The 72,089-nt window shown below is 36.0% G+C and overlaps 2 protein-coding genes across 3 annotated transcripts; both read right to left on the bottom strand.

The window, feature by feature from the left end:
- Positions 1-3,827: 3,827 nt before the first annotated feature.
- On the bottom strand, positions 3,828-17,232 carry LOC149933693 (uncharacterized). Its single transcript, XM_090155820.1, has 3 exons — positions 16,640-17,232; positions 12,971-13,219; positions 3,828-4,498 (listed from the first exon to the last, which is right to left on the bottom strand). Exons 1-3 carry the CDS (start codon positions 17,205-17,207, stop codon positions 4,281-4,283), a joined length of 1,035 nt encoding a protein of 344 aa, XP_090011946.1. The 5' UTR covers positions 17,208-17,232; the 3' UTR covers positions 3,828-4,280.
- Positions 17,233-41,299: 24,067 nt separating this feature from the next.
- On the bottom strand, positions 41,300-69,046 carry LOC149933692 (uncharacterized). 2 transcript variants are annotated; one of them, XM_090155818.1, is made up of 9 exons: positions 68,927-69,046; positions 54,485-54,883; positions 45,353-45,570; positions 45,070-45,285; positions 44,815-44,987; positions 44,177-44,402; positions 43,980-44,096; positions 43,813-43,914; positions 41,300-41,633 (listed from the first exon to the last, which is right to left on the bottom strand). In XM_090155818.1, the coding sequence occupies exons 2-9, from the start codon at positions 54,855-54,857 to the stop codon at positions 41,316-41,318; spliced, it is 1,743 nt and encodes a 580-aa protein (XP_090011944.1). In that variant the 5' UTR covers positions 54,858-54,883; positions 68,927-69,046; the 3' UTR covers positions 41,300-41,315. The 2 variants fall into 2 exon arrangements, with proteins under 2 accessions (XP_090011944.1, XP_090011945.1); XM_090155819.1 differs by lacking the exon at positions 41,300-41,633 and adding an exon at positions 43,188-43,388.
- Between the last annotated feature and the right edge of the window lie 3,043 nt (positions 69,047-72,089).

Raw genomic sequence — 72,089 nt, 5'->3', positions numbered from 1 at the left:
GAACGAATTTTGTTGGCGCGGATCGCGAGCTGAAGGAGTTCATTAAATTCATTTCCTAACCCAAAAGCAGCGCTCAAATTACCCAGTGGTCGGCCGAAGAAGGGATACGTTGGAAATTCAACCCACCGGCGGCACCGCACTTCGGAGGACTTTGGGAGGCTGGAGTTCGTTCGGTGAAATTTCACCTAAAGCGAGTCATAGGAGCCTCGCTTTTGAATTACGAAGAATTCCAAACCGTTCTCGGCCAGATCGAAGCGTGTCTTAATTCAAGGCCCTTGTCTGCAATGAGTTGTGATCCCAGCGATTTGTCCGCTCTCACGCCGGGACATTTCCTGATCGGGGGTCCACTCACAGCTGTACCCGAACAAGACCTAACATCAGAAAAGACCAATCGCCTGTCACGTTGGAAGCTTGGTCAGAAACTCGTCCAGCACTTCTGGAAACGTTGGAGCGCAGAGTATCTCTCCAGGCTAAAGCAGCGGCCGAAATGGGCCTCAACAAAACCCAACATTGAAGTCGGAGATCTAGTCCTGCTCAAGGACGAGAATATGCCCCCTACAAAGTGGCGGATGGCTCGCGTTACAACGGTTCATCCGGGAGCGGACAACTGTACTCGAGTGGTCACCGTGAAAACGTCAGACAAGGAGTTCCAGAGACCCGTTGTCAAACTATGCAAGTTACCTTTGGACAATTGAAATCGGTGTTCAAGGCGGGCGGAATGTTCGACCCACGTACAAGAGGGCGTCGTGAAAATATGTTAAATAGGTTTTTTGTTCGTAGCTTCAACGGCGCAAGTTCATTTTTTGTAAATATGTAAATTATATTTTTTAACAGTGTATATATATCATTCAAATCATTCAGATTTTGTCAGTTGTAGTTCTGTCGTTCATATTAACAGATTAAAGCCTGTTTTGCCATGTCAGTACTGTAGTTGAGTTCTCTTAGGCCTTTAAGCCACGATCAACAGGTGAGCGTTCTACCGCAGAACCACGGATACAGTTACGCTTCATTGAAAATTAAAAGATCCTCCGAGGAGAGGTATATTTTGGCTTGCCAACTTGTTTTATTTTATTTTCCCTGGACTAAGAGTTCTGGCCACACAACCTCGCAAACCGACGCCTTTACCAAGCTGGTCACGCCATCCTCTTTGAAATTTATGCTTGAACTTTTAGCCTTGAACACTTTTATAGTTTGTATAGAGTTGGTCCTGAGATTTCCCGCCCCTCACGCGTGCCGTTAATTTCCGCCCCCTCCGACCAGCCCCCTTAAAGGGAGAGTGACCGAAAAAAACAAGTTGATCTCATTCAATATAGAACTCTTTGACGCGTAGGCAGTGCCGTTAATTTCCGCCCCCTCCGACGAACCCCGTTAAAGGGAGAGTGACCGAAAAAAACAAGTTGGTATCATTCGATAGAACTCTTTGACGCGCACGCAGTGCCGTTAATTGCCGCCCCCTCCGACCAACCCCCTTAAAGGGAGAGAGACCGAAAAAAACCAGTTGGTCTCATTCGATAGAACTCTTTGACGTGCACACAGTGCCGTTAATTTCCGGCCCCTCCGACCAAACCCCTTAAAGGGAGAGTGACCGAAAAATACAAGTTGGTCTCATTCGACAGAACTCTTTGACGCGCACGCAGTGCCGTTAATTTCCACCCCCCTCCGACCAACCCCCTTAAAGGGAGAGTGACCGAAAAAACAAGTTGGTCTCATTCGATAGAACTCTTTGACGCGCACGCAGTGCCGTTAATTTCCGCCCCCTCCGACGAACCCCCTTAAAGGGAGAGTGACCGAAAAAACAAGTTGGTCTCATTCGATAGAACTCTTTGACGCGCACGCAGTTCCGTTAATTTCCGCCCCCTCCGACCAACCCCCTTAAAGGGAGTGTGACCGAAAAAAACAAGGTGGTCTCATTCGATAGAACTCTTTGACGCGCACGCAGTGCCATTAATTTCCGCCCCCTCCGACCAACCACCTTAAAGGGCGAGTCACCGAATGTTACGATATCGTACGCCACGAAATTTGTAATACGCCCTAAAAATAAATTCATGGGTATTTTTTTATCAATTTGCTTTTGGTGCCTAAACTACCCAAATGTTTTACATAAATTTTCTAAAATGAACACATTTGAATCCCAGTTTAAGAATTTCTTTAATTCATATTTCCGCTAATTTCAATAATTTAAAAGAATTGTGTCCGTCGTGTTTTGCTTACCTATTTCACCTTTGATACTTTCCGTCTATCTAACGATAGGAAATCACATGGCCACAACAGCTTTTGTATTGGTTTGCCCACCCGGGTATCCTGAGGGTGGGTGGCGCCCAAGTTTTAATCCTTCAACTTAGGATGGTATTTTATATAGCTAATGATAGGAAATCACATGGCCTCAACAGCTTTTGTATTAGTTTCCCTACCTATGTCTACTAAGGGTGTATGGGTTTGCCCACACGAATACACCGATGTGGAACTAATATTACGGCCTGGGCCGACTTGTTTTCTTTTGGGACAACTCAAGGCCCTCGTGTCCTATACTGAAGTCCGCAGCTAGTCAGTTGTAAGACAAATTACCCATTAAACACGTCATAACGATTCCCAAAAATTAAGAAGTTAAATTTTTATACGTGTATGACGCTTATTTCAGATCGAATTAGGTATAGAGGCAATAATCAAATGTTGACAGTTATTGGCAACAGAACGAGTTTAAGGTCGCAGAATTCCACGAACATTATTCCAGACATGGAGGAAGAGAGAGGAGGCTTTATGAATAACCTTTTTCCCCCGGGAGCTTGATGCCAACTCCCACAGGGTAGGAGAGTGGGGGCTGACAAAAAAGGGGATCAGCACCCGTCAACTCTCACGGCCTGGCTGCGCGTTCTCTAGTTGGCTCCCTCTATTTTTGTTGAAATTGTTGCCCGTTGTGAAATTACACCGAGTACGCTTAAACACTAAAAGAGGGCGCCAAATAGGGAACGCGTGAGACGACACGAAAACCGACGGATGCTGATCCCCTTTTTTGTCAGCCCCCACTCTCCTACCCTGTGGGAGTTGGAATCAAGCTCCCGGGGTAAAAAGGTTATTCATAAAGCCTCCTCTCTCTTCCTCCATGTTCCAGATGACAGAAATCAAACTTTTAATCGATAAAATAAACAACTTATATTTAAATGAAATTTATTTATTTTAACTAGTATATTTAAGCTAACATGGAAAAACGATTGTACAATACAGTACAATCTAATTAAGCTGACTATCTGTATATACACTACAATACAATATAGCTGACTATCTGTAGAATACTTTACAATACAATATAGCTGATTAGCTTTTTAGAAATAAAAACCAAAAGTCTTAAAAAATAACTTTTAATGTAGAGGATTCTAAATTGTAATCAATGAAAAGTAGTTGAATGAAACGAAAGGATATCCGTAAACACATTCGCCCAAATTGGCGTCAAAGCTAAATTTTGTTTTTTTTTTAATTTAGGCACATCGTTTTAGTCTGCATACTGTTCCACTACTAAACCGGTAATGGACAATTAGTGTTAATGGCCTAATTGATAATCAAACCGTCATAAAAGTCAGTCTTACAAAATTTTTGAAAAAATTTTGCTCGTCGGTAATCCAATTTAGTTCGCTTCTGACCAAGCGGCGCGTATCATAAAAAGGCTTGCTATAAAAATTATTTTTACTAGAGGTAGTCTCTTATTACTGTAAATTGTTTAAATATAAAAGATTTAAAAAAATATTTCGTTGTATTAAAACAGCAGCAACGTGAAAGATATTTATTCGCATGAAGCAAACGAGTATCTTAGTTTTAAAGAAACGTTCGTTCAACTCTTAAATGGCACTCTCACTAAACAATACCAAAAAGTAAAAATGAAAAGCTATTATTTTTTGGTAAAAATGACCTCCTCTCACAGTCGATTTTCTTCAATTTGAGCTCGTGTCCATCAAGAAAAGGTGCCTTTAAGATCAAATTATTATAAGGACGTCTGAAGGTAGGATATGTCCGTTTGATTGTGGCGCCACTAGGGTTTTTAAACGTGCCGAGATATATATAGTAGTTAATATAAGGAGCACAAAAATCTCAATGCTCATTTACAAGATATTGCTTGGATAAAAATATTTAAAAGTTTAAATTCATATTTAAAATAAAATTAAACGTAAACACACTGGAAATAATCCTTTTAGGGGTCCTTTCAAAGTAGGAAAATAAATTAGCCTACTCAGCCTATCACCTGGTGGCGCCACTGCCGTTTGATGGTACGCTTATCCACACACTGTGCACTAGAAGGGTTTGTGTCCAGTATGCCTGAGTCGGTGCGATTTCAAGGTGCCTTTAAGATTAGATGAAAAAGGGCACAAACCACACTTGAAAGGTTTAAGGTCACCGTGTTCATTTCGGCAGTGTTCGACGAAGTCCTTTAACACGTCGAATATTAAGTCGCAATGATAACACCGTTGCGGCGTGTGCAGGCGTCGTCTCCTTTTCGGTCCCGTTCCAACTAAATAAACCATAAAAAACATTAACCATAAATCATAATAACCACAAACCTAAGAACCATAAAGTAAATAAAAATTAAAACCATAAACTATAAAACAATAAAAAACAAAAAACAAAAAGCCAAATAGTGCACAAAAATCTGTTCAAATGACAATAGATTCACAGAAATCCGTCTCCAACTTGACTACAAAGTCACTAATGAAAATAGGACCCTTCACTACAGCCGTTACAGCATTTCGCTAGAAAGCATTAGCAATGAACATGAATTCAAGACGCTCTTTATATAGGGCATCTCATTTTAGCTAAAAGCAATGCCAGAAAAAAGGGCCGTCAGGGCATTTTTACCCTTTAAAAAAAATTAAAATCGGACTTGATCAGTGAAATAATTACCAATCTTACTTTAACTTTGGTTAATTTCGAGTAGCTCTAAAACATTTGGCCCCCAGACCCGTGTTCTGACGAAGCCCGAATTTTGAACATTCGTATGTATTCCACAGGTATTTTAGAACCAAGTTTATCATACGCGAGTCTAACCTACGAAAAATTACCAGTACGCCCGCGTTAAATATATTCATCATTTTACCGAAATTTTAAGAAAAAACTCGAGAATTTAAAACATTAAAAAGGTTTCTTAAACGCTTTTAGTGCTATTCATTCCGCGTGCCATTAACTTAATTCAATTGAGATTCTATCAATTTCCATCGTTAAACATTACTACGCAAAGTGTATCTATATTATGGCACTCGACAAATTCTATTTGCCTTCTGTACCACCAAAAAACACGTAGTATTTCTTGATTATTTATTATTATTATTATTGATGCTCTATGTTAACACAAAAATAACAATTTGCGGAATACATCAAACCAAAGCCACATAAGCAAGGTCTGCTTGTGCGTGGCTGGGTTTTTTGTTAATTAATACTTTAATAAATTTATTTTAATAACAGGGATTATGAATTTCACTTTGAACCGAGATGACGCTATACATTTTTTTTAGTTTAGTTATAATTTTTTCTACAGTTCACGAATGTTTGTTTCGATAAGCCACTTTGTAACCTTAAACTTAAACGTAGATAGGGTTGTACACTTTTTTGCATTTGGATGAAGTTTGTTATACATGTAAGGACCTAAAAATTGAGAATGTTGTTGTCCAATTTCTTTTAACATTCGCTCACCTTCAACATTACCTGCATTTAAATTTCTAGTATTATATTTGTTGGGGGGAATTATAGTATCTTTTACAATATATGTATATATCAAAATTTGTTTAACATAACACTGCCTTACAGAAAAAACTTTAAATCGGCTATATAAAATATGACGAGCTCCTAAACGATCAGCTCTTATACAAATTCTTATTATTTTTCTTTGAATAACTTCAAGAGGTTTTAATATTGTACTATATTTTCCACATCATCCTAAAATTCCAAATGATAGAACTGACTCAACAAGTGCATAATATACGATTTTAAGCCATTGTAACGATAAAAACCCACGGATAATGTAAAATTTATGCAAACAAAGGCCAAGTCTTTTAAATAAATTATGTATATGATCTTTTTATTTAATTGCGTTATCAATAATCAGTCCTAAATATTTTACCTTGTTTACACGTTCGATTTCTAAACACGTAATGTCACATTTGATACAATTGTCGCTATGAATAACTAGTTTATCAATGATATTTGTCAGGGCCTTAGCGGAAAAACAAATATATTTAGTTTGGGAAATATTTAAGATAAAAAAATGTAAATTTAAAATGTTAAATATATTTGTGTTAGACCTATTTGAGCTTACTGAAATACTTCAGACCATGAAGTACCCTCAAATAAGATAGTTGTGTCGTCTGGAAATGAGGTTAGTTTCCCGTCAACATGTTTGTTACTTAAATCATTTATATATACCCAAAAAGGACAGGTCCAATAACGGTACCCGGCGGAATTCCATATTTTAGTATACAAGGGTCACTAAAAGTGTCTAATATTTTGACAACTACTTTTTTATCACGTAGATAGCTTTGGAACCATTGCAACACTAAACCTCTGATACCAGCCGGTCTAATGTATTAATTAAAATGAAATGCGATACCGTATCAAAAGCCTTTTTTAAGTCTAAAAATATAAATATAGATTTTTTGTTTTCATCAAGAAAATTGTATAATTCTTTTGTGACTTCTAATATTGCATCATTTGTGCTAAGATTTTCTCTGAAGTCATATTGATTCTTAGAAAAAAACGTTGTGGATTCTAAAAATTTAACGAACTGTTTTTTAATATTTTTTTCCAGTATTTTGATAAATTACTTAACAATGAGATGGGTTTATAACTTTCTATGTTTGTTTTATCACCTAATTTGAAAATCGGAACTATAACTACTTTTTTAAAGGCGCCTGGAAAAGTACCGGACGACAGTGACAAATTAATGATATGCATAAGTGGTTGAGATATAAACCAGTTAATTTATTTTATGTTTTTATAGTAATATTATCGAATCCTCTAGAGTTTAAGTTTTTTAGGCCAGAAATAATGTTTTCTATATCTTGAAAGATAACTGGTGTTAAGAATAGGTTTTTATTCTGGATAGTAGAATTAATTACGTTAATATGAGCATTATCCTCTAAATGTCTACTGTCAATTATATTTTGGGCTAATTTAGGACCAATAGTTGCAAAATACTCATTAAAAATATTCGCAGCGTTTTTTGGATTCTCATTTACAATTAGACATTCTCCGTGTTTTTTATTTTATGAATAGCGATTTTGTTATTTACATTATTTGCGGCTTCATTTATAATTTCCCAAATTTTTTTACTTATTGCTTACTCTCTTTAATTTTATTTTTTAAAGTAATTGTATTTAACAATTCTAATTAGGTTCGTTAATTTATTTCGAAAATTATTAAAATAGGTTTTTAACTTTAAGTTAAATTGTTGTTTTATAAGTTGCTTTGCAATATTTTCACGTTTTCGTATTGACGTTACTAACGCGGAGGTAATCCATGGTTTTAGTTTGTTTTTTATGCGAATATCTAATTGTGCTAACTCTAGTTGATATGTTTATATTTTTATGTAAAATGTCTTTAACATTTTTAGACTCTCTATTACAATCGGTTTCAGACAATATATAATTCCAAGACTCTTTTATATATTATAAATCAGAAGTTCATAATCTAGGAAATTATATTGGTAAGGGTTTGAACTATTTTCTGGTTTAGTATTCCGGAGATTTGGAATCTTTAATATCACTGCGAAATGGTCCGTAATAGATATTTCATTTATAAGTGAAGAATCTTTCTCTGAGTTCCGTTTCTTAATAAATATATGTACGATACAGGTTTTACATGATTCCGTTACTCTATTTGGATTATTAAAACATGGTTTTAGACCATATTCATATAAAACGTTTAAAGGAAAAGTTCAGGTTGTGTAAGATTTGGATTTATTTGAAAGATCATGTTTAAATAAACTCAAAAATATCAGTCGTAAAATTGTATCTTTTTTTATGACGATAAATTAATTTTTAAACGAGCCAAATTTACCCGCCAAGCGATCTGCCATTTTCTTTCGCGGTGACGTTTTAGGACTTTTATCACGCGCTGTTCGCGCTATAACAGCGCTCTGTTCCCTGCGCGCGCTTGCTCCGCGTGCGGTCTGCGGAGAGAAGGCGAAAGAAAATGGCAGCTCGCTTGGCGGGTAAATTTCGCTCGTTTAAAATTAATTTCTCGTCATTAAAAAATACAATTTTACGACTGATATTTTTGAGTATATTTAAACATGATCTTTCAAATAGACCCAAGTTTTACCCAACCTGGACCTTTCCTTTAAGTACTCTGATACATAAGATTCAGTGTTGTTAAGTATATCAATGTTGATATCGCCAATTCATAGAACATTCGGAAAATAAGTAATACTTGGTTACTGTTCTTCAAGATCTGAGAGAAAGTCATTAACATTAGTGTTAGGCGATCTTTAACAACCAATAATTCTATATACAATATTGCTCTCAAATTTTATATCTATTGATTTCACTGTAGACGATGCCAATATCATATTGTTTTCAGAAAAGGTAAGATCATTTTTTACATAAATCAGGACTCCATCATTCCTATTTTTGTACACTTCCGAATATGTAATTTGATATCCTTCAATACTAAAACGATTAATATCCTCGATGTGAAACGTTTCGGTTAGGATTATTATATCTAAAGAAAATGCTAACATATAGGATCCTTGATTCTACCGTGCAGGGACGTAGGAACGTTCTAGAAGTTGGAGGCGGCAAAGAGAAACGAAAAGGGGTCTAAAGAATGGTTTTGAATTTTTAATGGAGTGTAGCTTCTCCGAGTGCATGTGTACTTTTTACTACTATGTGAATTGGCGGGAAAAGACTGAAATTTAAACACAGTTGTGGTTCTATAAGCTTTATATGCGTTTAAAATGAGCATTTGAGCCTTTTGAAGATTTCAACAGACCAAAAAGTTGGAGGGGGCAATAACATTAGTTGCCCCTCCCAGCAAAATTCTAGGGAGGGGCATTACCCCCCCTGCCCCCCCTGTCTCCTACGCCCCTGCTACCGTGGCGTAAGAGAACGACGTTGTTGCGGACGGTGCGAATCCTACCGTGGCGTTAGAAAACGGCGTGTTTGCGAACGGCGGCGGGGACTGTGGCGGCTACGGGAGTTTTACTCTAGCCTGTACTAGGCTCGTGTAAAACTAACAAGTTGGCAAGCCAAAATATACCTCTCCTCGGAAGAATTGTCCCTAGTGGTATTAATTTCTCGAGATAACCCTTAAAGATATATCTCCGCAATTTAGAGTTATTTGTTAAAAATATTAACCCATTTCTATCCCGCCCGGTATAAAATTTTTATTATAATTAAAATAATTGAGACGAAACGACCAATTTTAATTTATTCAGAATATCATAAGTTAAGTAGTTACAACAGTAAGTTAGACGTACTATAACAATGCACAATTGAATTAAACCCTTTTACAGAACAAGTTTATCAGTTAAATATAATACGAAGCAAATTTTAATGAAAGAAATATCTACAGAGGCTTTTTGGAATTACTCGCTTACGAAATACTTGCCGCATCTTTAACGCTCATTTTATTTCAACACTCGCCCTTGATGAAGATACCGTAGATATCTGGTAGTGGACGACTCGTTCACTTCCTGTTGACGTTGTGACGCATACCACATGAAAAAGACCAATGCCGTCCAATTTCCAATATCATATAATGACTCGCACACCCAAGAAATCATTGACTGCGTTAGAAATCGTAGATATCCAAATATCCACACCAAATGTATTTACAAGAAGCAAAAACCTTACCATCAACAAAGCACAGAGAGCCACTTGACTAACCGCCAGCTTTTAAAGCAATTAACGTTAAATTATCTCCTTTGAATTAACAGAACTATATATAGGTCGTTAAGAAAGTGGACCACCCACAGGGTCTACCCTTTAACCCTCTAATCTCGGCTGACTGCGCTAAAACAAGATTTAACCTTTAAAAAATACCAGATTAGGCCTTCATAAATTCATTAATAAAAAAAGACTTTATTACCTATTATGCTTACGATGCGTGTCTTAATTTCAGTGAATCTAAGCAGCTATCGGTGGTTCTGTGGTAGAGCGCTCGACTGCCAAGCCGAATGGTCTGGGTTCGAAACCTGGGTGGCGCATTTGTTTTTAATCAATAGAGAAACGCTAAATTAGAATTTCTTCGATGCAATAATTTCAATTTCAATTCTATTTCAATTAAACCAAAATTTCGTACTCTACGCTTCCGATAAAGCTGAAGGTCTAATTTTCAATAACGCGTAACAAGTGTCGGTGGTTCTGTGGTAGAACGTCCGCCTGTCAATCAGGAGGTCTCGGGTTCAAATCCCGCCCGATGCGATCGCAAATTGATACTAAGACGAATACCGTGTACAACTGGTGGAAACCCTGCCATTGGACGTTGAGAGGTAGCATTACACTCAGCACTCGGTCCGTCCCAAAGTCATTAAGAAGAAGTTGGAGAGAAAACGCCCATATAAACACAACAGACTCAACATGCACATCCATCAGAACACAAACACAACAAATTCAACACTCACAACCTACGCATAAACATTACAAAAACTGTAATACACCAAACCGTCACGACGGTGAGCGAAAAAACACCATCCAAACCAAACCGCAAATGCATCCGTTAACGCTCACCGTCACACGGTGGTTTTGCCAACCCTTTGAGAAACTGCGTACGCAGTGATTACACTTTGCACCGAAAATGCGAACGCGTTCGCAGTCCTGACAGACAGACCCACCGACAGACACGGTCGTTGTATAACCCCTCCTAGGGGACTTTGTCCCCTCGGAGAGGTAAAAAGAGGGCACTTTTGGAAAAACCTTTTCCCCAATTCTAAGAAACTGCGTACGCAGCGATTACACTTTGCTCCGAAAATGCGAACGCGTTCGCAGCCCAGACTGACAGACACGGTAATTGTAAAACCCCTCCTAGGGTACAGAGTTCCCTCGGAGAGATAAATATTGTAGCGGCTTTTGTGGAAGAATAGGTAAGTATAAAAAATTAGTATCTAACGTATCCAAGTAAGGGTAATCAAAGAATGACAAACTATTTTTTAACATTAAGGTCTCTTATTGGTGAAAACAAGCATTTAACAAAATATATTAAAGTGGTTTGGGGTCTTCAAGGGATTTAATTTTTAAGGTACCGGAGTTATCGTATTTTTTTTAAGAAAATCTTTGCATTATTAGTTGTTTGGTTTCATAGATATTTTTTTAAGGGGTGTTAGTGGTTCATTAATATAAACTTTGTAGTTTTTTAATGCTATATCGATATCTACGTTAGAAATGTTTTTCTTTATTTTAAACCGTTTTAGCCAGTTGTCTCGTATACTCTTTGAACTGACTTCTAAGTAAGACTCTTATCGGTGGTGTTTGTTTATTGCCTTTAGGCAATCTATAGATATCTATTATATCAGTTACACTGCTATTGATGTTATCATAAGTTTATAACTTATGATGTTATTCAAAGTAAGCACTGATCTCGGTCATCGGAAGAGCAACTAGAGGTGGACCATATACCCATTAGAATCTTATATAAACCAGGCTCAAACCCTTACTTTGCTTCGGTATTGCGTTGCTAGAAAAAAATTTAGTTAATTTAAAGAAAATTAATTTAATATTATCAATTGTTTTGACCTAACAATTTCAAGGATAAATTAAATGTCAGTAACCAATTTCCCACTAAATGACGAAAATGTTGTAAGAATATCAATCAACTTATGAAATTCTTGTATCTATATCAACTACAACATGTCAATTGATATCGGTTTGGGTCCAATTGCGCGGTTTTTCCCGTTTCTGCGGTTTTACCGTTAGCGCAGTTTTCCGTTTGCGCAGTTTCTCAATTGCGCGGTTTATCATTTGTGCGATTTTCCGTTTCCGCAGGTTTCCCATTTGCGAGGATTTTCATGACTTAAATATTCATTAAGCCTTTTTTCCTTGACAAAAGGGTTATTTCTGGCAGATAATTTTTAACATTACCTTGTTTACCATCCAGCTACATGTCCGGTCGTGCTGTAAATAACCCAAATGTTCATGTTTTGCTTAGTTGAAAATATATCGCCAGTCAAACAGCAACCTAACCTAACAAAACCAAACCAAAATTTGAATAGAAATATTTAGAAAAAATGATATTTTTTGTGCAGGCACTAAATTTAAATTGCAATTGTTTGGAAAAGGGTTTTTGTGACATCCACTAAATTTAAATAGAAATATTTTGAAAAATGAACTTTTTGTGTGGTAGGCATTCGCTAACATTGTAAAATTTTAAAACCAAAAATGCTTAATAAGCTGAACCAACGCTAAAGTAAGCTAAAACTAATAAAAAATAGTCTTGCCTAAGTCTATGTTCTTTAACAAACAAAGAAAACGTTTTCATAGCGAGAGCCAGAATAATTCCGTCAGCGTTGCAGATATTACATGTTTGTCTTAGCCCTAATTCTGAGAAGCTAGGATTTGCCTTAAGATATATTCCTAACAGAATAATTCAACAAACGATATTTACACTTAGAAAAACTTAAAAATTATTGGTATTTACAGCGTGACCGGTAATTAAAAATACACCAGCAACGCACTTGGATGGTAAACAAAGGTATTTTTTAAATTATCTGCCAGAAAAAACCTCTTTCACGGTATATAGGCTTATTGTAGAATATTTAAGTCGTGAGAAGTCACGGAATTGAAAAACCTGCGCAAATGGAAAACAGCCCCATTGGGAAACCGCGCAAATGGAAAACTGCGCATATGAAAAATGCGCCAGTGAAAAACACGTTATTGGAAAACTGCGGAAATGGGATACTAAGCAAATGGAAAACCGTGAAATTGCCTATTCGGTAATAGGAACTGTGCAAATGGGAACTGCGCAGTTGCCCCATTACCATTGATTGATATCTACTTACCAGCAGTGGAGGTGGATGGATTCGGGTGACCACTTTCGGATGCTATCGATCGTCCAGTATGTCGGTGCGATTTCAGGGTGCCTTTAAGATTAGATGAAAAAGGGCACAAACCACACTTGAAAGGTTTATGGTCGCCGTGTTCATTTCGGCAGTGTTGGACGAAGTCCTTTAACACGTCGAAGCTTAAGTCGCAATGATAACACCGTTGCGGCGTGTGCAGGCGTCGTCTCCTTTTCGGTCCCGTTCCAACTAAATAAACCATAAAAAATATTAACCATACATCATAATAACCACAAACCTAAAAACCATAAAGTAAATAAACCATAAACCAGAAAACAATAAATACCAAACAATAAAAACCAAAAACCAAAAAAAATAGAGCATCAAAGTATGTTCAAATGACAATAGATTCACAGAAATTAGTCTCCAACTTGACTACAATGTCACTAATGAAAATAGGACCCTTCACTACAGCCGATACCGCATTTTGCTAGAAAGAATTAACAATGAACATGAATTCAAGACACTCTTTATATAGGACATCTCATTTTAGCTAAAAGCAATGCCAGAAAAAAGGGCCGTCAGGGCATTTTCACCCTTAAAAAATTAAAATCGGCCTTGACGAAAAAATCAGCACCTTTAAAATGTGTCGTGCCTTGTTGGTTTGGTTGGACTTGAGTTTGTACAGTAGTCGGCTTCTTTGGCTAGCCGAAGAATGAGAGAGGGGGTTTTTAAAAGATATAAATTGCGCATTAACACTTTTTAAAGTGTGTTTTATTTCTTAAAAAGAACGTATTTACACTTCTAGAGGCGTGATTCTTATTGGAAATATTTTGTGTCACAAACTGGGAAGAATGTTTAAAAAGTGTTTCAAATCTCATTTCTTACACCGTTTATTTAGAAATATATTGTAAAAATGTTAATACGGGGTTTGAAAACACTGAAAAGTGGGTAATAAAACACCCCTAAAAGAGTAAAATTTAGACTCATCAAAAAATGTACAATTGGTGTTAAAACGCTTTAAAACAAAAACCAATTTCTTATAATGTAGCCCCACTTTAACGAGCACCCGTAGTAGGAGGAAAGACCTTCTTGTTCAAAAAGAGTTGTCCAAAAGTTAGTTGCCAATTAAGCTCATTTATATTTATATTAATGGTTGCTGTTTGTTGTGAAGGTATGTTTGCCATTCTCATTTTGATCTGACGGATTCGATCTTGGCAATTTCGTTTGTGTGAAACACGTATTTTAACCAGGCTTTCGATTATTTGTAGCCATTAACCAGGTGGGGCCATTCCTTTCGGGTAGAGCCCATAAAAATAGCGTATTTTTGGCGTTTGGGCTTTGTTACTTTAGAAGTTTGTTATTTTTAACCGCCCGTAGTGGGTATGTGCGCGACGTTTTAATAAAGGTAAACAAGACACGTGTTCGGGGCGGACCCCCACGCGAGTGACGTTTAAGGGTCATCCCCTTTTACCCGATTGGGTTTTGAAAATTAAACTAAAAGGATTGTTTAAAGCCGCACATCCGGGGACCCAAGATTGTGTTTTGGGACTCCACTTAATAAGCCCTGCTTCTTCGGAGTCGAAGGAGAGTGTATCAAGTTCTTGGCGTTGCAAGCACGGAGAGCTGGCTCGTTTTTCTAAGCCGAAGCAAGATCGTACGAATACTTATAAATGTGTCTATTTTTTCAAGACTCGGTTCTCGGTAAAAAGGTCCGGTTCTCGAAATGGCTTTAAGCCTTTGTCGTATCACACAATAAATACGAAGTTAATATAGAACGTAAAATTGAGGGTTCGAGGGTGTAATCCGTGGCGGGTGCGGGTCTTTCAAGCGGCCACCTAATGTGCAGGTCATCCGTCTCTATGGAGCGAAACTGGACCCAAGAACTGCTTCATGCTTAAGTATTGTTTTATTTATTTATTTATTGCTGAGCAGACTATAGCCTTGTTGGGCGATCAGTTTGAAACTGTCGCCCTTTAAAATATCGAGATGTATGTTCTAACTATTCATTTCATGTTTTTTTCTCTTCTTAATGTTAATTTTGTAAATACCCGGTTTATAATTTCCCCACTTTTAACCTCTGCAGAATTTTCCCCTCAAATGTTATTTGTTTATACTATATAAATAATTCATAAAGTTTTGCAACTTTTCAAATGAATGTTCTTTCTTCTCGAGACCTAAATCGTACCCCTAGACATCTTTTGCAGCCATCGCTAGCCAAATGCGAGACACCCGGAACACACTGAAGTCAGTGAAGTGTAGCGTGCCCATTAATTGGCGTTATATTTTACCCTTAAGAGACGTCTCCTCTTCTTAAGTTTAAGCAGAGAGTGTTTAGATTCTTCCTATTCCCGTAAGGTTAAAATTTCGTGCAAGGTTTTGAGAGCGCGCGCCCATAGGAGAGGTAACAATACTATCCGACACACGATGTCGCTACTGGGAAATTTTTAAATTTTGTAAAAATCCGGAAAATATTTTTCATCAGTCATGGCTGTTGAACATAGTTGAATTATGCTAATTTAAAATTGATAAAATTCAAGTCGATAAGAAATAAAGAAACGTAAGTACAAGAAAGCGTACTACTTATAATATTTTAATACGAAAAGAATTATCGCGAGCTTCGTCTCGCTTTATTGAGCATTTATTCTTGCGATTAAGGTATTCAGTCAAGTAATTGTAAAAGAACCCAACTTACGAAACAATATTTCAGGCTAAAACTGTTAAAGTCTGATCAGTAATTGAAGTGAAGCGAGATAGACTTAATTATTACCGACTTAAATAGCGAAACCTTTGTAAGTTACACGTAGTTACTTCCAAACCGTAGCGAGACCTATTTCAGTGGGCACTTCTGCCGTATTGGATAGTTTTGAAATTGCGTACTAGCCCAAAAATTTAAGTTTGGAAGTCCTTTTGTTTGGTGATTTGATGGTTTTCGAAAGTAAATTTGTGCAAAAGCGAATTAGTTACCAATCTTACTTTAACTTTGGTTAATTTCGAGTAGTTCTAAAACATTTGGGCCAAAGCTAGCTACCTAAGACCCGTGTTCTGACGAAGCCCGAGTTTTGGAAATTCGCATGTATTCCACAGGTATTTGAGATCCAAGTTTATCATACGCGAGTCTAACCTACGAAAAATTACCAGTACGCCCGCGTTAAATATATTCATCATTTTACCGAAATTTTAAGAAAAAACTCGAGAATTTAAAACATTAAAAAGCTTTCTTAAACGCTTTTAGTGCTATTCATTCCGCGTGGCATTAACTTAATTCTATTGAGATTCTATCAATTTCCTTAGTAAAACGTTACTACGCAAAGTGTATCTATATTATGCCGCTCGACAAATTCTATTATCCATCTGTACTACCAAAAAACACGTAAGAGCAACTAGAGGTGGACCATATAACGATTAGAATCTTAGATAAACCAGGCTAAAAAGCTTGCTTTGCTTCGGTATTTCGTTGCTAGAAAAAATTTAGTTAATTTAATCTGCGCAAAAAGGAAATTAATTTGGTATTTTATCAATTGTTTAAACCTAACATTTTCAAGGTTAAATTATATGCAATTATAACCAATTTCCCACTAAATGACGAAAATGTTGTAATACTATCAATCAACTTATGAAATTCTTGTATCTTTATAAACAACAACATGTCAATTGATATCTACTTACCAGCAGCGGAGGTGGATGGATTCGGGTGACCACTTTCGGATGCTATCGATCGGCCATTGGCGGATATTTCCCAGGGTGGTCTAGAAATATACATTTCTTTGAAAGTGAAGTCCTCAATGTCGACGTTCAATATTTGGTTCTTTCGGAGATAATCAGTTACGAAGACGATGGAACGAAAACGTATTCGGTCTGGTTCCGGACTCAGATAGTATACGTCAAATTTTTTAGTAGCGGCACATTTGCGAAACGAAATCTGTCGAAGCCAACCGTGGGAAAAGGGACGAGCGAAGTTCAACGGAATTAATGGATGCAAATACACATTTTCGACTCGAGGACTGACTGAAGCCCCCGCGGAATTGGTTGTTAATTGGGGTTGCATCTTTTGGGGATTTAACGCGGGCGGTGCCATATTATCGATGAACGACTTGGCTGGAGGAACGATATTCGTGGTTTGCGGGTCGCCAGACTTCGTAACTAGCTTTGGTCGCTCGCAGATATTTGAAAGACGCACTTTTGAGATGTCACGCGCTTTGTCCGGTGCGCAAGCAAATCCTTCGGGAGGTTCCATTGATTGAGGTTGAGTCTTTTTATCATCGTCTCCCGATACTTGCAAAGAATGTACTCCAGATCTTCCGCAGGAGGTGGATTCCCAGGCTGATGAAGACCCAGGATGGGCTTCATTTGGTTGCGTGTTCATCCTAGCGCTACTGGATGGATTGATTTCCTCAACAATCGTTACTTCATCATCATCTTCTGGGAAAAAAAACCGAAATTTTAGTAACATTGAAAGTTGTGCAGCGAGACGTGTTCACATTGCCGATACTCAAACTTTAAGATTGTATTTCTCGTATACTAAACTGTCAGTAGCAGGTTAATTAATTGGGGTGTGAGAGTCATCGGGAGTGTAAGTAAGTTGGATGAGGGAGTGACCGGAGTGTAAGTAAGTGAGGTGAGGGAGTGACCGGGTGTGTAAGTAAGCGTGGCGGGGGAGTGACCGAAGTGTAAGTAAGTGGGGTGAGGGAGTGAGCAGGTTTGTAAGTAAGTGTGGCGGGGGAGTGACCGAGTGTGTAAGTAAGTGGGGCGGGGGAGTGATCGGAGTGTAAGTAAGTGTGGCGGGGGAGTGACCGGGTGTGTAAGTAAGTGGGGCGGGGGAGTGACCGGAGTGTAAGTAAGTGGGGTGAGGGAGTGACCGGGTGTGTAAGTAAGCGTGGCGGGGGAGTGACCGGGTGTGTAAGTAAGTGGGGCGGGGGAGTGACTTGAGTGTAAGTAAGTGGGGCGGGGGAGTGACTTGAGTGTAAGTAAGTGGGGCGGGGGAGTGACTTGAGTGTAAGTAAGTGGGGCGGGGGAGTGACCGGGAGGGTAAGTAAGTGGGGCGGGGGAGTGACCAGAGTATTAGTAAGTGGGGCAGGGGAGTGACCGGGAATATAAGTAAGCGGGGCGGGGGCGTGACAGGAGTGTAAGTAAGTCGGGCGGGGGAGTTATTAGCACGGTTTAGGTCCAATTGCGGAGTTTCCATTTGTACACTTCCCATCTGCACAGTTTCCGTTTACGCACTTTTCCATTTGCGGAATTGCCATTTACGCAGCTCCACATTTGCGCAGTTTGCCAATTGCACAAATTACCATTTGTGCAGTTTTTCCCGTTTGCGCGGTTTTCCCGTTTGCGCACTTCCCATCTGCGCAGTTTCCGTTTACGCACTTTTCAATTTGTGCGTTTCCCATTTCAACCCATTTGCAGAATTGCCATTTTTGCAACTCCCCAGTTGCGCAGTTTGTCAATTGCGCAAATTACCATTTGCGCAGTTTTTCTCGTTTTCGCGGTTTTCCCGTTAGCGCAGTTTTCCGTTTGCACAGATTTCCCATTTGCGAGGATTGTCATGATTTAAATATTCATTATGAAGCCTTTTTGCTTTGACAAAAGGGTTATTTCTGGCAGAAAATTTTAACATTACCTTGTTTACCATCCAGCTGCACTGTTGGTCTATGTTTAGTATCCTATCGCGCTGTAAATACCAAAACTTTTCATGTTTTGCTTAGTTGAAATATCATTTGTTGAATTAGTCGCTTGAAAATATATCGCCAGCGACTCGTATCTTCTCAGCCTTCAGGTTAAAGTCGTAATGTAATAACTGTTTACTGACTACTTTCAGAATTATAGCCTGTACTCTAGCCTATACTATAGCCTGTAGACCTTAAAGCAAATGATATTGATAAAGTACTAAAAAATTCTGAAATATATATTAATTGATCAACTAACCCCGACTAATAAAAAGCTACTGTATGAAACAAAACAATTGGAAAAATCTAAAAATTACAAAATGTATGGGCAAATAATGGAAAAATCTTTCTACGCCAAGACGATAATGTAAAGGTTACCAGAATTAAGTGTCTGGATGATCTCAAATTGATATAATTTAGTTACTTCTACTAAATCAAACGGCCCAGATAACATTGGAGTTAAAACTTTAAAATGGCTAAAAAACCAAATATCGGTCCCTCTTTCGTACATATTAAATTTGTCCATAAGATGTGGTATTTTTCCTGACGCTTTTAAGAGGTCTATTATTATACCGATTTTTAAACATGGGAAAAGGGATAAAGTTGAAAATTATAGACCAATTTCTTTAATCTCAAATGTCGCTAAATTATTTGAGAAATACATCAAAACCCAATTTATAATTCCTTAGATAAATCTAAAAAAACTATAAGTATTTTCTTAGACCTGAAAAAGGCGTTTGATTCGGTATCACTTCCCATAATGATAAAAAATTAGAAAATTGTGGAGTTCGTGGTTTACCCTTAAATTGATTTATAAGTTATCTGGATGACCGTTCGACTATTGTAAAGTTAAAAAATACGTGCAGCGACCCTTGTCCACTATCATTTGTATCCCTCAGGGAACTATATTGGGTCCTATCCTGTTTCTAGTTTATGTGAACGAAATTTGTAACTTACGAATTCACGGTCGTTGATATCGTTTGCCCACGACACCGTAATTTTATGTCATGGAAATTCTTGGGAAGAGGCCTTTAAAATGGCGCAAATTGTAGTAAACCATATTCATGGAGCCTTAGATGAAAGACTTCTTACACTAAATGGGGACAAAACTAAGTATATTTGTTTCTCAAATAGGAAATTACCTTGTAATCATTATAAACTTGTTCTCTATCATTGTCCAGACATAAATACCTGTAATAATAATGGTAATAGATGTGAGGATCTGAAGGAGGTATCGAATATCAAATACTTGGGTATTACTATCGATAACAATTTAAAATGGACTATTCATATAAATAATGTGATAAAAAAGTTACGTATGTGTTTATTTATATTTTATGAAATTCGAAACTTCCTCCCATTACCATCCATTAAAATAGTCTATTACGCGCTAGTCCAGTCGATTTTATCTTACGGTATTGTTGGCTGGGGTGGCGCGAATAAGACATTGTTAGACCAGTTGGAAATTATGCAACGGAATATAATTAGAATTTGTTTAAAGAGTAACAGACTTGAACATAGGTCTAATTTGTACTTTTAAAAAGCGAGAAGAATTCGTTTTATACAATTTATATAGTACTCGCTGTGTTGTAGACGGAAATTTACATATCGAAAAAATGCCAAAATCAATTGGCCAAAGACACGCTATATTTCTGGGGCCAAAGCTAAACAATAATTTAGACAATATTATTAAACACTGTGCAAGTATAAATATGTTCAAACATAAGGTGGTTGCTTGGCTTGCCACAAATGGTTTTCAATATATACAGGATTTTCAATGTGACTCAAATTTGATTTAGTTTAATGTAGTTTAATTTCATGTACAAATTAATTAATTGTATTTTTCGTTTCGTTGCTACTATTATTATTTTTTCTCTATGTATTGGATTGTAAGCCATAATATACCCATGTATAGAAATATATATATTTACGTCATGCTCTGACTTCAAAGACCAAATAATATTATCACGATGTAAATCTATGTAGATTTACATCGTGATAATATTAAAAAACAGACTTGAAAAGACTAAAACCGTTCAAGGAACACGCAGTCACCAATCTTTTATCACAATTAGGCAAACGGAATTGAAAATTGCCAGACTCGGTTGAAGAATCATTTATGAAAGTTAAAATATGCGATGAAACGTTGCATCCACGGTCCGACTTCTTGCCTGGCCAATACGTTGCCACAATTTTGGACCGTAAGTTATATTTCTGAGTTGTTAGAGAAAAAAATTAAGAATATTGAGCTCTTACAACTGGCCAAATAGAAAAGATGAACACTGGATTTCGGAATTTGAAATTCTTTTGTGTAGTTAAAAGTCCCACATCACCAAGGTGAAGACATTATTACTTTGCGAGCGAATGTTTGAATAAGACCAAAGCACGGTTCTTAAAAATGGAATAAATTGCATAGAAATTGTTTAGTATAACCATTAGTGGTTTTTTTATATTACTTCAAAAAAATTGAAATAAATAATTGGTCAAAAATTAGAAACATTTTATATTATTTTTATATTGAAATAATGCTTAGACCAAAACGATATTTTACAAGAACGTTTCTGTGTTTAAGATGATGCACTGAAAAAGGTCTTCTTGATATTGGAGGTGTGCCGCCTAGTGAGTAAAATATTAAGTGTCACCCCACGTTTTGGCTCGTATATCAAAATTTATAGCAGATACAATAAAATAGATTTCAAATTCTGTTTCAGCGTACAGTTTTATCTTAAGATACCCTTTTTTATGTTTTCCCAACCTTTAGCGAACGCGATATTAAAATTAATGTCAATAACATACACCAAAATTAAACAAAAAAACTCAAATTTCAAAAAAACATAACTTTTAAAATTTTTGAAATATTTCCGGTAAACTTCGGAAATCTTCATTGTAGAGGTAGATGAACGCACAAAAAAAGTTTGGTTAAACTCTGTTACTATCATGCAGCAAAGTCTGATGATTTCAGAAATAATTACCCTCAAGTAACATGTGTAAACCAATGTAAATATAACGAAACTAAAAATTGTAACTCATTCTTTTTCAATCCAGTAAAAAATTATGTAGTAAAAAAGTGTATAAACGATCTAAAAAACTCGACCTCGTGTGGAGTTGATAAAATTACTTCATTAACTTTAAAAATTATCAGTGATCAAATAATTACCCCGCTGACTTATCTAATTAACATGAGTTTTTCTAACGGTAAGTTTCCCGCAGTTTGCAAAATTGCTGAAATTATTCCTGTTTTTAAAACCGGATGTAAGATGGAAACTGCCAACTATCGCCCAATATCAATAGTCTCAAATATTTCAAAAATATTTGAGAAATGTATGAAAATTTAGTTAACATCGTTCTTGGATCGATATAATATAATATAATAGATAATACTCAATATGGGTTTCAAAAAAACAAGTCTACTAATGATGGGCTAAATTCGTTTTACACTAATGTACTAAATAGTATAAATAATGGTGCTAAAACATTGGCAATTTTCTTAAATATTGCAAAGGCGTTTGACACAGTAAGTCATAGTATATTTATGATGAAGCTTGAAAATATTGGTATTCGTGGTCTTCCATTACTCTGGTTCAAAAATTATTTAACCCTCAGAAGGGGTGTAGTTAGGATTGGAAATAATTACAGTGATATACTTTTTTACGACTGTGGAGTTCCACAAGGCACAGTCCGATTCTTTTCCTAATATATATAAATACTATATCTAAATGCAATGAATCTGACCAGTCTGTAGCATTCGCTGATGACATGGTACAAATTTATCGTGGAAAGACATGGAATTAGGTTTTCGCTAAAGCTAACAAAGGTATAAATAGTTTAAAAAATATTTTGGATAATCATTTACTTAGCCCTAATTTAAAAAACAATTGTTATATTACATTTTCTGTTACACTTAGTGGTCAGCCAATTGTTGAAGAACATATAAAGGTTCATAACCGTGTCAGTTGTAAAAATATATTGAATTGTAAATGCCATGCTTTGGAGAGTGTTAAATCTACGAAATATTTGGGAATTTACGTAGATAATTTATTAAAATGGGACTTTCAAATTAGTCAAAACATTAAGACACTAAGATACTCCCATTTTATTTTATATCAATTGAGAACTACTTTGTGTTTAACAACTATAAGGTCTGTCTATCATGCTACTGAAAACTCTGTTCTTTCATTAGGAATTAGTTGTTGGGGTAGTGCCACTGCGAATAATTTAGAACCTTTAATAAGCCTGCAAAACCGTATATTACGTATTGGCCTAAAACAACCGTGGTATTATTCAACTTCTAAGCTCTATATAGAGTATAATGTTCTAAATATTAGACAATTATATATAATGTCGGTTATTCTAGTGTTCTATAAAAATGTTGACAAAAATATTCTATCGCCAAATAATTTTTATTACAAAACCCGCTTTGCGGCAAATCAAAATGTATATATTCCTACTGCGAATTTATCTCTAATACGTAGAAGTATTATATTCCAAGGGCCAAAATTATTTAATGAGTTAGATATTGAGGTAAAATCAGCGTTGTCGATAAATTCTTTCTTAAAATCTAATTTGAAATTTGGATAGTGACGTCCCGAATTTAAATATAATAAATAAATGTATTAAAAAAGAAAAATGTTAAATAATTATCTATGTAAATTATCCCCCTAAATACAAGCACTAAGGGGAATTTTTGTCCGTTAAAAGAACCCACTGAGGTTTAAGTGGATAAAACAATGTAAATTTATTTTTGGACAAATAAATAATTAATAATAAATAATAATAATAATTATAATACATCTTTAGTTTCAAGTTGACGAATTCTAAATATTGGAGCCTGACGGCGCCGCGCACTCATTTCACTCGAGCGCTGGGGCACGCGGCGCCACCCCAACCCCATACTAAAAAAAGCGATGGGCCGTCTATAACGCCACCTAGATGACAGTACCAAGCCTTACCAGTCAAGAATTGTCCAACCCGATATTAACCCAACCAATATTATTCTAACGTAACCTAACATAACCTAACCTAACGAAACACTTTTTCCCCTTAAATAACCTTTTTGACCCCTAAGAATTACGCAATATAAGCTGTATGTATATATAAGCTGTATTCGATGTGGCAGGCACCTAAACTAAATTGCAGTATTTTGGAAAAGTTGTCATTTTTTGTTGCAGGCACTAAATTTTAATAGAAATATTTTGAAAAAATGACATTTTTGGTGGCAGGTATACTAAGCAACATTATGCGGCAGGCATTCGCTTAGATTGTTTAATTTTAAAACGAAAAATTCTTATTAAGCTGAACCTACGTCATAGCAAGTTTCATCTGGTAAAAAATAGTCTTGCCTCAGCTTGTGTTCTTTAACCTAGGAGGATGGAAATACTGGAGGGGAAATATGGGATTCATGGGCCTGGCAATGTGGGGAATTCAGACATAAGGTACTAGAGACACCTAGCGGACACCGTAGTCAAAATTTTGTCCGCGTGTTCTTTGGGACTTGGTTAGAAATGCGAGCCGGTTTTAAAATCGTGTTAAGGATTTATTTATTTTGTCTTCAAATTAAATAAACATTAAACATAAAAATTATTTCCGTAGAATCCTGGTAAAATATTCGTGTTTTAACTTGTACAAAAATCCTTGTAGAAAAATAGAATGAAAAGTAGGCAAAATTTATAGAGACCAAAAATTCCGCCTATTTTTACGATGGCGCTACGCTCATATGTCCGAAATTGTATAGCTCTCGCGTTGCCGAAGCTATAACAGCGAGTCCGTGATGGGGGAATACAAATTTCTGTTACAGGTACGCAGTATTATATTCCTAGCTTTAACAAACAAAGAAAACGTTTTCATATCGAGAGCCATAATAATTCCGTCAGCGTTGCAGATACAACATGTTTATCTTAGCCCAAATTCTGAGAAGCTACGGTTTGGTTATTGACTGAAGATATATTCCCAACAGAATAATTCAACAAACGATATTTCAACTAAGAAAAACTTAAAAATGATTGGTATTTACAGCGCGACCGGCAGTTAAAAATACAACAGCAGCGCTATTGGATGGTAAACAAAGTTATGTTAAAAATAATCTGCCAGGAAAAAAACGTATTTCAGGGTAAAAAGTCAAAATATAGAATATTTAAGTCGTGAGAAGCCGCAGAATTGAAAACCCTGCGCAAATGGCAAACTACGCCATTGAGAAACCGCGCAAATGAAAATCCTGTGGAAGTGAAAAATCTGCGCCAATGAAAACTATCTGCGCAAGTGGAAAACTGCGCATATGAAAAATGCGCAAATGAAAAATGCGTTAATGGAAATTTGCGGAAATGGAAAACCGCGCAAATGGAAAATATCTGCGCAAGTGAAAAACCGCGCTTATGAAAAACCTGCGCAAATGAGAACTATCTGCGTATATGAAAAATTCGCAAATGAAAAACACGTTTATGGAAAACTGCGGAAATGGGATACTGCGCTAATGGAAATCCGCGAAATTGCATATGCGGTATTGGGAACTGCGCAAATGGGAACTGCGCAGTTGGCCCATTACCGTTAGCACTATCGCCTCGAAGCAAGAAAAGCCGGGTTTGATCCCAGCTTGTGGCACTGGGAAATGCCAGCAACTTCGAAGAGAGAAAGGCGCCGGAATACCGTTACGGGGAGAACAACCCCCACGGGAAAGATGGGTGATAGACTCGCTAAATAACCGATATGTAGAAAGGTATGCGCCCAGCGGCGCCAAATTTAACAAGTTTATGAAACAATAAAACAAATATTAATTGAAATTTTATACTAAAGACATAATCCCAAGTAGGAATTTGTGGGTATTTTGATGTTCGCAACTGTATTGCGCGTAGCTTTTATTGTGGTAACTCTGATAGGGTTCCTTGTTTGTGACCTTTTAAATTTGGCATTTCGTTGAGCTCGGCGGAACAGATAAAATAATAGCAAAAATGTCCATCATTAAAATAAATCAGTAGATAGTTTATTTATGGATATTATTCACGGCTTTAAAACGATTTAATATGCAAAAATACGGATAAAAACAAATAAAAGGTACGTTTTCGTAATCATTGCTAAAACTTTAATTTAATTTCATAGACAAAATGTAGTTTTGTTGTAATTTATGTAATCGGCGCTGCTACAAACGTCGATTAAATTCGATTTACTACGCCTTTGTGATTATTTTATTTTAAATAAAAGAAACATATGGATCTGCGAAAAACAGTATGTGTGTGCATTATTGAAAGCTTACGCGCAGACCTTTCAAAATAGATGGTCTGTTGAAGTTATTTGCCAATTAATGCAAAAAAACTTATTTTTACGTCCAAGAAGTGTCATGCCTTTCTGACTACTTTCAAAGGTGAGGATGCTGGCTAAAACTCTCAACCGAAAAAAGGCAAAAACTGGGAACAATAATTTTGACTTTATTTTTAAAAAAACGCTTCAAGCCTAAGATTACGCATACCATTGCTTTTAAGGCAAATTTACATACCCTGCAAATTTGATACAAAAAATGTTCGGTTGGCATAACTGGTCGATTTCGCAATAAATAACCATGTTACTTTTATTTATTTAATTAGCTAAGAAAGATAGTTAAATTAACATTATTTTTTTTATAGATCAAGCCTATTAACCGCTTATTTATTTGAACATATATTGCGATTTTCAAGCGCAAAACAAATTTTTAAATTGCTTTCTAGTAAAGAAATTTTTAAAATTATAAGCTTTTAAAAATCCTTATTTCTCCTAGTATAAATATTAACCTTCCCACCTTATTCATGTTGAAGACTTACAATTCCAAGTTACTCACGGTTCACCCTATTCAGTTTCCCCGATATTCAATCAACTTCTAAGTTATTCCGATTACCAGATCTTTTCCAAATTATTCATAATACAATTTATTACGCCCTGTCGGCGATATTCCGGGGAAAAAACTTTTATTTTTCATATTTGTGTGATTTAATAATCAATAATAAATAAATTATGAAACTCAATTGTCTATCTCTCACTTAAATGGACAGTGTTTTCGGTATTTTCATTACATTCTCAGTACATGTGTATTATATTATGAAAGTATTATATTATAAAAGATTTAAGAACCTCTAAATCTCAAATATCCTAATTAATGTTGTTTCCAAGTGTATTTGTACGTTAAAGGGTTTATTTGTTTGGTGTAAGCGTTTTCACCATTGTGCTTATATTTCTTTGTGTTACGTGTGAATAACCTTAACAGATTGGCTCCCCTATTATGGAAAGGTCAAAAGCTCATTTAAATGTGATACCATTCAAATTACAACCTTTTATAATTCAATCCCTTCTAAAAATATGACCAGCTAAATAAATAATCTAGTAAAACTACTTTGAAGGACGATTGCACCATGAAACTCAACCCCAGCGCCTGGTCACGAAACGAAGAAGCCCCAAACATCACTTTACCGTTTCTGCAGTCTTCCCTTATAGTAGTCCAGATTCACGAAACCCGGGAAAATGTTTCCGCTCGCCGTCCCAAAACAAAAGAGAAAAGAGAGACTACGAGGCCCATTAGAGTCTTTGCTGAGATCATCAACAACGAATCAGAAACTTATTATTTTATGTAACTCCAAATCGAAACCAGAAGTAACTAATTCCCCAAACCTACACTTCCTGCACCAAATGGAAGGAGAGCACAACCGAGCGATGGAGAGAAAATAGACAATTATGTCTGGATGTCAGGAGCATTCTGAGAAACTAGAAGACCCGAGGGGTCGGACATTTATCAAAATCCCGTACACTTTGTCTAAAATCGCAAAATTTTAACTCTCTCTATGGTAAATTAACATTGAAATCCCAAAATCACTTCAAAAAGTAATGATAAAATCGCCAAAATCTCTACGAAATTCAATACAAAATAATGGCAAGTGTCCGACCCCTCGAGAAGACCATCCCAAGAACGGGACAACTTTCCCAAAAATATTAAAATCGGTCTCCTGTCCGCGATTTTCTCCAAGTTGAAAAAGATGCAAATGACAATATGATATATTTTACTAACTATAGCCCTATTGCTCGTTTCACCTTAGAAATATGAATTACAATTTTTAATATATTTTGTTAACATGTTTAAAAAGTTTCAATAGGTCAGATTCCAATGTAATTTTCGATGGAAAAGTTTTAATTTCGTGTTGTCAAAACCACCGACGCTTATTACGCTTCATTGAAAAGTAGACCTTCAGCTTTATCGGAAGCGTATTTAATAGAGTATGAAATTTTGGTTTAATTGAAATAGAACAAGATTTCGTGTAAGATTTAAATTATTACCTCGAAGAAATTCTAATTTAGCGATTTCTCTATTGATTAAAAACAAATGCGCCACCCAGGTTTGGAACCCAGGCCGTTTAGTCAGGCAATCGAGCGCTCTACCACAGAACCAACGATAACTCTGCAACGGATGCCCTAATGTATAAAACCTAACTTGCCACTAGGACAGCCTGACACTCCTATTCCTACATTATTATTTATTTACTTTATTTATCACCACTCCAGAGAGATGGCGCCAGAGAGGCGAGAACCACCTTATTTACCCTATATAAACTCTAGTCCGAGCGGCAGGGGCGTTTTTGTTTTTTAGCGTTTTGACTCGACGGTTAGTCGGCAGTCCACCAGAGTAGCTAGCCAGACTTCCATGGCAGCACTGCTTTTTTTCTCAATAAGATATTTTTTTGCCGTGGTAGTCATCCCTGCCACTAGTTACAACAAGCTCTCTCCTCTCTGGTAATGTCAATTGTTAATTTTGTCACTGTTTTCGACTATGTACTAAGCATCCGTTGATAGTTTAAGATAAACTGAATTCACTTTTTATTTCCTTGCGGCCCCCAAATAAAGACTTTTATTTTTGAAATAAGGTGATTTTATTTCGATTAAAGCCGATTTGGTTTTTCAATTGGCTGAATATCGGTTACAACTCCTTAGCTATACTGCAAATAAGACACTTATCGTAAGCATAATAGTTAATAAAGTCTTGAATTTTTTTACGAATGAAATTTTGAAGGCCTAATCTTTTTTTTTAAAGATTTTTTCTTCTATTATTTGACGTTTTATTTTTGCTGTTGTATATTTGTTTTATTCTTTTAAAATTATTTACTTCTTCCGCGAAATGGTTCATATTTTGGAGGGAACTTTTTGTCACTTATTTTTTGTCTATTAATGTTTTGAGAACATTTCGTTTTCGGAAAGAATCATTTTTACCTCTCCGAGGGGACAAAGTCCCCTAGGAGGGGTTATACAATCACCGTGTCTGTCTGTCTGTGGATCAGTCTGTCAGGCCTGCGAAAGCGTTCGCATTTTCAGGGCAAAGGGTAATCACTGCGTTCGAAGTTTCTCGAAGGGTTGGCAAAACTACCGTGTGACGGTGAGCGTTAACGGATGCATTTGCGGTTGGCTTCGGTTTCGTTGGTCTTTTTTCGTCAACGCTCACCGTCGCGACAGTTTGATTGGATATTTCGTTATTGTAATATTTATGTGTAGGTTGTGAATGTTGAGTTCGTTTTATGGGTGTTGAGTTTGTTGTGTTTGTGTTGTGATGGTTGTGGATGTTGAGTCTGTTGTGTTTATGTGGGCGTTATCTCTCCAACTTCTTCTTAATGACTTTGGGATGGACCGAGTGCTGAGTGTTATGCAACCTCTTAACGTCCAATGGCAGGATTTCCACCAATTGTACACGGTATTCGCCTTAATATCAATTTGCGATTTTTTGGCGCCGGCCGGGAATCGAACCCGGGTTTGCCTCGTGCAAGAGATGTTCTCTAACCACTCAGCCACCAACGATTGTTAATTTACGGTGTTTTTCCAAAAAACAGCTTTGGCGAATGTCCTTTACAAAGTTATAACGTTAGGTACTATAATTTATTCTACATAATTTTAAATATTTATAAATTAAATTAATCTTATATTTAATTAAATATTTATAAATTATATTAATCTTATATTTAATTAAATATTTATAGATTATATTAATCTTATATTTAATTAAATATTTTAGTATTTAATGTAAAATTTGATCGTGATCAGGAACTGAACTCGGGTCGCATTGTAACAATGCGGATAGTTCACCGCCGAGCCATTGACTTCCTTAGGGAAAATATTAAAGTAAAGGAACAATTATGATAAGGCGGGTTTTTTTACTAAACGGATTAATATAATATCTGTATTTATTGTTTATTGAACTTTGTTTGTTTATTCTTTGGTACGGTTTTTGGTTTTGTTTTAAATTTTGGTTAAATTCTTAAAAAAATTTCGTTAAAACACAAAAAGTAGTTCATTGCTACCTTTTAATAACGCTTAGAAAAAGGATAATTATTCACAACTCCCGCGGAAACTAAGTCAAAGTAATAATATAGCGCCACCATGTGGAGAACTATCAATCAAACCGGGTAAAAAATATAATCTCTTCAATTTTTCGAACTTTAGTCAAATCTCGTCCTGGTCAAAAAAAACACAAAATAAACGTATATAAGGCCGTTGCCGTCAATATAGACGATTTAGTCTTTCTTAGTTCTTGGCTGTCAGTCGAACTACTACAGGACGGGGTCCTGGTGTCGGTGAAAAGTTATGATATAACTTTCCGGTTTTAATTAGTATGTTCGGTCTTCGGTCAAGAAAAAGAGTTAAATTGTGTTTCGCGTTTGGAACGTGAGTGAATGGATTTAAGTGTATGAACAGTTCGTGTTTAAGACTAATTGTGTCAAAGTAATTGTGAACTAACTCAAGTCAGCTGTAAGATAAAATTGATTGTTTTTATTTTTTGAATTGGAATAACCTAATTATACCCTTGACATTATCAACTCACCCTGTGAGGCTAATTAAGTAGATTGGAAGTAATTAGTAGCAAACAGCTCTCAGCTGTTAATTAAGACAAGAGTTTATAGTTAGGTAGTTTGAATTAAGTTAAAATTACTCAGTATAATTTATGATATTTACTTAAGTGTAAGTGTGTTTTGGTTTATTTTTCCATCACGATGAACTAAGACAAATCTCGTCTTAGACACTTGAGTACCAGTTCCGTACAATTACGTAGAATTGATATATATTGTTGGGTTATTGATGAAAGTTAAATCTAGAACGTTCCATAGACTGTTCTGAATAAAAATAAACATTTATAATTTTGCATAATTCTGGTTGCCATTTTATTTTCTAATCACTCGCCCACAACATTACAGTTCTGGCAATCCCGAATCAAATAAATTTTCGATATAACGGCGACGGGAAATTATTCTCGTAAATTTATCGCGTGGCCTTAAAATTATAAACCAAAAAGCGAACGGTCGTTATAATACCCTCTGTAGATATTTCTTTCATTAAAATTTGCTTTGTATTATATTCAACTGATAACCTTGTACTGTAAAAAGGGTTTAATTCAATTGTGCATTGTTATAGTACGTCTAACTCACTGTTGTAACTACTTAACTTATGATATTCTGAATAAATTAAACTCGGTTGTTTCGTCTCAATTATTTTAATTATAATAAAAATTTTATACCAGCCGGGATAGAACTGGATAACATTTTTAACAAATAACTGTAAATTGCGGAGATATATCTTTCAGGGTTATCTCGAGAAATTAATACCACTAGGGACAATTCTTCCGAGGAGAGGTATATTTTGGCTTGCCAACTTGTTCAAGTTTTATTGAGGGGTACATGAAACCCGAGTTTGAACAAAACCGGGTGAGTAACACCTCTGGTACATTCCTTGTTAATGGACTTTAACCTAAGTTTTATATCCCATGTAAAATATATTGTTATTTACAACGTGACGGATACTTTTATGTCTATCTTGTTAAGATTTCGACGCTAGTGACATCTGTTGAAAAAAGAACTACTTCACTTCGAGCTTACAGTTGCTTTAACCTCCTTTTCCTGGGTCGAAATAATTAACCGTAGCGAAGCATTCCTCCGATAGCCTACTAAAGTTTGAGTCTCGTTCCCTAGAAATCATGTTAGGAACAGTCTTGTAAATAGCACAGGTCTGCCGGACAAAATCCTGTTTATTAATTGCTCGGAACAGTTTTTTAATTGAAAAACTAGGGGTCCTAGGAACCTGTCAATTAATTGTGAATTAATCTAAAAATTAATATTATTAATTAATTATTAATATTTAAGAGTTTTAAACAATTTTATTTGAATAGCGAGTCCCTTCAATAAGTCCCACTCCGACAGGAGTTTTTTAAATGGGCAGCCCGGGAGCTCCAGCGACAGTGTCAGCGAGCCAAGCCTATTCGCGACCGAAAACAGATCTAGGTGGCGTAACGGTGCTACCTTCTCCGAGGTAACGCCTATGATTTAGCGTCAGCTACAAACAAATTAAAAAGTCATAAGAAAAATTTTTCTTAAAAAATTATCAAACTATGCAAAAATTATATTAAAATGCAAGTATCATTATTTATAAAGTTAAATTTGCGAATAAGGATGAGGAAAGAATATTAGCGTCTGCTTTAGCCAATACCTATCTAGGTTTTAATGGCGAGCCCAAGCAAAGAATATAAATCCCCAGGAATGGAATTTGTAGCTCCGTCTAGTGGAACTTTTTCTCCTCTCGTTCTTAAAGAGAGACCGGGTTGCGGTAACCGTTTCCGGTTATTCTGATTTGCTTTGCCGGAAGTTTCTAGCGCAGCCAAAACACGCGGCCAATAATATCAATCCTTCCATTCCTGGGGCTTTATTTTCTTTGGCCCAAGGGGGCTTAGAAATGGTTGCGAATAAGTCTTTTGCAATGAATCAGCATCGTAGCGACGTGCGGGTGGTTCAAATAAATAGCGCCTGGGGTCACAGATCATTATAGGACCAGTTTAAAACTTCGGAGGTCTAGGGGTCATAGGTCCATAGGAACCGTTAAAAAATCCCAAAAGCTAGGGGTCACAGGTCCTTATGACCAGTTAGAAAATAAACCTTTTTTACAAGACTGGTTAAGAGAAAGAAACCGTTAACTCTCTCTATTTTTGAAGTTGAGGTGTCGCGTAAATATCCGAACTCCTATGAAACAAAACTATGTGTTTAACCAAGAAGGATTAGAGAAGGAGAAGAATTGTGGGGCGGATGCGATTCTTACCGCGTAGGCTTAAACTCCCACTCTGGGAGGAAGGGGGTAGAGGGGTTTCGTGGTTAACAGTTGTCACGTGTAGAGCGAAGCACTATTGAGCGCCCTCTCGCCGCCACCAAAATCCGAATTTCTTGGCCACTGTAAAATGAGCACGTGTTGATTGTTTGATTGCTTCATTTTGGAAATGAACATGATCATAATTATTATAATAAAGTTGCAAATATTAAAAAAAACTACTAGGGCCCAGCAACGAAAAATAAATATAGGTAAGAAATAATATTACCAAATTATTACTTGTAGATTACCCTTTCCACAAGTTTATCACTTTTTAGGTATTGGCTATTACAATTTTTTATTGAAAATCTTAGCAGTATACAGGGGCGCAAATAGAAAGTTTTCAAAGGGGCGGGGCAATGTTCATACCTAGTCAAAAGGGAGAAGGAACTTCACACCTTCATTAGTGCATTTATAGCTCATAAAAGAGGGTATTTGCCCCCCCCCCCCCCCTGCGGGTGCCCATGGCAGTATACCTGTTAAAGCTTCTGAAATATACTAACAAGGAGACGAACCGAGGTGTTACACACCGATTTTGTTCAAACTCGGGGGATTGGTAGACCTTCATGTAACTTGAAAAATCCTAAAGGGAATTTATTCAATGGGCAACGGTTTTGCCATGGCAACGAAAAATGTTTTTGACAACATAAAATTTATAATTTCCCATTGAAAATAACATGGGATTTTGACCGATTCCAAGGGTCCCCACCCTGTTAAAAATTTTAAAAATTGAAAAAAATTAAAATACCAAAATTATAAAAAATTTATAAAAATTGACGAAAAAATCAAAATTGATCACATTTTGATCAATTTGAACCAAATGGGTGAAAATGAACCGATGTGGCTAAAATTGGAAAAAATGTGAGAAAAAAAAAATACAAACGTTGAAAAAAAATTTCAAAATTGATTAAAATAACTTTTTTTTCAAAATTGAAAAAAAAAATATAAAATTGCAAAAATATTGATCAAAAACCGTAGTTTCGATCAAAATTCATAGGAATTGACGCCGGAAATTTATAATCTGTGTAAAATTGGATTAATGTATATAGATAAATTGCAATTTTTTTAAAAACAAAGTATTTATTTTGGTCAATTTGATCAAACTTGACCAAAATTGGAAAATAATCGATCTAAATTAGCCCAATTTTAAAGTTTTGTAAAAATTATATGAAAATAAACTAAATTCGACCAACTATCTCAAAATTGTTTGAAATATATTTTTTTCCAAAATTGAAAAATGTTAATAACACTGAAAAAAATTAGAAAAATCAATAGTTTCGATCCAAAACCGTCAAAATTGATAGGAATTATTTATATAGATAAATTGCTTTTTTTTTAAAATAATAGATCAAAATTAGCAAAATTTTTAAATTATTATTATTAATAATATTGATTATATTAAGAAACAGTGTAATACAGAATTGTTTTATTCGTTGTTATTAAACGTTTCTCGGTTTTCCTAATATTTTTTTCACATATTTTACTTTTTTAAGTACGTTATATTTACATATTTATATACAGTACTATAACACTATATAGGAATGAAATTAGTTCGTCATTTCCGTTCCAACATGATTTTTATTATTATAACTTATTCGATAGTTTACTCAAGTATAATGGAAATATTTACACGTTTACCCAATTTTATTAGAAATAATTAATAATTTTTCCCAATTTTACTTGAAGTAGCTAATATTTATTGGTTTTACCCAAATTTGTTCGCTTTCATCCGTAATTGTAGGCATGCAAAATTACCTATAAAAGCCCAAAATCTTCAAATTCACTGTCATTTGGCGACTATTCTTTATTTTACCCAATTTGGGTCATTTTTAGCGAAATCTCTTTATTTTACCCAATTTTAGTATTTTTTCTCTCCAAATTTGGTTCAATTTTAGCGAATTTTCTTAAGTATTTTTTCCCAATTTGGGTCAATTTTAGCGTAATTTCTTTATTTCACCCAATTTAATGAATTTAACCCAATTTGATTTGATATAATTAATTTTTAATGAATTTCACCAATTAAGTTTTTTGTAATAAATTACAAATAACTTATTATGTTGATTAAATCACGTTTAATCATGATTAGAATGTCTAAATTACGTTTGATCACAGCGTTTGTTAGTTCCGGTGTTTTTTGGAAGGTTGTTAGTGATTCAGAGGTGTCTGAAAAATGTATCGCCGCTTTGGACGTTTCAGTTGCTTTTAAAATGCTTGTTCTAGATTTGGGGTTTAGCGGTATTACACGATATCTGGAAAGTTTTTAAATCCCATCAGAGGCAGCTGGCATTGTTCTGGCCATTTTTGGAGGTCTTTGGCAAATTTATAACAGGGTTACTTCTTGACTCTCTCACAGTTTGATTTATTGCAATAGACGGGAGTTTTAAATCTGGAATAGTGTTACTTTTTAACTTCTTCCGAGATCCGTTTCCAAATTTTCGGGGGAAAATGTTCCGAACATATTCTAGCATATTTTGGATTGATATTCTTTTTAACATAACTTCCCACCCATCTTGCTAACCATAGAACTCTTATATTTCCATCTGAAGGGAATCTATGAGATGATACTTGTGAATTCGATGTGAAATAATTTGTACAGTCAAATACAGCGCATCTACCATAAAATTTACAGCCATATGAACATACCAAATTTTGCCGTAAAATTAATGGTCAAATTAGTGTTATGTTACTTATCTGATATTTAAAAGTACGGTGAAATGGAAATTGAAATTTTTGACTATTAAATAAACATTGATAATATTTTTTTTATCTTTACAATAACACAACATCAAATAAAAGTGTTGACCGTTGAAATAAGATTTTAACCCAAGAGCTGGTGGGAAAATGTTTTTCTTCTATGGTAACGCCATATAAAATAAAACACTCAAACGTCGATAAAAATGGTATAAAGGAAACTATAGGCTTATGTTTTGAAAGAACATTAAATAGTTCTTTTTATAAAGTAAGGTGGCCTTCTAGTTTAAATGTAGCTCTTACGTCACAATCTCTAACTTTTACGAGTTTAAGAGTGGGCGTTTCAGACCAGAGGAATATAGGTTTTCTACCGCGTGTGCAAATCGCACGTGCGAAGAATATACTAATAAGGCCGCGTCTTGATTATATGTTATTTTTTTCATTTTATTTTATAGAAATATCTATTGAAATAAAAATTTATGTTTCAATAGGTGTTTCCATAAAATAAAACCATAAAAAAATTTATGTATTAAATATTTTTCTCTACGTCAAGTGCTTAAGCTTTTTAATACTTTACTGGCAGGCGCGTTTCGCACGTGGACTTTCAATTCCCAAACCATTATCGAGTCGAGTGCGCTCTCTCTATCTTCAATAACTATAGCTAGTGACCTCCCGTATTTTATAGAAAACATAAAATTTTGGCTTACTAGTGCCATAAAATGACAAATATTTTGATAAAGAACGAACCATATGAGGCAACTCCTTTAAATTGAATTAAAATTCGTGTTTTTATGTACCGTCACGTGGTGACGCCATCCAAAAAAGAACGTAAGTGGTGACCTCATATTCAACGTTCTCAAACCTAGGAGCAACAAACACAAGGAGAACGCAACCCGTCAAAAGTCGTGGATTTTCTTGTGTACAATTTTCATTGGCTAGACGCTTTAGCGCCTGCTGCCGTCGGAAGGGGAAAATTTGGAAATTGTCTCCCCCCCCCCCGGCCGTAAAACGTTCAGCGTAAAGGTTCGTGACGCTCGTCCAATGAAATTCGTACACAACCCTTCGTTAGCGTGTTTACAGGCTAGCTGCGTTCTCCTTGTGTTTGTTGGTCCTAGCTCAAACGTACTATGATAATGGTAGAATGGGGATTTAAGAATTATCTTTTCACCAAGAATGTGCGACTGAGCTAAGGTCCTCTAAGCAGACGACGGACGTTTATTCGTCTGTTAGTCTTAACAACGCGTGCTTATTTTATTGGTAGCCTTGACGACGCATGTTTTAAAATGAATAACCCTTAAGACGGTCACGCTATTATATTCGCGTCGAATAGTATGTTATTAGATCTCCATTGAATAGCTCTAGCTCAAAATTCGGCTCGCAAGAATCAATCCTGACACCTAGCACCTATGCCCATAGACTAAGTTTATAATTTTGACCGATTTGTTTCGCTTAAATCAAAAGTTAGGTTTTTCAGTTAACTTCACAGCTATAGCTGCCATCTTTTATACTTCAGAATTTTATCGCTATTTTCGTAACAAATCTCTTGGCCTTTTTTTAGTTTGTAGTTAAAGAAATAAATAATCAGCTACCGTATTTATGTTGTTCTAAAAGCTTGAACTGCCTACTTAAAACTGGGCTATACTATAGACTTCGTGCTTAGTTTAAACTTTGGTCAGAAGTATCCCCGCCTACACCGACTGAGTTTTAAATCGAATGTGTGAAAGCTGTCTGCTCATTCAAAATTATCTTGATATAAAAGCTGCACGTTTCAGTTTAAGAACATTCATATTTTAGTTGGTCCATTTACGATTGTTCTAAAACCTATTTAATATAGGCTCTGCTACTGCTGACACGTGTAGGGCTCTCTGAAATACAAAACGTTTGTACCCAACTCCTAAAATGCATTTTGAACAAGACTGAAAGATTCTAAGTCGAGCTTGAACAGCACGGCCACTCTAACATTGTAACCTGGCAACACTACTCGTCTAAAAAGCCTGATAAATATTTCCATTTCTTATTTCCGGTATTAAGCCTATTTTCCCACCACCATAGTCAAAAAACAGAAGGACCAGACGGTGAGAATTCTCCATGCCGCAATTTTGCGGGGGGGGGGGCAAACTTCTGCAGCTGACTTCCGCTTGTATACTTGCGATGATTGGCTTAAAAATTGTAAGCCAAACGGTCTGCTCTTTGAGATTCATGCCGAGGCCATACGATTTAGCTATTTTTGCACGTCTATGGTGGTACCTTGAGGTGGTACTATTCTGTTATGGCCCTAAGTAACGTAAATCTACTGAAGATGTATTTTATTAACTATACAGTAAAATGTAATAATAGCTCCCGGTAAAATAAAGGGAAAACAAATAATATGAAATGAAAAATAATATTATTAAAAATAAAATAAATTTTAGTATTGTAAGGTAGCGTTGAATATCTGCTGCCGACGAAAGTATAGGTAAAATATGTAGGCAGAATCACGTGGTGAATTGGTACTATTTCACTAGGAACGATTTCAGATGGCCCAACGATGTAATATAATAATGGGGCTCGCGCCGGGATGCCCGTTTTGTAGTGCTAAGCCTTATTTAGTTTTAAACTTTACAAAATTAAATATACATTTCCGCCAAACAAAATTGCATCACGTTCAGCACTTTATTTTACATACTTTGGCGCAAATGTTAAAAACAAAACACCATGAGCAGTTTTTCGTTACTTCATTGTCCCACTTATTAAAGAATCCTCCACGGAGGTTATTTTATTTTTATAATTTCTAACAGACCGAGGTTTTTAAAAATCGTGCATGCTAACCCAAGGTTCGTAAAACTGCGTATAATTGAGACTTGCTAATTAATCCATTTTAGAAATGTTTGGGTGCCGTGGGGTACATGAAAACAAAAATTTGTGTTAAGGCATATTTTCGTGTTTTACTAAATAAATGAAAAGCCTAAACATTTAAACACATTAACGCGTCTCAGAATAAATTTTTTCATAATTTATTTCTTTAAATAAAAATTTGAGCTTTAATACTAATTTTAGGATAACGAGAAAACCATAGAAGATGTAGAGATAACTACACCTGAGCCGACTGAATTAGAAAGAACAGTTCAATCTCTATCCTGTCAGTCAAGGGGCAAATTTAACAAAACTCTAGGGGGAAATATCGTGAAGGACAATAAAATAGTTTCAACCATGATTTATAAACACAAATCGGGAAGTCAAAAGAGGAAAGAAAAAAATGCAAGGAGAAAAAGGACAGACAATTTTGTTATTTATTTCTGAGGCTGCGGATAGATCAAATCTGTGTTCCAGAAAAAAAGATTTGATATAGAAAATGTATCAACCGAAACTACAGTACAAGTAAAAAAAAATCCTTAGAAAATAATGCGATTTAACCTTGAACAACCAAATGAAGAAATGCACAATAACTCAGACGAAGATAAATTTAATGTAGAAGCAGATCTAGATAAGCCGGAACCATTCATTAAAAACCACACTGATATCGTGATACTAAATTCCCATTTAATCGATTTGCCAGATACTAATACCGATCAGAAAGCCGAAAATTATGAAGAGAATGTTGAAATAACTCAAACCAAAATAAATTTCAAGAAGTATATCTAAAAAAGCCTGGACTTGAAGACGCGTTAAATGAAGATGATGACCCAGATCGAATAGCTGATTTTTGTAGCCAACGTGGATATTTGGAGAAGGAATGTCAAAAATCGAAGGCAAGGGCAATATAGAATTAAAAATTGACAGTACGAGTGAAAAGATATTTTTATGTTAAAAGATGTACTGTTTGCACCTGGTACGAAGCTTAACCTGATCTCAGGCAGACGTATTGACGAGGCCGGTCATAAATTCTAAATACACAATACATGATTGGGGTGGCGAATATGCTTGGCATGCTCTGAATAGAACTTATATGCTCTTAGAAATGTAGATGTAATTAAAGGCAGTGACGAAAAAGAAACGCATTCTACTGAGTCAAGTTCAGCAAATGAGATAGACATTTGGCATTAAAGATTAGGACATATAAATTAGGGCGATTTAAAGCACTTAGCATCACATAAGCTACTGCTGGGAATTGGAAGTTTGAAGGGAGAATTAGTCAAATGTATTCCTAGGCTGAGTAAAAGCTCGAAAGAGACTTAATACATTCAGAAGTTTAGGAACCACTCCCCGTTACAAATTTGAGAGGCGGACATTACTACATAACGTTTGTTGACGATTTCCGTACACGAATTTGGGTTTACGTTATGGGAATAAAAAATGAAGTTTTCAAATTTCTTGCGAGGTTTAAAAAACTCGTATAAACCCAATCTGTAAAGCTAATAAAAGCAGTAAGAACTGACAATGGTTTAGAGTACTGCAATGAAGATATTACACATCTTTGCTAACAAGCAGGCATTAGACACGAGCGTACCAATACATATTCGCCGGTAATGAATGGCGTGGACGAAAGAGCAAATAGAACATTGTTGAACACTACCAGAGGATGCAAAATTACCGCTAAACATGTGGGCAAAAATAGTAGCAATAACCGATTATTTGAAGAACAGATCAAAGCATACATTACTTGGCGATAAAGTTCCTGTGGATTTTCGAGTTGATAGGAAATTAAACATTAACCATTTAGGAAGAATTGGAAACCTTACGTTTGAACATTTACCAAGGGAGACTAGGATAAATAAATTACATAATAGATCGGAAATGGGAGTCTTATTAGGATTTGGTATCAGAACAAGAGGTTATCGAGTGAATTACCCATTCGAGAGAGGAGTAATTGAATCCAAGCATGTCAGCTTCGATGAAAAGATAAGAGTCTCAAGATGAACCAGAAGCAGATGAAGGTAATGACCGAGAAGTAACTTTGATACAGTCAACAGTTGCAACACCTAGAGCCGAAGTGCAGCAGAAGCCCCAGTTACCGGCAAGTTGGCGAAGAGGTGTGACCTACCGGAATTCTGGAATTACGAAAGGCATTTGATTTTTCGAAAAAGAATACGGCGACAGCCTTGGTTTCAACCATGACTCAGGAAGACATCAATAGAATTTTTAAAGCTTATTGCACTGAGGTACAAACACCTAAAGCGTATCAAGAGGCAATGAAGTCTCCACAGAGCAATCAGTGGAGGTTGGCAATTCAGATCATAAAAAATAACTTGAAGATCTTTCAAATCTGTTAAAATTCTAGATCACTAGTACACTCAAAGATCACATGTATCCAAGTGATCCAACAACGTTCCCGTATGTTCACAACGTAATCGTTGACGATCCTTATGTGATCAATGATCTGAATGAGCACCGAGAGATAATTTTTGTCTTAATTTTAGATCACTTGGACACAAAAGAACGCAAATACTACACTGTGCATTAGACAGTGGGGATCATATAAGAACGCAAAGAGTACACTGTATGTAAATGCCATGGTGATTTAAATGGTTCATTTTACAATGACATAAGCAATTATTCCTAGAGGTTAACGAACTCAACGGCCTTAAACTATATTATAATTACTTAAGTGGTCCTAAAAGGGTAGCAATTTGACATAGGTCTTTAGTCCCCGGTACTGTTTTCTATTAAAATGCGCAAGTCTCAAGCAATCTAAAAATGTTGTTCGCCATCCAAATATCTGATCTCAGATATTTTTCAACTATCCGGTGTCCAGCCTGCGAATGATAAAAAAATATCGTCTCCAACCTCCACAAATAATTAAGCTCGGGTCTCGGAGGTAAGACGGGAGCAATAATGTAAGAAATTTAGTTCAGTGAAGGCTACATAACCGAGGCTCAGTGATCATACATCTACCCCAATTTGTGTGTAAAAACAAATGTAATTAAGAAGTTATAATAAAGCAAAGTTAAAAACGTTTATTTCCAAATTTGTTTGATTTCCATTGCCATTTTAACGGCTTTAGTGCCTAATTTATAAAATTTGTGTCCAAGAACAAATTTCCCTAGAAGGCCCATCGCCTGAACATACGGCTTTGGGTAATCGATTTCGAACGAATAATAATATGCGATTAATATTTGAAGAATGTTAACCAAATCTATATTTTGTTCGTTAAGTGGAACCACACTTCCCAATCCGAGAATTACAGCCTTTTGAATTGAGCAGTCACGGAAAGATATTATAGCCATAACATGGCCTTGCTTGAATTTTTCCAAAGCTTCTTCGAATAATTCAGGCTGTATTATAAAATGCAATGATTAATTTTTGGCATATAGCATTTTTTAAACAAACTATAAAGACATGGTCAAAAATTGCAATTGTTCTATTTAATTTTGAAAATATTTTCAGTAAGAATAAAATTAAATTAGCATTGAATTTAATAATAATGCTAAAACTTAATTATTTATGTAATTTAATAATCAGTGGCGTAGCCAGAAATTTGTTAATGGGGTCGAGGTATGTAAATGTTTAGAGGAAGGTCGAAAATGGGGTTACAATTTAGTACAGTCAAAGGTTTTTTTAGACGGAATCCCTCCTAGTCTACGCCACTGTTAATTTTAATGCTCCATTATAATGCATGCATGTGGAAAAAATTAAGTAGGAAGAGATTCTCAAAAATAGAAGACCAATTAACGCTTTGTGAGGAAATAACGTGAAAATAGTAAAACCCGACAATACATTAATTATATTAATCGTATATGTTTAATTTTCTTACCATGGTTAATAGCTAATTTAATAATAAAATTTTTCCATCCACAGATACTTCATGGTACTATTTTTATTTTTTTTAAAACATTTCAAAAATGTACGCAAGCTTTCGGGCCTTAGCCCCTTTTTCAAGCGTCTTGTCAATACAAAATTATTTTTATAATTGATTGTTAATATGTAGAGGTGTGCAAATACCATTTTTTTGGGATCGAATCGAATATCAAATATTTTTTTCAAAGCACGGCAAATACCAAATCGAATATTTATAACGTCAAATAATTTGGTCGAATATTTTTAGGGCAAAAATTTAGACCAGTTAACTGATCAAATACCAAATAGTATTTCGAATATCAAATTAGTCGACGTATTTGGTTTTCAAATAGCCAAATAGTTTGCATATTTGTCAAAAAAAAGTAATTGAAATCACGGTTCGATTTACTTGAAAATAGTAAAATATTAAACCAAATACAGTATAGCCTAGAACAAAGTTCCCTGGGTGAACTTGGTAAATCAGTGGTATAATGACGGGCCCGTCCTAAAAGATGGTCTTTTAAATTTTTAATTTTACTTAGCCTTCTCTAAGGCTCTTAATAAAAACCACTGAAGGAGGTCCATTGTCTTAGGCTGCAGGCAGGCCCAGAATTTTATAATACGTCACTGTGGTAAACTCTAACTTACCATTCAAATTAATTCTAATTGTTGTACAAAATGTCTTTATTTTCAACCTTCCTTCGAATTGATCAAAATGAGTTAATCGTAACCTACAAAAATACAATTATCATACATATTTTAATTGGGTACCATGGCAAAATAATAATAATAATATTTAACTAGGCTAATACCCTAGGTACAACTCCAGGACCAAGTCTTCTAGCGACTTTTAACCTTTAGTAACTACTAACTACAATTAAAATCAATGGACATGCTACATACTTCATAGTTTGCAAACACTTAATTAAAATTTCAAGTTTTTAAATATATGTAAAACGCGAGGGAGCAGATCTTTTGTTACAAATTAAAAAATTGCTTTAATATTAATTTTAAATCAATAATTATTAATTTAGTTAACTCAAAAATTCTAAACAGAAAAATCCATAAAGTTACTTACTTCAACTTTCCTCCCGGTTTTTAGTTTTGTTTTGGACTTGGTTTCCATAACAAAAGAGAACACGCCAATAGGCGCTAGAATAAACAGCTTCTGCCTTTAGCTAAGAAGTTTTAATACAAACGGTATGGATAATGAACGTGCTAGTTACTCTTTATATGGTCCTTGGCGCTGCGGCCTAAAAAGAGGTGCCAGAAATAAGGACTAGTTCGGAAATTTCACTACGCTCTCCTGGGATGGCCTTGAACTTCAACAAATTAGAAAAAGACCCGCTGTTATTCGACCAGTTGGCAAACGTTTTGAAAATACCAAATACTTTTTCCCTATCTTTTCGAATATTCGACTATTTGATCAAAAAATTCGATTATTCGCGAACTTTTCCAAGCGCTATTCAATTCGACGAATCGAATATTCGATTTGGTATTCGATCGAATTATTTGGTCTGACCAAATATTTTGCACACCCCTATTAATATGTAACAAGCTTGCGTTAATGTTTTTAAAAATAAAAATAGTACCATGAAGTATCTGTCGATGGAAAAATTTTATTATAACATTACTTATTTGTTGTACATAGTGAGAAAGATTACAAAACTAACTTACCGATACTTCTTTTATTATAGTTTCAGACTTTGCTCCTTTAGTGTTGGTAATTTGAATTTTCTTTTCAAACACACCCCAAGCTTCAAAGGGTTTTCGCTCCAGCTAAATGAGATTTAGTTTGCTAAAATCACAATTATATTACAATTATTATACAATATAAATCTTACCTTTGAAGTGAGGTCCAATTTTGTTAAATCAACTACCACTTGAACAAACTTTTTCAAATTAGCGAAAAATGAGTTGTATAACGTAGATCCCATGGTTAACCGGAGTTCAATAACAAGCTATATGCAAAAAAGTAATTTTATAGATTAACTATCTAAAATATGCAAAAAAAAAACAATATTTGAATTTGAATACATACCGCTTTTGAATGTTCGAAGCAGGGATAATGTTTTAAAAGTTCAACCATATCAAGGTGTTTCATTTTTTTTAAAAATGCAGAGCGATTTTGAAATGTTTGTCGAAGTAAAGCGCGAACTGCACTCCAATCAACTTGGGATTTTCGATACTCTTTCTTTAGATCACGAAGAGCTTCTTTATATTTTTTAATAGTTAAAATATCTCCTTTAAAGTTTCCTCTTGAACAGCTAAATTATAAATAATTATGATAACTATAATAATCAACAGATCTTAAGAGTTTTGAAATTTAGGTTTATAAATTTTTTTTAAATAGAGCTAATACCCAATATCATTTGTTTTACAACACAAAATTGAATAAATTCAAAATAAAATTAACACCTCTAACATTTTCCTAAGCCATAGTCATTTTGTACTCTATATATTACAATATTAGTAAAAATGAAATTTGACATGTAAAGGCTATTAAATATTTTAGTATTTTCACTTCAAAAAACCCTATACTAAATAAATAATGATAAAAACATTTTAAACTTTAAAATAACCACTTCTCACTAAAATTGAGTTTAACTAAAATGAGGGTATTTATCCAAAATAACAATTTTTTGAACTCAAATATTTCTACAAGGCCATTTAACTTGCCTGTTTTTTATGTTCCTCTTTTTAGAAGTTGATGTGCCAGGCTGTGATAAATTGTCACTTACAGCAACACTCGCTTTTTTTAAAAAGCCTTTAGGGTCTTTAGTAGTCTTTTCACTTAATGCTTTGTTTCGTTCCTTTCTTATCCTCAAACTTAAGGCAGAGACAAACCGAGTCTGAAAAACAAAAAAAAATATCCTATTTACAGAACATGAAAATAGTAATAAAAAATTTAAAAACCATATTAATATAAATTACCCAAGATTTTGGTCCTGGTGCTTGTAAACAGGAATATCTGGCTGTCATTTCCATACCAATCTGTGCGTAAACATTTTGATTGCATACTTTGGGATCTCTTGCGTAATGAGCTCCACATTCTTGCACGAAAGCACTCCAATAGTCATGGTTGATATTTAGAATTCTAGATTCCAAAGCACTGGATATCAGAGGCGAAAATTTTGGTAAGCTAAACTCCTGAAAAGATATGTAAATAGCTTCAACCATCATTGTAATACAGAATAATGTTTATTGTCATAACTACCCAATTTTGGCTGTTACTTGCGAGTTGCTTTTCTGCGGTGTTATTATTATGTCCCTTGTCTGATTCATTTGAACTTTTTCTTAAATTTTCACAATCACTATTAAGAAAACTTTTCACATTTTCGGTGTTACTTTCATTTTCAGTTCGAATAATGGACGGAATCAGATTATTTTGAACATGCAAATTTTCCATTCTTGAGATGTCTTCTACTTCAATATCTTTATTTAATAATAATAATCATCATCAGCTAGGCTAATACCCAAGGCACCAACTTAGGCCCAAGTCATCGAGCGACTTCTAATGCCATAAAACCGGACAATCCAAAGCTCCAACATCCTTATATGAATATTTTTAGCATTTTCTAGGTTCAGTCACCTTTCTCTGGGCCAAGGAAGGTGACTGAAGTTGTTGAAAAACCAAAAGAGCGTAAAGCTGTTGGTTGCCGTTGGGTGTACACAATTAAAATGGATTATGATGGCAGAATATTAAGGTACAAGGCTTAGACCAGGTTGAGGGTGTGGACTATGACGCCACATTTTTACCAGTAGTGAATTTCTCACTTATTAGGTTTTTCATTATCATTATTAATCATTGCTTAAGGCTGGAGTAGTTGTAGATCTGTATGGAGAACCTGATTGAGATATCTACATGAACAAAATTCTAGGATACGAAATTGTCGATAACAATACATATTGTCTGAAGATACTTAAAGCGTTATGTAGACTACAACAGAGTGGACTCCATTGGTTTAATGAACTGGATAACCCCTTCAATAATATTGGGTTTCGAAAATTCATTGCATCAAACTGCATATGCTATCTCCCATATCGGATTAATATACCTCGATTATTTGGTAGTTTTGTCGAAGACTGAAGAAATTTCACAAGAAGTGTTTAACTTATTATTCAAATGAAGACTTTAGGCCCTATTCGTTAATTGTTGAGAGTTCAATTTGAAGAAACATCAAATGGCTCCATGAAATTACATCAATCTTCGTATATCAAAGAAATTGGACTGAAGTTCAATATAACCGTATTAGAACCTGTAAACATTCTAATCAGTATGGGAGTAGTTCTAACCTGTCAAGATTGTCATACAACAGAAGATGACAGGAATATTATGAAAGACATAACCAATAAATCGCTTTTTGGGGGTTTGCTGTTTGTGGCACAGCGAAATAGAACGGATATCCCGTTTTCAGTCATCGCACTCCTGGTTTAATACATTGGCAACGACTTTGTGAATTAACGAGGTATTTGTTGTCAACATCAAATCTTGGACTAATATATTATAGAGGTTTAGACCTAGAACTGAAAATTTATAGTGAAAGGGTATCTGACTGTGATACAAGAAGATCAAACTGTCGATATGCTGCATAAAAAGGATCAGCACCTTTTTCATGGCGAACTACGAAACAAATATCGGTTTCATTATCAACAATGGAAGCAGAATGTGTGGCGCTCTCAGAAACAGTAAGATAATTACTTTGAATTGCGATAATCAATCCGCTATTTGTTTTTCTAATAACGCTATTGAAAACCAGAAATCAAAGTACATAGATATAAAGTACCATTTTGTGCTTTCAAAGTTGAATGTCGCAGATATCTTTACTAAGATTTTACAAGGGGGAGTGTTCAGATGGTTTATTTGACTTTAAAAATCTACCCCGCCATATAGTTGTTATTATGCTTAGGCCTCGACGCAAGAAAGACTACTTTCGCCTACTTTTTACGAAAAGGTAATTTAGGAAATTCGGTATAAGACAACCAGAGAAATTTATTACTTTTCCAAAAAAGGTTGCATTTAAATACCCAATATAAACGATGAAAATGAATGCGTAATACAATAATACAAAAGGCATACTTTTAAGTGCGCAGTGAAATGAAACAGGCCTCGGCTGCCCCAAAAATTCGCTTTAGTTCGTTCGAAATGTAAGATTGCCAGACCGATAAAATTGGTGCTAAGCCCTAAGCACCATCAAAAACTCGAATGTTTTAGTGCCTAAGCGGGACCAGGGCTAAAAGTAGGGTTTATTGGTGGGGAAGAAATCCAGTCTATTTGGGAATAAATTAGTGTTTTTAAGAGAAAAATAAAGTATTTTTGCGCGTACATACCTTAAAATACAACGTTGGTTGAATGGAGGCTATTTTAACGAAATAGATCTTTGAAATGGCCTCCAATAAAGGACGGTTAGCATCCTATTTTAGAGGCCATTTCAAAGTTTTATCTATATAATGGAAAACTTCCATTATTCGACCAATGGTCTGTAATATGTGATACTTCAATCGAGTTATTTTAGTGTCGAGAGTATTTTAATCAAGAAAATAATGACAATGATTGAATGGATATTCAAAATAACGTCCCGTTATTTGGTTTTGTACAATAATAAATAAATAATATTGTTTGGTTTTAAACAAAAATAAATAATAGTTTGGTTTTATACAAAAATAAATAATAGTTTGGTTTTATACAAAAATAAATAAATAATATTGTTTAATAAATTTTTGCGGTCAAGCTTCTTCTCCTTCCTCCTGTTGTGGATTTTCATACGGGTTGTATACAATATACTTTAACATTTCTCTTCCCATCTTGTTTTGCTTTAAATTTTAACATTTCCATAGCTAAATAACCTTCCAATAATTCTGATTTAAAGCCAAATTTAGGCAAACATTTTTAAACACCATTCCACTTTCCTTCAATCTAATTGGTGTGCCCTCCAGTTTCCAAGTCTTTGAACCCGAGCGAATGATTTACTTTCAAATGTAGGAAATCTTGATCTTTTTCTAGTCCATCGTACGCTTTCCAACAATTACTGTATATGATTGATTTGCGTTTTACCCATTTTTTGTTATGGGTATTAGGGTTGAAGTGGCTCTTTTAGCAACTTGAACCATAAAATAATTCCCGAAATCCCACCGAAAACCCAGGAACCTTTCACTTGATGTCCGCTTTGAAACCTTTGACGACCGAACTTGGATTCGTCTATCTCGGCGATATTACCGTTACCACCTATTTGTTGACTGTGACGACGGCGACTTGCCTCAAATAGTTGTCCCAGTCAGTAATAGTGTTTTTGATTAACCGGAGAAGTTTCGCAGCAAATCAGTGGCTCGAGTTTTCACTCATCGCATAGGTCGTTAGTAATATCTCACGGAAACTTAACTTAACCACGAATTCCCCCTGATAAAAAGGGATCTGGAACATTGCTTTCTTTTCTCGTTTTCAATACGGACTTTCAGAAACGCCTAGACCTTTCATGGTTTCTATTCTCTTTTTTGGACGTAGATTGCTTGGTTTGTAGTTACATTGGTTTACCGCACTCCTCGCAAGCTCGTTTCGTAGCGATCAAATTTTTTCAGCGGCAAACTCTTGATTTTGCGTAATCTTTACAAACGTCGGCATAACATTCAAAAATATTCATATCAAATAAGTCTTCCTCTTCCTCCTCATTTTCGCTATGTTCAGCCACGCTGATTTCTTCTTAGCGTCCGAAGACATTTTGAAAAAAGTTACGTTTTATAGGCACAGCTATTTATACGGTTTACAAATTCGGGAGTTCCAATAGCTTATGAAGCAGCCGATTTGTTCACTTTGAAATTTGTAATGGTGTGTGAAACACGACGATTTTACTTTATATGACCTCCAATAAAGGACGTTTGCACTGTGAGGTCTTTTCAAAGAAATGTCCATCATGTGTTTGGTAAATTCCAACGATAAACAAAGATGTTCAATATAGGACGATCATTGTTCTATATCGGACTCCGCCTCAACTAAATATTGTTATGGTCAGTCCAACAGGACGCCAGGCGAAATATCAGTTTCAGCGCCACTCGCGGAATGGCCTCAATAATAAGAAAGATTTAAATCAAGTTGATTTAAATCAGCCAACCCTGGTGCAAAGAGGTCATCCTCACGGTTAATCCTAGCAAGATGGTCCTGGTCCCATTTACTCTTAAAAGGTTCCAGGAATCGTTCAACGATATTTCCTTACATGGAACTAATCTTGTGGAAAATACCGAGGTGAAATACCTCGGTGTCATCCTTGACGGCGAATTGACATGGAAACCACATCTTGATTATACTATCAAGAAGGGCGAAATGTTATTTTGGAAAATTAGGAGTACAGTCAGTAAATTCTGGGGCCTTTGTCCCAGAGTGGTATACTGGCTGTATACTATGATCATCAGACCCATTCTGTCCTACGCAGCTGTGGTCTGGTGACCAAGGGTTAATTTAAAATGGTGCAGTCTGAACTGCGCACCTTACAGGAGCTATGAGAAAAGCCCCAACAGCTTCTCTAGAAGTTCACCTGAATATTCTTAATCTACATCTTTTTATAGAGGAAGCTGCTGCTTTTGGTGTATATAGGCTTAACCAAAATGGGTGTTGGAAGGTTAATAATTGGGTCAACAGCCTCACCAAGCTCTATCGAAATATTTCTAGTCAGCTACCGTTACTTAAGAAAGGTTCTGACACATCGGCTGCTAAATTACACTTTAGTAAGCCTTTTGAGGTTTACTTCCCAAGCCGCATGGATTAGTCTAAAATTTCCTCGGTGCCAGAGGTGAGGTGGTCTGGTTTGCCAATGGATCTAAGACCAGTTCTGGTAGAGGCGCGGGGATGTACTGTCTTAATAATAACTATGGTTTTTACGAAAGCCTGGGGGACTACGCTACCTTTTTCCAAGCAAACATTTCTGCTATTTGCTTTTGCGACGACTATTGGCTGAAAAGGAAGCATCGTGGGAAGGTTATCCAAATCTATTCGGATAGCGAGGCTGCTCTGAATGCTCTTACCCAGTATAGTATCACTTCTAAACTGGTTCTTCGCTGTTTAGATCTCCTTTTTTATCTTGGGACGCACAATTAAGTTCCGCTTTATTGGAAACCTGGTCATAAAGGGCATCACGGGAACAATAAGGCTGACGCCCTGGTCAGGGTGGATGCAAAAGCTGGGTTTAGTGGCTCTACCCATCCCCCGTAGCCTGATACGCAGCCTGGTCTCCAAGTATATATCGGATCGTCCACTCAAGCTCTGGCTTGAGATGGATGGTCATAGGCAGGCCAAAGAGTTTATCCCAGGCCCCTCTAGGCAGAGAGCGAAAGCGCTGCTCTCGCTCTCCAAGACGAATATAAGATTGGTAACTGGCCTACTTACAGGCCATTTCCAACTTAACAGACAATTAAATCTTATTTTAATAAGTGATAACCCAATTTGTAGGGCTTGCCTGGCTGAGGAGGAAACTGCCTCTCACATTCTTTGTAGCTGTGACTATTATGCGGCTCAAAGGTTCGAGCATCTTAGTATGCATCAGTTGGAGACGCAGGACTTCTTCAACATCCAGGCCAAACAAATTCTTAACTTTGTGTCGGAAATAGGACTTTTTACCTAAAATCACAGGTTGTGGGTTGCACAATGGACCTAGGGTCGAAGTGCGCGGCTTGTCACCCCTTTCAATAATAATAATAACTCCTTATGAAATAGATCCAAATAACCTTCTAAGCCTACGAGTTTTATCAACTTCGCGCCAACGTTACCTATACTGAATCTCACGAGAGGGCACTACCTAAATTCGGGGGGGGGGGGAGAGAAAAGTGGACGACGCTAGTGACACGCGACAATATTTCACGACGATAATGTCACTCCACCCTTACGAATTTCCGTCTGGGACCCAATGCGCCCCACATTTCTTGTCCTTCTCTAATCCTTTTTGGTTTAACCTCCCATAAATGGTAGCCAATCCTGTCTGAGTGTTAGTGTTCATGTATATCATCTTGTGTATGTCAATAAAGAGTGGTTTTATATCTCAAGTTTGAGAATCCTATTCTTTGTTAGTCAACCTTCTTCCTTTCTCCCTGATTGCCAAATGAATCTCGCACCAAAATCCCAAGATCTCCGAGTGGTAATAACTTAAGACAAAAACTAATGCACAATTTACCAGTGAGACAATGGGAAATCTTTACGAAAAAGGTGGACCAAAACATTGAGAAAAGGACTCGAATAAAAATTTATGAATGCTCAAATATTTTTTTATACTTTTACATTTATTTTTAATATAAATATTACGGTAAAGATATGATCTGAATATGATAAAATGCAAGGAGAAACTTAGTGTGTCATATAAATACCAAATGCTCTTTACAGGACATCCCATGTAGCACAGCACTGTCGGTTAGTAGTCGGTTAAGAGTCTGATAATCGGATAACAGTCAGGTCGGTTCTCCCGACTGCAACCGACTCAAGCCCGACATATGAAATACGTGAAAAAATGTGGTCCAATTTTCCTACTCTTTGCCGTCTGTTGTTCAAATAGTTACGCATGAGTCGGGCTCTCCGACAGTCAGTTTCAGATAAGTCGCATTTGCCGACTTTTTTTCCACCTCTAAATTTAAAGTCGGTAATACCGACAAATATTTTTATTACAGATAATAATATTGCTCCAATTTTTTTACTCTTTGCCGACTGTAGAAATTAGAATGTAAAATTACGTCTAGGCAATACTCTGGTCAAAATATTGTAGGGTTTTCCGACTGAAGACTTCACACACGACGTTTCGCCTTAAAGCCCGACCTTACACCAATACTTCTTTGAGTGGTTAAAATTGGGTTGGTATTTGCTATTCCAGTGGCGTAGCCAGAAATTTGCCAAGGCACGGGTTCATGTATGTAAATATTAAGAGGGGGCCATAGGGGTTGGAAAGGGAGTGGAAATTTAGTAGAGTCAAAGGTAGGCCCAAGGGAGTTGTTTTGACACGGAAACCCCCCTTGTCTACGCTACTGTGCTATTCCGTTGAAGTACGACGGCCTCTTATATTTGACGGTTTTCGATCTAACAGTTATATTTTGTAAACTATACTTAAGAGACATCTGAATATCGCCATTTATTTATATTACTAATTAAGAGACATGTTTCTACTATATTAGAGCTGCAACGACGGCTAGCACATTCACTTTTAAAATTCCAAAGTCTCCCATAGAAAGTGCCGATCGGAATTGGCCCAAACACTATTTCCACGGTTCCACCTACGCAGCTACACTTCTAAACAGCTACAGAAGGGCAAGGTCATACATATGCCACGTGATACACTTTCGAGGGAAAACCGTTATGTTCGGAAGAATCAGAACGCGCAACAGGAGTCCAAGCGCAGTCTTTGTTTCGGGATTCGGGCGGATTGTCGCGGAAAGTCGGACTACTTTCTTCTCGAAAAAGTTTAATATTAAATAATATTTTTGGTTTTATAATTCAAAATAAAATTGATGTGGAAGATTAGAATATGTTACGTAGAGATAAGATTTAAACGGCGAAAGACCAATGTTTAGGCCTTTGCTCTCTTCCTTACAATAGTCAGTGTCATTTTGAAAACGGGCAACGTCTAGTCATTAGTCTAACGTTAGTTACGACAACTCTTTCGAACGTATCTTAACGTAAACTTTGGGAAATATATCCCATAATTAATTCCTATTTTCAACTGGACAATTGATTTCCGATACCTTTATAACAGAATATGGTTATAGTATTAACTTGTTAATAAATAAAATTTAAATCTTTAGGTAATGTTATTGGGATCTTGGGGAGGAAGACATTTAAATGATGCAAGAAGAAGAATTTTTAAAAACACCATTGCTCATGAACTAGCTGTTCAAATGAATTGGAACGGTGCCAATGGCAAAATTGCCTTCCGGGAATTAAAACTAAAGGCCGCTATCATTGGTAATATGATCTGTCAAAATGTGATAAATATTCAAGCTGTCTGCCTCTATTTAATTTCAGACGCAGTTCCGCAAAGGAATATGATGTCGAACAAGTTATGAAAGCTTGGGTGAAACACAAAGGATCGAGAAGGAGGGAGGGATGAAAGAAAAAATGGAGATGATAAGGAATAGATCATTTTAAAGGCACATGTGAAACACGCCCTAAATATTTCTTTAAAATCCCCTTTAGTTAAAAAACAAGTTCTTAGTTCTAATTTGAACTGTTATAACCCCATGATATATTCAATGAGTATTATTTTAAGACTCCGAACTCACGGGAACTATTTATACATTTATTGTAGTTCTCACGTTCTTATTTTTTTAATTGGATGCTGAAAGTAACACCTGTGATACATATCCAAAATAATATTTATAATCCTTTATTAGAAGGTAACTTATAATTTGCTGAAATTATCATTTGTTATCGAATATAAAATTCGACAGTGGCAATCACAACCTAAGCGATTTATTTCTAATGTATATAAGTCTTAAAGAAAAATCCACTATTTATTTTAAAACTGTGCAATAGTGGAATTTTATTTAAATTTTAGTTTGATGTACATGGATTTGCCAAATTTCCATAATCCATGTTATTTTAACTATTTTGTTCTTTAAAGTCTTAAGAAAATGATTTTAAATAATTTAGATAATTAAACGTAACATTTTTGTAGTAGCACCCTGTAAAAAATGCACGTGCAAGCCATATAGGACAAAGATTGTTATCCTTTATCAAAAGATCTCAAATTTTTAACTTACCATATTTACTTTTTAAACGTTTTTTAATAAATATAGTTTGTATTATAAATTTTATTTTTGTAAGTTTGGAATTTATATATACAGTTTTGGCAAAACCTTGTAGCTATATAGATAATTGTTGACCTTACAATCTGCAAGACAAATTAGGGTTAACCGATTGTATAAATTGACGGTTCAAAATATCCATATAGGGGCAAAGACCAAAAGACTTGTGTTTAGTAGTGTAGGCCGACGACTGAAAACCAGGTATAAAACTGCAGTAGACTGACGTAGAAATCGCTAGTTGTGAAAGGGAAACTTTACTAGGTCGGCTCTACAGTCGTATTGAGGGCTTTTTCAAATCATATAGTTTGATGCCGACTGCCGGCCAACCTAACAAATCTGAGTCGGTAAAGGGTCGTTATACTGTCGGGCCGACAGTATATCTAAAATGAGTCGGCCAACAGTAGGCTGGGTAGGAAATCCCGACTCTTCAGTTGCCACTGAATGGACAGCACATCCGACACAGTCTTCCCGAAGAAATTCGTAGCAGTCGCGCCGACTACTTTGTACTACATGGGATGCTACGGACACTATCAACCTCATTGGTTTTAAAAACACTGTATTTCTGGCTTATGAAATTTACCTGTTTCCTTCTTCACCTTAGTTTCTGGTAAGAAATTGTGCTCCTTTCTTAATGTAAAATAATTTCTATTTCGGACATCCTTGCAGGCTGATTTGATCCTGGATTTGCATTTGATTAATTTTTCTTTCAAGTTTTCACTGACACAAACATCGTCATCTAATTCGCTCTTGTCCTTCAAGTGACTCTCTATTCGGTCGTTCAAGTCGGATAGCCTGGTGTCTTTATCCTCGAGGACTTCCAATAAGCCCTGCAAAGTGGCTACGAAGTCAGGTGCCCTAGTCTTTTGGATTTCCCTTTCGACCTCAGTCAGTAATTTATTGGTTTGAAGTCTCATCCTTTCTCGTTTCGTCAGTAGCTTCTCAAGTTCATTCATGTTGGTTTTTATACGACGTAATTGGTCTGTAAAAATATATTACGCTATAATAATTCGGTTAAGCGGAATTTAAGTTATATGGCTAAAGAAAACAGCTAACCTTTACATAACTTAAACACATTTAGGACGCTTTGCCAAACATGGGCACACGACAGAAATCACGCGTATGTACAACGTTAAACCATGCTGTTACAAACCCTCAAAATTGTTTTAGTTTAAAAAACCTTGTCAAACCCTTAAAATTATGATTTAAAATACTAAATTTACCTTGGTTATCTTTTGAAGTGTCTTATAGTTTATGAAATTTTACCTTTCCTAATTAAAAATAACTAAATAAGTATTAATAACACAATTTATTAACATAAAAACATACCAAAGAATATAAATCTTGTAACAGCATTGTAATAGGCTAAGGGACTTCGTACTATGCACGCTCATTCGCTTTTTTTTAACGTTTTAGATACAAGCTAATAATATTAAGTCATAATTAAAATGAATTAATGCTAAATGTTGAGTAAATTAAGTTTCTATTTATTATATAGCTATCCGGTTCTACGCCTGTGTGGTGAGTAGTCTCGTCCAACATATTTTCTATCAAGATCCGTTGGAAAAAAAACCCTGATTTTCAACACGGTTTATGTCCCTCGCGAGTCCTACTGAATACGAAAATATTTTCTAGTAACATAAATTTCGGAGAAATTTTAAGCCTTGATTACCGGACTATATATAAAACATAATTTCAAAATCATATTAAAAGATAACGATGTGATATGAAATTAAACGGCACACCTAAAAGCCTAATAAAGCTAATGCCAATTTGAGGGAATTTAGTTATCTAGGAACTATGAAAATTTCGGTGATTTAAATCTAAGTCCAGAAGTTCATAATAAACCCCTTCGGTGGAAGTATTCCACTTCGGTTTATTCGTGATAGAACATTCCGCGGTACTCACAGGCTCTACTTACACGTGGCGGAATACAAACGCATCCTACTCGCGAATGGTGATAATCCTACACCAGTAGTGCTTGCACGATTTTTAAAAACCTTGATTCTACACCATACACGAGTATGCCGCCTGTCGTCTGCGGTAGGCATACATAAAGAGGTTTAAAATAACGTATCTTGGATGACGTTTAACATTGCCGATAGAATTATAAAAGGTATACTTTATAATAAGTTAAATATTTAATTTACTAAAATATTTTAATATCTTTTAAAATAGGAAAGAGTGTGAATGGAAAATGTATTTCAAAATATTGGGAAAATAATTTGGTTGTTTTTCTAAAAACTTCACCTTATCACGAAATACAATTTATAGGAATTCTACAAAGAATCATAAGTGAAAGAATTGACAAGGTAAATAATTCAAGATTTCTAATGTTAATACGCAACATCCAGGATTGAAAATGCATCAAGATAATTATATTAATTATGAGGTTAATTATATATTTAAAACTTGTTTCGTACAAATGTTTCTTATCCTACTAGAACCATCAATTTATTTAATATAAATATAAATATTAAATTTATGTCAAATAAAAACAATGAAAAAAAATGCCCAGATGAGTTTAAACATAGGATTTCATACCTTACCGTTTATAATTGTGTATGTAATTACCATAGTTTGTTTTATAATAAATTGTATTTTAATTAAAACCAAAATTTATTTCCAAATATAATTGTATTGAAAGTAAAAAAAACTTAAATAATATACACTGCAAAATAATTTCCTATTTATTTTTAATTGGCTTGAACTTCAGCATGGCCATAATAATATCTATTTCTGTTCTTTAAAAGTTCATTGCCTTCAGCTTTGTCATGATTATATCTTAATACAATATAATATTTTAATGAAAAACATTATTTAAATAAATTAGAAACACTTAATGGCCCCAAATTAAAATCATCTTTTTTAAAAGTTAAAAAAATTATAGTTTTGCCATACACAGATACTAGCCAAAAAATAGGCCACATTTTCAGCAATAATGGAGTAGTACCTATATTCCAGCCGATAAGGAAAATTAATCAAATTTGACCTTCACGAAAAGATAAAGTGGATTTGTTGGAGAAACCGGGGTATACAAATTAGAATGCAGGTGCGGCATGGCGTACATTGGTCAAACTCGCCGCAATCTTAAGACACGAATTAAAGAACAAGAAGCCGATATTCGGCTGAAAAGATTTGAGAAATCAGCGGGGGCTGACCATACCATAGAGGAACTATCCCCAGGAGAGACTGACGAGATAGGCGCCGTGCACGAACTCAGCGCCGGGGTTTCGAATTGTCTTTCCCCTTTCTTAAGCCCCTCTAAGAGTGGGGAGAGCATTTCAAGGTCTTTCCTTCTCGCACTGCGCATGCTCATTGACCACGGTGGAATTTTCCCAGCGCCTTCTTTAAATGCTGTAGATATTCATTCCCTGGCTAGCTTTATTTGAAAAATGGTTCTCATAAAAAAATGTTGTTATAGTAATTGTACTAGTACTTTAAAAATTAATGTTGGATCCAATTTAAAATTATACACATTTCCAAAGTCAAAAACCCAATTAAACCGTAGCAAACAATGGCTAGAAGCTTGTTCAAGAAGCGATTTGTCTCCTGACGTATATCTTTCAAATGAACACCTTACGCTAATCTTGAATCATTTCGGCAGTCTTTAAAGCAGCAACTCTTATTTTTCGGCATTATTTTATTGTTAAAAACACGAATAAACTTTCATAAGCTACGAAATACTTCGGTTTTTAAGGCGTATTATTTTGAATCAGACGATAGTTCCTCTACGAAAACGAGACAAAATTTGCTTCTGCGCAGTAAAAAGTTTTGCCCCGTCTCTCACTCCGACGAGAGCAGTCGATGACGTCAAAAAAAGGGGAGGGGGTTGGAAGACACCTGCCTCAAGCGTTAACTCGTTTCTTTAACATTCTCTCTTCTGGGGAAAGTTCCTCTATGACCATACCAAACAGCAAGGTCATACGTTTAACACTAGGGACGTCACACTCGTCAAAAGTACTAAAAATAGGTTTATGTTAAACATGCGTGAGTCGTTTGAAATTATCAAATTGAAAAAATTAATAAACAAATTAACGGTGAAGATGGTCCGCTACACTATCGTATATCCCCTCACAAATCCCTTTTATAAACTTCCCCCCTTGCCTCATGCTTGTATATTGTATTGCTTTCCTTTATAATTGTCATTGGTATTTTTTTCGTTCCGTTGTCTTGAGGAAAGATCTACAGCCTACAGGATGTCTTCATTTGATCGACACAGGCATTTTTCTCAAACACTATACCTTCTAGAAATGTGAAATTTTCAGTATGTACTCTCTCGGTGGAGATCGTTGTTATTTGTGAATTTCAGAAAAATCGTGAACCTTTTCACGGATTTAGAATTTTTCGTTTTTGAACGCTAGGTGGTAGATGAAAAGTTTCAATAAGTAAGTTGTAGAGCATACTCTACAACCTGAAATGAAGTTGGTATGGTCAAAATCGTACATTTTGTCACTGAAATAATAGATCATGAAAAATAACAAGTTGGTTTTTACGCCTCATGTTATTGTAATGATTGTCCGTGAAACATGTTTTGAGCCAAATCATTGTTTTACTTTTACAAATAAAGTGTTAGAACAAGTGCAATTATTATAATAAGGAATTACAGAAAGTTTTTTACAAATACGGTTCAATAATGCCACCGTCCGCGATGAAGCATATTCTGGAACGAACCACGGACTATATCTGGAGTAACGATTTCGAACGCTGCAATGATTTCTGGCCCAAGTCGTGTTCGCTAGTGACTGGCGTCTTGTATACTTGATCCTTGACGAATACCTACAGGTAAAAGTTCAGCGGTGTCAAATCTGGGGACCTGGGAGGCCATCGCACTGGACCATTCTTCCCAATCCAACGCTCAGGGAACTCGGTGTTGAGGTATTGCACCACATGTCGTTCCTGGTGAGGAGGTGCACCGTCATGCAAGAACCAAAGGTGTGGCAGATCGACTAAAGGGACATCTTCCAATGCTTCTGCTACTTCATTTCGTAGAAAAGCCAAGTAGCTCATCCCATTAAGCCGATTCGGAAGAAAAAATGGCCAATGACGCGATCTCCTAGTAGACCTGCCCTGACGTTTAAACGGAATTGTACTTGATTGTGATGTGGAAAACCCGAGTGCGGATCTACATCGCTCCACATATGGTTATTCTGGCGGTTAAATGGACCGTCCCTTCTAAAGGGACACTCGTCGGACGCCAGGTACTGAACCAGTTACCGAAATCCAACCTAAGGCGCTGAATACCATCGTGGAGTGCTTGGTGGAGCGTGGCACGAAATCGGTGAAATTTATGGTGGTTAAGGACACTCCAGACATAATATTTTGACAAGTCCAAATCGGAGCATTCCATTCATATACTTGCTCGAGAGTAAGCGACAAAGTAGGCGATGACTGTGTCTTCCATATTATGACGTCCAGGTCCGCGGAGTCTGGGATTCATATTGCAGTCTCCTTCGAAGTCAGCAACAGCTCAGAAAATAGTGTGGTGATTTGGTTGACTGTCAGGATATAACATTTGAAACAACCGACTTGTTAAAAGTGCGTTTCGATGACCATCACCGTAGTATAACTCTACCATCCTGGACCGCTGTTCACGAGTAAAACGATTCATACTTTTTTTACCGGATTACGTAGAGATAATGTTTTTCAAACAAAGCGGTGGCACTTTAAATACTAAAACGGACCCACATTTTAAACGAATCATAAGTGCAAAAAAAAAGCTTACGGAAATTCAGTTGGCATAAATTAGACATTTTGTAGACCCTAAAAACTACTTTTTATTGTTTAATAAAAAACACCAACTTTTTGTACTGCAGCTCCTTATAAAATTGCACTTGTTCTAACACTTAATTTTTTAAGGTAAAACAATGATTTGGCTCAAAACATGTTCATTTTTCACAGACAATCATTACAATAACATGAGGCTTAAAAACATTTGGGTAGTACCGACTTGTTATTTTTCATGACCAATTATTTCCGTGATAAAATGTACGATTTTAACCATACCAGCTCCATTAAAGGTTTTCGAGTATGCTCTACAACTTACTCATTGAATCTTTTCGTCTACCACCTAGCGTTCAAAAACTACAAATTCTAAAACCGTGGAAAATTTCACGATTTTTCTACAATTCACATATAACAACGATCTCCAACGAGAGAGTTCATACTGAAAATTTCACATTTCTAGAAGGTATAGTTTTTGAAAAAAATGCCTGGGCCAATCAAATGAAGACACTCTGTATATTGTTTGTTGCTAAGAAACAAATATTATTTTTAGTGCCTGACGAAGACTCGTGCGATCGAGTCGAAACGTGCGTAGCGTGCAAATTGAATATTTCAAACTGTGCAATAGTTGATTTAATTTTAAAACTTAGCTTCCACAATGTTATAAAAAATAACTTACCCTGTATGTGTTTTTAACATTTTCCAACAAAATAACACTCCAACTAATCGCTACCTGTGACTTTTGGAATATATTTGAAGTATATTAAAGGTTTAGTTATTGACTTCATGTAATGTATAATATTTATATTATTTTAATTAATATTTTAAAGTATATATCCACTATTAGATTATTATTGTCATTATTCTAGATACAAAACAGAAAAAGGTCTGGTTGTTTCTAAATAAGAGTTTGTCTCTGGTTTTGCAATATTGTTAATTTATTTTCCTTCAGTTGATGGTAATTTTTTGGAACAGTCTTCAACAAAAACATTTATAGCATTTTTTTAATGAAAACCAGTTAAAATTAATATTATAATACATGCAGCCAAAGCTAAAAAACTACATACTTTATAGTAGGGGTTTCGAGCCGGTTCTAGGCCATATACAGTGTTAGGCCACCACCCGTACCCACGCACCTCCCTCACTACCCGCGAGTACAGTGGAAGACCACTGCTCCCCCTGGTTGATCCCAGGTCATATACAGTGGAAGGCCGCCACCCAGCGGTGAACAGCCAAGCCTGCACCGCCGAGGGTGACGATGAAGGGTTCGTGATGTAATACTTAGGTGGAGAAAGGCAGGGTGGTGAACATCCCGGTAATGGTGACTTTGGTCACTTTTAGGGTACTTTTGGTCCATTCGGGTCCATTTTTGGTCACATCAGAAAAGCATTTGGAAAAACGAAGAGCCGTAATTTTACCACTCTACACCCCAATATCTATAATTCCAAACAATGCTTTTTCCCTGTAACTATGATCTTCCAATCCTTTCTTTTATTTAGTGGATACAAGGTTCTATCAAATTATTGTGAAAATAAATGGATTGAAGGTGTGGAATAAGTAAACGTTATCTGAAACACTCCGGTAAAACGGTATATATTATTCCTTGCGAGGATAGAGTTAACTACGATATAAGAAATAAACATTATTTTAATTTGCAAATTAAATTAAAATTTTAATTATAGACCTAAATGGTGTAGGGTGTCCGAAGGTAACTGAATTAGATGAAGACCGTCCCATGTTTTCGTCATCGTCGAAGATTTGTCCTCCAAATAATTTGGCTTCAAGCCACTCCGAGGTTCGTGGATTACTTCCGCTGACCATTTTAAAGAAAAAAATATCCTGCTTTGTTTGCAAATTAGGAACGGTAGTTCCATTATGCACATCGTGGATCCCCTTTTATAGGTACCAAGGGGTTTTGCCCATAGTTGTTAGTTAGCTGGTTTTTAGGATGTGGATAGGACTATTCATACTAGATATAGTGGGGGAAAACAATAATTTGCAAAGTTCCCCTACTGTTGTGGAAAAACCATCAGGTGTTCGCTAGTTTTCGATGAACAACGAGAGATGAACAGTGAAAAATTTCTTAATGCATTTGGGATAATTCGTCGTAGAAACCACCCTCCTTAATCGTCCCCACTTTTTCTCCTTTATGTCAATCATCAACACACGTGCGCTTTGGAGAAAATTCCAAAATGTCCCTAACTGAACTCCATAACTGAGTGAGAGTGCCGACACATTAAATAGAACAATAAGTTTAATTTAAATATCGAATCAATAACTGAAGCTTACAATAATTTGACATTATTAAGTTTTAATTTTTGTAGGCAAATGACAACTATAATTGTTTGTACTTCAAAACAGTATTTGCGATTGAATAAATTTTGCAATTTCCCGCAATAAAAATTTCTCAAATTATTTACTTTAATCTTTTAGTCACATTTAATCGATAGCAAACATCAAATACCGATATGAATCTCAAATGATTTAATCTCTACGATAATTAGTAATTTATTCCAAAAGTGATATTAAATACGATATCAACGTTCAATCGCTTATCAAAATGCTATACAGGGTCTTTTTTTTTGCTCGGAAAAGTGTTTTTTTTCAAAAACTATTTATAGTACCGATTTCAAATTTGGAAGATCAATTCTCTATACCGGGGGACATCAGTTTGAGAAATTTGAGCGTTTTCGGTAATGTTTTTCACCAATTTTGAAAAATTCTTTTTCGACCACTAGGTGCGAGATAAAAAATTTCTATTATAAAGTTGTAGGCCGTCATCGAAAACCCTTAAAAATTGTTCACTCGACGAAAAACAATTTATTTATCAGTGAAAATTCGAGCTTGAAAAATTTACAAGTTGGTGAAGCCAAATTACGATTGTTTGAAACGATAATTGAAACCGAATTACCTAATCCAGTTGAAACTTTGGTTAAAAGACATCCAAATGGAGTACCATCTGTAAATACAGTAAGACGAGCAATTCACGATTTCAATCAATTTGGTAACTTGCAACCTAGGTTTCGCGGATTGGGTCAACCGGATTTAGACTTCGAGAACAATGTACTCGCGTACTTTGTGGCATATCCTCGTCACAGTTGCGTTAACGCCGCTGCTGATTTGGGTTGTTCTGCAAATCGTGTGTGGAAAATTCTTCGTAAGAATCGCTATCACCCATACAGAGCTACGCTCCACCAAGGACTAATTGACGGAGACCATCAAAGACGTTATGAATTTAGCAACTGGTTACTAAATGCTGTCCAAGAAGATAGACAATTTTTGCGCCATGTTTTGTTCTCCGACGAAGCGTCATTTTCTAGAGATGGGCCCTTTAATCATCAAAACAGCCATCTTTGGTCTGACATCAACCCACATTGGGGTTTTGAATATCATCACCAGGTTCAATTTGAACGGGTCAATGTTTGGGTTGGACTTGTTGGAAACCGTTTGATTGGTCCCTTTTTCCTGCCGACGAACCTCAACGGCCAAAGGTATTTACATTTTCTACAGAACGAACTGAGTGACGCAATCGACGACCTTCCATTGGCTGAAAGACGTCAGTTGTGGTTTCAGCAAGATGGCGCCCCTCCGCATTTTTCCCGGCAAGTAACTGAGCACCTCAACAACGAGTTTCCTGAAAGGTGGATAGGGAGAAATGGTCCAGTGCATTGGCCAGCAAGGTCACCTGACCTAACACCGCTGGATTATTTTCTCTGGGGATTCGTTAAAGCAAAGGTATACGCCACGCCCATTGAAACTAGGGAGGAACTCATTAGACGAATAATCAGTGCTTGCCGAGACGTCACACCAGAAATGGTAGAGAAAGCGTTTGAGAACTTAATTTTCCGCGCACAAACCTGTGTTGCAGCCAATGGTGATATTATTGAAAATGTTTTGTAAAAATTTATGTGAATAAAATATCTGCATTTAAAAACCAAACGTGTACATTTTTTCAAGTGTGAAAACTCTACTACGTTTGTATTAGACTTGTTCCCTTTTCAATTATCGTTTCAAACAATCGTAATTTGGCTTCACCAACTTGTAAATTTTTCAAGCTCGAATTTTCACTGATAAATAAGTTGTTTTTCGTCGAGTGAACAATTTTTAAGGGTTTTCGATGACGGCCTACAACTTTATAATAGAAATTTTTTATCTCGCACCTAGTGGTCGAAAAATAATTTTTCAAAATTGGTGAAAAACATTACCGAAAACGCTCAAATTTCTCAAACTGATGTCCCCCGGTATAGAGAATTGACCTTCCAAATTTGAAATCGGTACTATAAATAGTTTTTGAAAAAAAAACACTTTTCCGAGCAAAAAAAAAGACCCTGTATAAAGTTACTATAGGAAACAGCGGTCATATTGTTTTGTCTAAATTTTCTTAGGTCTTGAAATATAAAGTGGACAGAATCTAACCACGTGATTCACATAATAACCAAAATAAAGGCATAAAGGAGGACAAGGGAAAAATTTGGTTTTAAAACTTAGTTTACATAGAATTACCTGGTTTTGGAAATAAGGTGGCGAAACGCGAACACGTTCATTTAAATTAATTTGTATAAAAACCAAGCGTTTCGAGTTACCTGGTTTTGGAAATAAGGTAGCGAAACGCAAACACGTTCATTTAATTTAATTTTTATAAAAACCAAGTTTTCCGAGTTACCTGGTTTTGGAAATAATGTAGCGAAACGCGAAAGAGTTAGATGGCACCTCTATCATTTAAATTAATTTGTATAAAAACCAAGCGTTTCGAGTTACCTGGTTTTGAAAATAATGTAGCGAAACGCGAACGGGTTAGATGGCACCTCTATCAATTGGCACTCGGGTGGTGGGGTACATTTAATTGAAAATCGATCAAAAACACTAAAGTGGGGAAATGCCCCACTTCTCGGGCTCCGATCCCAAAAATTACGAAAATCCCGTAGAGGATATAATAGTGCCTACCGATTGAGATATCAATCGCCTTTGTACCACTAACATACCGCAAGTAATCGTGTGTACGGCAGCTGGTCAAAAAAATATTTAGTGGCACACTTATTCTTAACTTCTGGGCATAACAAATATTTAGGGTCACACTTATTTTTTACGCGCCTGTCCATACGTTATTCTTATTTCAGGCAGGCTTTCAATGGAATGCGAATATAGCTTCAGCGCGTAAAGAATTCAGGTATGACGCGAAATGGCTAATTAACTCACTTAAAATTAACTTTTTCCAACGCGGCTGCAACCTAAGCTCGAATGGGCCTAGAAGTAACAAAACTGGTGTTTTTTGATCAAATCTTACTAACCTACTTCCCGTCGTACGACGTGCGTAAAAAGGGCGTTAAACGTGCGTTAAACGTTGGGGGTAACACTTATTTTTACTTCTGGGAACACGTTGAAAGCTCGGCGCGAACGGCCTTGAAAAATGCGAGAGGGAAACTGGCGTTTAGAACTCTATAGACACGCGGATTTACAATGTCGGAAGTTGCGGGGGTCCGTATACGCTGTCCAAAAAAACCTCACTTAGAATTAAATATAAGCAACGTAATTGCAAACCTAGGTTTAAGGGAAACCACAGCTATTCAAAAATATAACTCTCATGAAAATCGGACTTAAATTAAGGAACGTTATGTAGACTTTTAGGCGAAAATAGAAAACCGCGAAAATTGGGGTCCCTAAAATTATCCTGGAAACTATACTTAAATTTAATATTTACTGATATAACAGAAGTTGTATATCCGCTGAATCCTAACCTAACCAAAAATATTTTTTTAACGTTATCGGACTTAATTTTAAATAAAATATCAACCACACAAAGCGAAACCACAAAAAATAGTAAATTGGGCATTTGCCCAACTTCTCGGGCTCCGATCCCAAAATTACGAAAATCCCGTCGAGGCTATAATAGTGCCTATCGATTGAGATATCAATCGCCTTTGTACCACTAACGTACCGCGAGCAATCGTGTGTACGGCAGCGGCGGCGGCGGCTACACAGTAGGTGATCGTAATACACACAAATCCCTAAGGATTGTGTGTAAAAAGTGGGGACGATTAAGGAGGGTGGTGTAGAATTTATAATCCACCCTGGTTGATATATGGGAGAGCAATTTTATGATAAGTGTCCGCCGACTGAAAAACGAACACCAAAGCGCAACTTACTCTTTTAGGTATAATAAAATCACAAACTGGTATTTGATTAAGAATGAAAAGAAGTTTAATAAACTGGTGAGTTGAAAGTTACAAAGTTACAAATTTAAGTTAGTTAAATACTCAACAACCGAATACTAAAACGCACAAGTGAGCACCGGTTGTTGTCCGCTCTGTTTCAAAAATCCAACTGAGGAAACGTGTCCTACCGAAACCCTTTCTTTGGTGCCCTAAAATTTTCGGGGTTCACGCAGTTCAGGAACGGGGGCTCTACCCGCATTCCATGCCCATATAAGGAGCGAAGAAGATAGCGCTGACCAAATATCTTTAAGCAACCCGGTGGCCAGCGCCGCTACGTCACTAGCTTGGAATGGGATTGCACCACTTGGTGAAATTCCTGTTACAAAGAGCCCTCCGTTCCCTCGCTAGTTTCCCGTTTTCTCAAAGATAGTACGATACATAGTACCTGGACAACTTAAACTAAATACAGAAAATTATGAATTAACTTAATGCTAACAAATACTAAATAATTACTACGTCAGTTACAAATTATGGTTTACAAATTAAGTTTAAATTAATGATAATTAGGGCTACAATTTTCAACAGGTGGTTTCTACGACGAATTATCCCAAATGCATTAAGAAATCTTTTCACTGTTCATCTCTCGTTGTTCATCGAAAACTAGCGAACACCTGATGGTTTTTCCACAACAGTAGGAGAACTTTGCAAATTATTGTTTTCCCCCACTATATCTAGTATGAATAGTCCTATCCACATCCTAAAAACCAGCTAACTACATGGTCTCGTTAGGATGAAGTACACTGCACAACCTTTACTCACATTATTTTACAACTATGGGCAAAACCCCTTGGTACCTATAAAAGGGTATCCACGATGTGCATAATGGAACTACCGTTCCTAATTTGCAAACAAAGCAGGATATTTTTTTTCCTTTAAAATGTTCCGCGGACGTAATCCACGAACCTCGGAGTGGCTTGAAGCCGAATTATTTGGAGGACAAATCTTCGACGACGACGAAAACATGGGCTCGTCTTCATCTAATTCAGTAACCTTTGGACACCCTACACCATTTAGGTCTAAAATTAAAATTTTAATTTAATTTGCAAATTAAAATAATGTTTATTTCTTATATCGTAGTTAACTCTATCCTCGCAAGGAATAATATATACCGTTTTACCGGAGTGTTTCAGATAACGTTTACTTATTCCACACCTTCAATCCATTATTTTTTCACATTAATTTGATATAACCTTGTATCCACTAAATTAAAGAGAGGATTGGAAGATCATAGTTACAGGGAAAAGGCATTGTTTGGAATTATAGATATTGGGGTGTAGGAGTGGTAAAATTACGGCTCTTCGTTTTTCCAACTGCTTTTCTGATGTAACCAAAAATGGACCAATTGGACCAAAAGTACCGTTAACGCGACCAAAGTCACCATTACCGGCCCTATTTCGGACCAAAAGTACCCTAAAATGGACCAATTAGCTTTATAGTAATGTTAAACTCCCATAGAAATTCCCCTAAAAAGAAAAAACTTGCGGTCCAATTTTGGGTACATGAAGTATTTCGGAGAGGGAACCCTCACTGGGTTAATTTAATTTACAAATTAAAATGATGTTTATTTCTTATATCGTAGTTAACTCTATCCTCGCAAAGAATAATATATACCGTTTTACCAGAGAATCGTACGCGCTTCATTACATGTCAATCAAGATCCTTTCTCCAGGTGTTCAAAAAGGAGGGTTACTGTATTGTTCACTACCCGGTTTAGGAGGATACAGTCTTTTCATATTCACCACCCCGTCTTTACACGTTCACCACCAGCACCACCTCTGCCTTTGGCTGTACACCACCTAAGTGTTTACCCTTCTTCATCACCCCTGCCTTTCACCGCCTAAGTATCGCTTCATCGTCACCCTCGGCGGTGCAGGCTTACCTGTTCACCGCCGGGTGGCGGCCTTCCACTGTATATGACCTGGGATCAATCAGGGGGAGCAGTGGTCTTCCACTGTACTCGCGGGTGGTGGCCTTACTAAGTATATGGCCTAGAACCGGCTCGAAAACCCTACTCTTTATCCTCAACAAAAGTGGCATAATTACCATGTCCTCAAGACTACATGCCCAAGTTTCATTTCTGACAAAGATCCCTGTCATTGTTTCATTTTTATTTTTTAACTTAATTAGTTAAACAACCTTTAACGTAAAAATTACATTACATTAACTTGTAAATTTAATTTATAACGAAAAACCGTAAATCAATTTATAATTGTGGCCTCCAGCTGGGTCTAAAGACACCATTTTATTTTTAAAGCCTCAAAGCCACCCGGTGATTACCTCCGGTACTACTTTGTTTTCCCAAAATACGTCATAATACTTAGAACCAATGGAAAGCGCCCGCGGTTTTTTAACTCTCGCAGAATGATCTATCATCAAAATAACATAGGTTCAACGAGAAATGGAATACTTCCCCCGAAGGGTTTTATTATGAACCTCTGCTAAGACGTATGGAGGTTTATGATATTTTATTACAGATATATATTAAATCATGAATAATATAAATGCTAAGAATAATTATAATACATTAATTAATTTCATATTATATACTAGGTTAATAATATATACGTAAATATAATTTATAATAAATATTAAAACATTTTTGCTAATAATTATAATGTACTTGAGCCGCTACCTGATCATTTGGCTTCTGACATCCACCCATATACCCCAAATAACATGTGAGTCGCCCACGTACGACGAGCCGTTTCGGAAAATCGTCGAAACCCGTATATTGATGCACCCCCCTTGATTTTCCATACAGTTTCTGTCCCTCGCGAGTCCTACTGTATCCAAAAATTATTTCCGTAGAAAATAACGGGTGGTATCTTGTAATTTCGGACTCAAAAAAGGGTTAATTTTATGCCTCGCTTTAATTAAACGGCACCCCTAAAAAGCCCAATTAAGCAATGCCAATTTTAAATAAGCTCTCGTTTCATTCGAGGAAACGGTGGCGAAATAACTTTATAACTGCTGAAACTTCAACTTACAAAACAAACATTTGTAGGGTCATTTTGGCCGATAATTTAAAACAAACATTTGTAGGGTCATTTTGGCCAATAATTTAACTAATTTCGAGAAGTTATACACACCTTTATTAAGCAGCTAATTCTGGACACATCACTCGTTCATCTATCATTTAACCACGATAAAATGAAATAAAATCCATACTCTTTAGCATTATTTATCCGAGATTATAAAACCGTACATTTTCCCGCATTTTACGAGCGGACGACACCAACGTCAATTTGCCAGAACGAAAATTCTGAAAAGTACATTTTTGGATAACGTGGGAACGCGACACGGAAAAGGAAGTTTGGTCTAAACTACAGAAAAACGAACTGGGGAGTAAGTGCTAGGGTTCATATTTCTTACCCAAAAACCCGCCGTTTTCGGGACCATGACCGCCATAGGGTAGTATTCTACTTGAATTTTATAATAATTGACACGGGGGAGGTTAATGAAATTAACGTTATTAGTACACTTTTAAGTGATCTATCGTTTAGGATTAATTTTATTCTGGGAGCGCCATAATTGAGCGAAATATCAATGACGTAAGGTTACCCATAAACCGGCATAGGGTAGTATTCTACTTGAATTTTATAAAAATTGACGCGGGAGAGGTTAATGAAAATAACGTTATTAGTACACCTTTAAATGCTCTAGCGTTTAAAATTAATGTTATTCTGGGAGCGCCATAATTGAGCGAAATATCAATGACGTAAGTTTACCCAAAAACCCGCCGTTTTCGGGACCATGACCGCCATAGGGTAGTATTCTACTTGAATTTTATAATAATTGACGCGGGAGAGGTTGATGAAATTAACGTTAATAGTACACCTTTAAATGCTCTATCGTTTAAGATTAATTTTATTCTGGGAGCCCAATAATTGAGCGAAATATCAATGACGTAAGCTTACCCAAAAACGCGCCGTTTTCGGGACCATGACCGGCATAGGGTAGTATTCTACTTGAATTTTATAATAATTGACGCGGGAGTTTTTTTTGTTTTCAAAACGACTAGCTTTAATAGCAGAAAGCTACAATAGATGTTTCATACGTATTTCAAGTATATAGATTATTTACAGAAGTGCATAGCAGTAAAATAAACAAAATAAACAAAAATAACGCGAACACTGGAAAGTAGAGAAACGTATACAGGGTGTTAACTAAAAAACGATACAGACCCAATTACTCAAAATGTGTTTTATGTAAGAATTTGAAATTTGCAGGTTACATCGAGGGTGCAGGGGGACAAATGACAATGAAAATTCCAATGACCTTGAACCAGGTCTTCAAGGTCATTCAAATTTTATCTCAAGAACCGTTAGGATTAGAAGAATAATTCCAATTACAAATGTGTTCTATGTTTAATTTTAAGTCTACAAAACTTTGACCCGATCTAATTTGATCAATGGGAAGCCGATAAATGTTAGACCAAAAACCATAAGGTCGTGTGTGGGATTCTTATCAAGACACGACATTTAAGGGCTTATAAATCGAAAACTACCAGATCTAATGGATCAAAATTTTCGTGACACTCTAAATTGAATGGGGGAGTTTGAAATTTGTAACTTATGATGACCTTGAAACATTAGTTCAAGGTCATTCCAAATTTATCTCGAGAACCATTAGGATTACGAGAATGGTTCCAATTAGAAAAATTCCCCGCAAGGTTTTTAAGTCAAATTACCTTTTACCCGAGGTAAATAAACCAATAAAACTCCAAAATAAACGTTAATTAATTGATTTAAAACGTACCAAGTATTTTTATTAAATTTTTTAGTTTAAATGTTTTAAACACAAAAGAAACTAAAGAAGTAATTGAAATAAATTGAATGACCTTGAACTAATGTTTCAAGGTCATCATTAGTTACAAATTACGAACTCGTTTAGAGTGTCACGACAATTTTGATCCATTAGATCTGGTAGTTTTCGATTTATAAGACCTTAAATGTCGTGTCTTTATTTGAATACCACACACAACCTTATGGTTTTTGGTCTAACATTTCTCGGCTTCCCAATGGTCAAATTAGATTGGGTCAAAAATATTTAGACTTAAAATTAAACGTAGAACACATTTCTAATTGGAACCATTCTTCTAATCCTAATGGTTCTCGAGATAAAATTTGAATGACCTTGAAGACCTGGTTCAATGTCATTGAAAATTTCATTGACATTTGTCCCCCTGCACCCTCTATGTAACCTGCAAATTTCCAATTCTTACTTAAAACACATTTTGAGTAATTGGCTCTGTATCGTTTTTTAGTTAACACCCTGTATACAATAAAATTATGTACACTGAAATACAAAATATTAGACTAGACTATTTTTATTGACATAGTTTTACCACTGGGGCTCGTTTGTGACCTGCCAGAGGTTGTTAAAGGCAACAACGTGTATCGCGCGTTACAGCAACTTGCCGCGTGGCACGGTACCGTGCGATTATTCGGGTTTTAATATTATTTACAGCTCGTTCTACATGCTCACTGAAACGGGCTGTAGCCAACGATAAACTCGCTATATCGGCATACATGTCTGCGAAAGCGACTTGCGTTATAATGAATGCAAAGTTGCAGAAGTGGTGCCACCACTTCTGCAACTTTGTGGTGGCTGTTTGGATACCCACTGACTAACGTAACTCTAAAATTCGTTCTCCGACGGTTTGAAAAAGTGGGCAATAAAAGTAGCAGTGCTCGACCGCTCCTTTATTGGGGCAGAAAGGACACGAGTTAAAATCGAGGCTTTCGACAATTTGGATGAGCCGAGCTGGAGCCGGTAGAGACAAATGTAAGGCTCTCCAGTAAATGCAGAGTTCGGAGCGTGAGCTTATCAGGGAGATCCTACGAGCATCAAAAGAGGTCGGCGAGACCAGCGTGGGATCGGAAAAAGGCAGGGATGGAGGCTTACCAGGGAAACTCGAGCTGACGAGGCATTGGTAAATATCTTGGGTTGCAGAATTATCGGTCACCATGCAACGGGAGACACGAGAACCGGCGCGCCACTCAAGCGAAATGGACAAGATGTTGTCGCCGGGCATATTACCCAGATAAACTCCGAGGAATTTCCCGCCGTCCGATTTTGATGGGTAGGGTGGTTTTATCGGTGGTTGATTGTCTCGCCATTCACCGCACCAAAGAACGAAGGATTTATCGGTGTTGACTACTGCTCCAGAAGCGGTGCAATAGGCAGTAAGACAACGGTGGAAAGCGTCGAATTCGGCGGTATCCCGAAGAAAACCATTAAGGTCGTCAG

Source organism: Leiobunum rupestre, chromosome 8, assembly GCF_980474605.1.
Source record: "Leiobunum rupestre chromosome 8, qqLeiRupe1.1.hap1, whole genome shotgun sequence".
NCBI classification, from domain to species: Eukaryota; Metazoa; Arthropoda; class Arachnida; order Opiliones; family Sclerosomatidae; genus Leiobunum; species Leiobunum rupestre.
Note: the sequence above shows the minus strand (reverse complement) of the source record. Positions and strands in the feature narration are given on the sequence as shown.

Excerpts from the sequence above, each read along its gene's own strand:
- LOC149933693 (XM_090155820.1), bottom strand. The coding sequence starts at position 17,207 with ATGGAACCTCCCGAAGGATTTGCTTGCGCACCGGACAAAGCGCGTGAC. Across the intron at positions 13,220-16,639 it reads TCCATCCACCTCCGCTGCTG|TTGGAACGGGACCGAAAAGG; the intron begins GTAAGTAGATAT and ends TGGTTTATTTAG. Across the intron at positions 4,499-12,970 it reads TCCATCCACCTCCACTGCTG|TTGGAACGGGACCGAAAAGG; the intron begins GTAAGTAGATAT and ends TGGTTTATTTAG.
- LOC149933692 (XM_090155818.1), bottom strand. The coding sequence starts at position 54,857 with ATGAATGAACTTGAGAAGCTACTGACGAAACGAGAAAGGATGAGACTT. Across the intron at positions 45,571-54,484 it reads TAAGGTGAAGAAGGAAACAG|ATATTGAAGTAGAAGACATC; the intron begins GTAAATTTCATA and ends TATTAAATAAAG. Across the intron at positions 44,403-44,814 it reads AAGAGGAACATAAAAAACAG|CTGTTCAAGAGGAAACTTTA; the intron begins GCAAGTTAAATG and ends TTTATAATTTAG.